The following is a 72,089-nucleotide window of genomic DNA, read 5'->3' as shown; positions in this document are numbered from 1 at the left end:
CGAGTTTTGATGACTCATTACTGAAATCAGCAGCTGACTCTTTGGTGCATTATTGAAAGCACACATTTCAAATTTGTATAGATCCAGAAAATGGTGCGGCTGTTATAGTTTTCTTTTCACAAAAGCTGTCGTCATAGATATGTCTATACTGATACAAATTTGATATGAGCACTCAAAATTTTAAGTTACTGAATTTTAATATCATTGTGTTTGCACAGGTTTACAGTGGGAACTGAATTAGTACAGAGTCCTGAACTGTTGAGTGTTGTTCAGAAATATGGAATCCAAGCAGAATACATCCAGAAATGTAGAGGTTTTCAATCTTGGATTTAGTCTCCCCATTGTGTTTCACACTGATATGCATATTCACAGAACATTTGCATAGTAGTAGGAAAAGTAAGTGAGAAATTTAGATACATATCATAAACAAGACAAAGAGTATGTGGGGGGTGGGGGAACAAGATCATAAGAACGGGATGGAATGGAGAAGTATAATAAAAACAATAATGAGTTGAAGTGTGCCTCTTTTTTATGTCTGCAACATTATTTTCTTAGCTTCAGTAAGAAATTTCTTCAAAAGGAAGATTAAGGGAGTACAGTTAACTAAACCAATATGAATTTAGCTACTTAAAAGCTGTATCAGATCGATTTTAACCTTCTGGTCTGCTTCTGTCCATTCTGGTGATATGTCCACTGAATCAGTATGGTTGGAAAAAATATTTGGCATATTTAAAAATTTAAAAATCTTTTGGCAGATTATGATTATACCCTACATCTGCCTGAGAGATGTGAATAATTTTATTTCTTGGTTTGTTGATCGTAGTTGTTGCTCAATTCAAATGCATCATTGAAAAACATTGATGCATTCTCATACTTTGTTACAAATATTTATTACAGATGCATATCTCCAGATATTGGTGAATATAGCTTGAATAAGTTATAACAGTTCTAGTTGGAACAATGAACATTGTTAAGAGAAAATGTAAGCGAACTAAAATGTAAACGTTTCGGCAGTGTGTGATGCAGGATTGCTCAAGTCTTTTCCATGCCATGAAAAATCTATTTGCACCAACTGATGATGACTTTTAGGTAACTGTCAGAAAGGCATAATTGACGATATTCTAAGGTCTACAAACTTTACTTGAGTCAAAAGTTATAAACTCATACAGCTGTGGCAAAAATGATTGACTAGTACCTTTGCTACTGTGGCCACAGTTGATTATTTGGTTGATTTAGTGTGGCTTGATTTGGGGGTTTTGGTGATTTTTTTAACAATATATTAGTTGGAGGAAGAACCCCGAAAGACCACCAACCAAAATTGGTTGATCTGTGACACAAACTCACTCTGTGAGATGTGCAAGTGATGTAAAAGCAAGCACCTTAGTACACATGGGCACATGGAGCCTCTGTTGATTTGACATTTATCTCCAACAGCTGAAGTCATTTAAACACGAGATCTCGGTGTTTCAGTAGATCATGATGGCCTTTACACCATTTTCAGATGAAGAGAATCTATACATGGCAGCCAGTTTTACTGCTGAAGAAAATCCAAGTCCTTTTGAGACACCAAACACCACTTATGTAGAACCACTGACCTCCACAAGTAACTGACAACATTCTCATTTACACACTGGAGGCAAGTAATCACATGACAAGCATATGGTACCACTGCCATAGAAGCCCCTCAGATCTGTATTATAAGACAAGCATCTTATATCACTCTGCAGTGAAAGCCCCTCAGGCCATAGGTATAAGTCTCATATGAAAGACTAGAAGTTAGAACCTGTGACAACTGGATTGAAAGTACAGAATGTTACTGCTAGGCCATCAGTGATAATGATGCTATTGACAATACAGTTAACTGCAATGACATTGATTTTATGAGTGCTCTGGGAAAAATGATTCCTTGACTTTCATCCACTTTTTAAAATCTAACTTATGATATAAAAATGCTTGACTTGCTATATTTTTTTTAAATAACTTTATATTAGTCTTGCAACAATTCGTAAAAATAAGACATCGGTAAATGAAAAAGATGTTCTTACAAGAAATGGTATAGTGTAAAAGTATGCAGAAAATATGCGACATCACTTCCACAGGCATCGGTGGGTTTTTTCCTGACAAATCATATCAATTTACCAAAACAGTTATTGAAAAAAATAATAACAAGGAATCAAAGAATCTGACCACACATTTGAAGCAATACAAAATTGAACTATTATTCTAATCAAAAGCAGCATGCCTGAGAACAAAGAAAAATAGCAAGACATAGTGATCACTTTAGTAAACAGAGCTTAGTAAGGATACAAATTCATGATTTCTGTATTAAATATCTATTATAAAATCTGTATTCATGGATGTTAAATTAGTAGGTATTAAGGGACTGATCAATGACACTTACAGATAATAAGCTACCATGAAAATTTGTAATTTCACAGTATCAGAGACATACTTGGCTGACAGAAAGACAAACAGAAGTACAAAAGACTGATTATAATGAATGAATACAAATAAAAATATGCAGTAGATTATATGATGTATATGAATTCAGTAGATACCTCCAGCCAGCTGTCATTTAAATCGCTTCTGTCCCCAACCCAATATTAAAATCGCTTCTACCGCCCACTAACCCACAGCCAGAAATTATGTTAAAAAATTATACTTCTATAGGGGGCACTGTTTCTCGACTAAAACACATCTGACGGTGAATCATGATTTTTTTTTTTTAAATTGCTTCTGTTGTGGGTTGGTTGAATTTGAAAGTGCCTTCCCCCCGAGGGGTATATGTTTTACTGGAACAGCCCTTACACACAACCGACTCCCTCTCGTACATCTCCTTGTGATAATCAAACAGATAGTACATTTCTAGTGAAACATATCCACGGTTCTCGTCAAACACATTTATAGTATAACTATTTCTAACTGGATGGATTCACACACACACACACACACACACACGTACAAACACCAACATACCTACATACATAGGTCGTGGGTTCGATCCCCGGCCGAGTCATAGCAAAGACTTACACAAATGATAATAACAGGTGCATCGCTTGGCACTTAGCGTTAAGAGGTTAGTGTTAGGACTCGTCACATCATGATACATGTCTGCGGCAGGATGCCCCAGTGCTAGACATCACTATAAACTGCCACACTGCAGACATCGTAGCGATATGACTGAAAACTTGTTAAAGCTACGTTAAAAACCTAAAGCACACACAGAGCTTATTGTTGACTTCTCATTTGGCTATTAACTTTATTGACCTTGTTTTTAAATACTGGCTCCAGTATGGCTCTCGATCGTTATATTCATTCATGTTCTGTAATACATTCATCAGAATCATTGCTGACATTTTCCACACAATCATAAGATAATGAAGCATGCATTTAAGTAGTGGCATTTGGTGTGAGAGCTCCAAATAACTTCAATAACATCATATCGCCTGGCATATTTGGTAAAATAAATAAACGGATGCACCGAGACTGATAGATAAGTCGTTCTAAACTTATATAGTGTTTGTGTGTTTTAGAATGTTAAAGTCGCTTTAACAATCTTTATACCACGAGATGTATACATTTTTCATTAAAAGGAAACGAGGCTTGTCGAGTTTCCTTTTAATGAAAAGTTTATACAACGAGTGGTATACCATTGATACAGCGTATATACCATATATGTATTTGATTTATATCACATACAAATACACATATTCGCATTTTGAATCGAGTTAGGATATGCTCCTGAAAACTGTGTATTGCCCGAGTCAATGAACTCATCGCATCTAATGCGAGTGTGCCCGCTGCAGAATATAGTTCTACGCGTTTTCTTGTTGTTCACAATAACATATACAAATTGGTAAGTGGATATATTTCTTTTTGAGTTTCTATTTTATTCACATTTATGAAACCAGTATCAAACACGCTCTTAATCTAAACAGGGAATAAGGTTTTTATGAAGAAAGTAATGTACTACAAACACGGTTATCTTCTTGTACAGTGAACCTGAACTGTCGGGCATTCACATACTGGCGTTTGAAAATTAGTGTAGAATATGAACAAAGTGAAAGGAAGAGTCAACAATTAAAATATTTTTGTATATACCGACAGTTCATCTAAGTCATTATGCTGCTTTAATGAACATTTCTAAAGACTGAAATTCTCCCTCTGTTTCTTTGTCTGTCCGTCTGTCTCTCTTTATGTCTTTGTCTCTCTGTGTCTGTCTCTGTCTGTCTCTTTCTCTCTTTCTCTCTCTCTCTCTCTCAGTAGCTTCACTAGGGTTGGTGTCACTCAGTGCGGTAACTCATGCTGTCACCCTGATGGACCTCCTTCTGCACAAAACTTCAAAAGTTGTATCGACAGTCATTTTGGTGTCACCTCCTCTTATGTTGTCACCCGGTATGGTCAGCCTCCCTCCCCATTAACACTACTGCTCTCTCTCTCTCTCTCTCTCTCTCTCCTTTGGACGCATTGACTAAACTTTACCATAATTCATAGATCAAGAGGCATCGTCGTTTGACACAAGTAAAAATATCAAAACGCTCGTATGTTCATGCATTTTCTCCCGTATCTAGCTACAGTATTCCACAAAGAGAGAGAGAGAGAGAGAGAGAGAGAGAGAGAGAGAGAGAGAGATGGGTGGGGAGGGCACGGAGGCTACCATTTAGACATTTTTATATTTGATAATTGATAATCGAGTTTTAGAGCATTATAATAAGTTTAAGAAGCAACAAAAACAAAGCATTAAATACCGTATAGCGTGTATGCTTCGTAAGCTCGTAACCGACAAATTTAAGAATTTAAGATCTAGTGTCGACTGGCGATTGAAACTATGTATCATTGATATTATGAACACTGTATATAGATCCCAAGGAAAGCGTAAACATACCGTTACGATGAACCAGATTAATTATAGGTTACTGCATTTGCATGGGAAAATATGAACGATTTTTTGGATTTAATACTGCACGACCTTGGGAGTGCAGTATATCCTTCCGACAAAACGAGTTCATATTTTTTTCCATACAAATGCAATGACCTTTTTATTATATGCTCATTTTTTTTAATTCTACCTATGGTTTAATTATATAAACAAAATACACTACAAAAAACAACGTAAATGAATGAATGTCGTATTCCAAACTAAATGCACAAGCGCAGATTTGTCATTACATAATGACATCATTATTATTGTGCACATAACTCCGTCCAGATAAATTTGAACTTAGTCACGTGCTTGACGTAACTTTCGAAAGAAAATGGCGTGTCTAGTTAAAATTGAAATTTGCAGTCATACTGTGAATGAATGCGCATTGCAACAACTTTTCCATTTGATCTGGAATGAATATATTTTGGTATTTTGTTTCGATTCGACGAAAGTTTGTGATTTTGGACTGGATTCATCTGTGCAAATTATACATGAAATACATCGGACTGAAGCGGCGCGGGAGAAGCGTGTTTACATCTGCAAATGTGTTTCATTGAATGTTTGAAATCATGTGGGAACAATATGAAGTCTTTCAATTGCAATTAACAAAAAGACGCTATGGAATTTAATGCTTATTTTATTTTGAGTGCAGTAAGGAGGATGCAGTTCCACTTATCATCGAAATTACAGCACAATTTCGAAATGTGTAATCCAGATTGAAAACCTATGTCATGGCTCATGCAATTCGGATTTGCAGAATTAAGAAAATACATTTTGAGGAAATTCAGGATGTAAAACTGTAAGTATATTTTATTTTGCCAATTTTATCTCTTGGGGGTTGGGCACCAGACAGATGCCCCCCCCCCCCATTAAAAAAATATATAAAAGTATTTTAAATTCGTTTTTTCCCTCAGATAAATTGTATGTTCTATTTATAAAGAATTTTGTATCAAAAATTTTTTTTTGAGTTTTTGATGGGGTATTTGTTTTTTCCTAGTGTTATCTAAAGGATTGTTCGTCCGAGCCTGGTTTTATTCACCTTGCTTGAAGTCCCTTCCCTTGTAATTTTTGTGACCTTTGCTAGAGGTCTCCTAAGTCTCAGTGTTTGCTATGTGTATTAGTGCTATATTGTGTGTATGCTATATTTTCTCTTCGAGACAGCAAGTATATATCAATTTTTTTGCCAGGTGTCTTATTTCAAATCTTTGGATTTAAAATCCATTACAATATATTTTTTTCCGTTAATTTATTTTCAATTTAGAATTTTGGCGATTGGAACGGTGTGATATATTAGGTTATGAAAAAAAATATAATATTGTTTTATTCGATTGGTAATATGTGTCACTCCTCTCAATACGTGCTAAAGAAGGAAACAGGTAGGCTGTGCTCGATTCAAGGTCCACACTTCTTTATTCCTTGTATTTCTCCCGAATCGATTTGGGCCTCCTTTGATTATTTAAACTATTTCTTTAGAAAATTCCAAAAAATTGTTTAATCACTACAAGATTGTAGGTTGGTCAACCATACAGTGTTGGAGCTGTATGGTTGGAGAAAGAGAGAAGAGTCAGTGGGGTTGTACTGTTGTATTTGTGTTTGTGCTTGGTCTGTTTATGTTCTATATGGGTGTTTTTCCAAGACTCTTTCATAGGCCTGTCCACTTTGCCCCATAATGTCATCGCCTTGTACTTTCCCCATATAGATTCCCTGTAGATTTCCTGTAGTTTCGTATTACAGGTAATAATATTTTGGAGTTTTCCAATGTGTAGCATCATAGGACTCTTTAGAAAGTTCAAATGGTATTTGAAGGTTACAATAAGTTAGGATTCCTATATAAACCTTGTTATACTTTAGTAATTTTTAAAAAATTTATCTATAAAGGTTTAATTTTGGGAAGAAAAAAAAATAATAAACAAAATTAAAGTTTCTAAAACTTTAAACTCGGTTAAACTTCGTACATAATTTTTGAAATTCTCTCATTTTTCCGGATTATTAAAAATTTTACAAATTAAATTTTATGTAATTTATATTGGCTTGGATTACATTTAGGATTTAAAACCAGTTGAAATTTTAAAATTTCGAATTGGATTCTAAGGTTTGGTGGGACTCATGTCTGGTCGGGGGATGAGTTGGAGGCTCTGGCCTGCGCACTGAGAGTATTACACCCCTAGTGGGTAGCCAGCAGAAGCTCTCCCTCCCATCCCCATCCCCATTTTTGTCATCCTCTCCTCAGGGTTCTAATTTCTTGACAAGTTATTTCATAATTATCTCCCTATCACTATTATTTTCCCACAGGCTCTCATTGTTCCAACAATCTTATCAGTAGCTAAAGAAGAATGTATATGACGTGCCACTTGTTGTTTGTAAGGAAGCAGCAGAGGGGGCGAATCCGACATTTTGTCCAATCGTCATTTGGCTTAATTAATACTTTCTGCAACTCAACGATCTAGTGTCGTCAGCGCCTGGTTAAAAAAGAAAAACGATGTCGTCGTTGGGGGATCGTCCAATCGTCATTTGGTTTAATTAACACCTTCTGCGCGTCGATCCCCAGCGTCGTCAGCGTCCGGTAAGCACATCGACGACCGCGTCGATGTCATCGCCCCCTGTGCTGCTAAGTGGTTATTTACAATGAAAATTATTTACAACTAACCGAATATTTGGTCAAGTCCGATACGCTATCGTGTCCGAGGATCATGTAAATTTATCGTTACAAATCCATGTGGGGTCGACTGAGCATGACTAAAAAAGTTTCGAAAAACATTAAAGTCCATGTCACCGCCGCACCATGTCTGCCAAATATTTCGTAGCGTGTGTGTATCAACGCCGTTGAATGCAGCAAGAATATTACAGTTATCTCTGATTACTTTTGGAATCTGAGTATACCGTTGAGTGACATATATCACGTCAGTGTTTTTATGCCTGCCTCTGGAAAATATCCTAGCTGGGTTTTTTTGATTGTCTAACATAACATCATCGTACACGACTAGATTGTTAACGTCGCCATCAATATCATCGATACCTGGTGCATCATTGATATCTGTAATAAACTCAATAACATTTTTTTTAGCGATCGCTGATGCATTCTCGTTGAAATCTTTCAACACCTCGTAGCATCGTTGATCATCTACGCTAGGAGCAACCAAATACAACTTATCCCACTTCATCCATCTCATTATTAAATTGAGTAACAATTGCGTCTTGCCGGATCCAGATGGTCCGATGATAATCATCCGGATCGAGTTTGGTAACGCTGCAACATGCTTAACTGGTTCTCTTGTTTTAGTCGCCGAAAAATCAATTATATTCATATCTCTATACATAAATTATGGATCTATATTGTGTGAAGTGTAGAGTACGTACTGGCACAAATGATATAACAACCGCTACAACAAGAAATAACAGATCGGCCCTTACTGGTAAGTGTGCACAATGCGGTACAAAGAAATTTAGATTTATTTCTATTAAACCCGGGGATGTTTTAAAAAAAAGCGAGGAGGTGACATCGCAGCCAGGTTATCAAAACTCCCCGGAACCCCGTGGGCAAAGTATCCAGGAGAAAAGCACCTCCCAGGATATAGCTACTGTGGCCCCGGAACACGATTAGATATCAGACTCGATGATCAAAATCAACCCAAACCCGGTGAGTACCCAATAAATGCTATCGATAAGGCGTGTCATGCTCATGATGTTGCTTACAAAAGTAGCGATCTGCAACAGCGTCATATCGCGGACGTAAAATTAATTCACGCGTTAAATGCTATTCCTGATAAATCCGTCAAAGAAAAATTGGCCTCATGGTTGGTAAAATCGGCTATGAAAGGTAAATTAATGGTGGGCGCTGGTAATTAATAACAACATGGAATCCATCTATTATTCTCCGAGAGGATACTGGAAGGGGAAGGCCGCAATTGGTAAGCTTGCAAGCGCTGCAAAGGTAACAAAGGCCACTGCGGCTAATTGGTTATCCAAACAGGCTATATGGCAAATTTATCTACCACCGCCTAAACAAATCAACTTCTCGCGCTTTGATGTCAGCGTACCTAATGAAGTTCATCAGGCTGATATACTATTTTTGCCGCATGACAACGGTTACAAATACGCGCTAACCGTAGTTGATGTTGCGAGTCGATACAAACAAGCGGAGCCGTTAAAAACGAAGTCAGCAACTGAAGTAGCCGCTGCGTTTGAAAGAATTTATCGAAGAGGTCCTCTGCGCTGGCCAAATCTATTACAAGTTGATCCTGGTAGTGAATTTCGCGGCGCTGTTTTATCAACGCTGAAACATCATAGCGTCGCGGTACGACGAGGTCATACTGCGCTACATCGTGATCAGGCAATTGTTGAACGATTCAATCGGACTCTTGCTGAACGGTTATTTGGATATCAATACGCGAAGGAATTCATCCAAGAAAAACGATCTCGTGAATGGGTCAAAAGGTTGCCAGGCGTAATTTCCGCGTTAAATAACGAGATTACCCGAGCAATCAACATGAAGCCCAGCGACGCGATTAAATACGAGTATATACCTGGAAAATCAAAAATAAATAGCGTTTCCAAGCCGATTCTTGGCGATGTCACTGTTAGATATCTATATGAACCAGGAGAGCTTGAAGGCGGTAAAAAAAGAGCTACTGATCCTATTTGGAGTCTTACCACACATAACATATCAACGATAACACGATCAACTGGTAGACCACCGATCTATAGACTGGATTCAACTGCTCCTCAGCGCGGATTTACACGCGAGCAACTACAAGTGATACCTAACGATACTCAATTACCCCCGCGTGGTCTTAACTAGCGCCGTTGCGTCTATTACACTCAAGACAGGTCAACCTCACATTGTTTTTGACATGACCGAGACTGTTATCGATCCTGTCCACGGTAAATTGGCGAGCGTCTTTATCCGAATAACGCCAACTCATTATACAATTACAACTCGCGCAGTGATTATTCTGTTGTTGTCGTAGCGAGATTATTAATTCGGCATCAATATCAAAACGCCGCTGTTTTTTTTTATTCTGTTGGCGGTAACCCGAAAGTTTTCTATCAATGACGCTTGCATCGATGGTGACTTTGTCGCCGGCTTCGTCGGTGGCTTCGTCAACAACAATTCTTCGAAGCTGATTTATCCTTCGTACTCGGGACACTGCAAGATAGACTAGATTCGACCATTCGATGCGATTATCAACCATCCAAACAATTGTGTCCGTGATAGTCAGTCCCTGCGAGGAATGTATTGTTGTTGCGTATCCTAGCGTCCACGGGGATTTATCAGCACGTAGCGCGTCCTCGACGACGCTGATATCAACGAGCACGATATCATTCAGCACGAGAACTTGTTTTTTTGTCCCTGACGCCGTCGGGCTCGGGGTTTCAACTTCAATGTTCTGCCGCCGTGTGTCCGCGGGTCTATAACATAACGGCACTGGACGCGTTGGAAACTTTTCCTTATGCAACGTAAACAACTTCCGCTGAAGTGTGTCTCTGACTATCTTTCTACTCGCTACAATCAAATCGTTTGGTCTCCATGTTTCCCAGAATTCATTTAACGGCGTTTCCGGAATCACCTCGCGGATTATTTCACACTGAATTCTATCCGGCTGTAATCTGATTAATTTTTTAACCTCGCGCAGTTGTTCATCAAGTGCTCGGTAATCAGTATCGGTTTCTTCATAATAGTCCACAAAACCCCTTAACCAATCATGTGGACCCTCGCCGACAAATGGTGGTGGTTGACCATGGTCGCCACACATGATTACCGCTGTATTCGCGAGCAGCAACCAATCAAGAAACATTCGTAAAGTATCTAACGAAACAGTACATATCTCATCCCAGATGATAACCTCAGGAATAAATTTTTCGCCCATTCGATCAGGAGTCCACTCCGCCGCTGTATCGAAAAAAGCTGTGATAAGTAACGGCGTCAACATTTCGTTGTTTTATCTCTCGCGCTAGTCTATGGGTCGGTGTAAGCACGATCATACTTGCCCGCGTTCGAAATAATTCAATTGCCCGAGTCGTCTTTCCTGACCCGCCACAGCCGCTTAAATAAACCGTCTTGTGCCTACAAATTGGATCAGAACACGGTGGTGCATTGGACCATTCTGACAATTTATCACCGCGTAAGTAGTCGTTCTCAACGGTGACATCTGCTGACGGGGAATAATCGCGTCGTATTTCATTTTTAATTCTCCATGTACCCCAACTCTCGTCCGGACTAGTAAACTCGGCTACGTTTTCCTTATACTTTACGCCTATATAAAACGAATCAACGGCTACTCTAACCGCGGTGTCAGGAAATCTATTTATCATCGAGAATAAATTGATAGCGGCATAACCCAGCATAGACGCCCTCAAATGCGGGTATGCTGGGCTGTCTCCATCGCTGTAGGTAACAACTGTACCCAACTTTGTTCCATTGGACAAGAAAGCTGTTTTGCAGTTCACGTATTTATTTTTCGCCACTGCGTCCTTGATTACGAAATCATATTCTGCGTCATCTATAATCAGCCGTGAGCAATATCGTTTGTAGTCGCAGTTTTTTCCACCTTGTGTAAACTTACCGATTATTCTTCTACCGAGATCTTTTGCCTCGCGGTTTCGTTGGTTGAATATCCTCCTGGACCATTCGACGATATATTCCTCGTCGGCATCAATGTTTTTTCTGGACTCGTCAATTATGCTATCTAGACGCTCCGGTTCTGGTAACCAGACTTCAGTCTGCGCCCGGTATGATACAATCGCGTCACTGACAATCAACGAAACCAGTATTTCACAATCAATCATATACCGTAGCAGCGCTATTGGCAGCCACTTCTTTTCAGTCATGTGTCTACCGATCCAAATATAGCAACAGCGATGAAGTCCTGCTGCGAATTCAAATGATACTATGCGAGCGAATCCGGTTAAATCAAAATCAGGCAGTGGTCCATTAATAGCAACACGAGTCATTTCATGTCTGGGGTGTCCAAATCGTTTGAAATACTCAGCGGCGGATCCATACCCGAGAAAACTCGCTGGATAACAGGCAACTATATCAACCGAGATCATAGCGTCGCGGTTGTATTCAGTGTTCCATAATCCACCGTGATAGTATTCCAAACAACTGGATTGTACATCCGGTAGAAATTCCCTGCGCGTTGGTCTCCACGCATTTTTCCTTGCTGCAACATGAGCCGCAACCGATGGAATCGTAAAACAATTTGTTAGCAGTTGTTCATCATGCTCCTCAAATTCTATGGCGGTTTTTTTCATCCTGTAGTGAAATGCTTCAGTGCGATATAATTCACCGTTTGGTCTTACAAACTGATCAAAAGTATCTGCATCGTTTTCAGCGCTGCGAAGTAACCACACTGATACAGGGTCGTTTTTACACAAGTAGGCAATAGCATCAAATAGTTTCCTCTCCGCGAGAAAACCATCCCGGGAGAATTCTTCTCCTAAAAATTCTTCGGGTATATACTTTACTGTTCTATCCCGTGGAAATATTGTGATCGCGGGCGTCCATGCGTGTTCGTTATGATCAATAATTTTGATTGGGGCTCCATTTGATTTATACTTCGATTCGTATAATACTTCACCGGTTATCGTTGTAACGGTTATTGGAAATCTGAGCGACGTTTCCAATCTCGCTATGTCGCTGATGGTTGCTCCTCGCTCTTTTACGGTTAGTTCCCACTGGTTGATTTTGCTACGTCGTAAATCAGTCAATTTGTTTCCTCGACATGCATTTGTAAAATGCTCTATTATTCGTTCTGCTACACAATTTATCCCCGTTGACTGTCTCATTGGTTTCAGTTTTCCGATATCAGGTTTCTTATTTAACGGGTATATTCCATAAACAACTGCTGTTTCAGGATACGCTCGTTCATAGTATGGTTTGTCAATTCCGGTTAACAACCCCGGCTTGGAGTCGCGGCTAACAGTGACTGTTTTCTTGTCGCTGAGAACTGGTTCAAATTTATCACGTATGATCCAATCACCTGATTCCACCCGGACAATAAATTTTACTCTGAAGAAATACTTTTTACCGTCAAGTTGTGATATTATCGTTGCTGCGCGGTTGTCGTTCATGGTAGCATCAACAACGCCATCAATTCGAAATGTTGACCAACTATGAGATGCACCATCACGCTTGAATTCATTGATACAATCGCGTATTTTATTCAACAGGGTTCTATCGTTTATTAATGCTTTTGGTGTGTCCTTGAAGACTCTATCGAGATTGAATTTAATATTTTTCCAGGACTTAATTGCTGCTAATCTCTCAAACTCATCCATATAATTAAAACAAGTATTTAAATAAAAGAATATAGTATAATGAATAAATGCAAATGGTTGATGATTGGGTCGATAACCCCGTGCAATAAATCATGTAGAGGTGAATTCTGCGGGTATCATTTACAAAGCGTTCGTAATGGTTCTCTTGGCCCCCTCCCGTGCTTGGTTTGCCACGTTGGTGTAAGAGGAAAATCGCAGTTGTGTATTAATTGTGGCGGAGAGCGATACAGGGAGTTAAAACGTTATTACGACAAGCGAATTAAAAACGCCGTCATTGACCCCACCGCCGACTTCATCATTAAAACCCCCCAAGACTACGTTGAAAGATTTATAATTAAACCAAATAATAAATTAGACAAGTAGTATTATTATATAAATGGACCAAGAGTTCAGACCTCACCTCGTGCTCGTCAATTACGAGGCATCTCGCGACGGCATTGTTAGAAACCGCAGACTGAAGAAGCCGGTTGGATGGAAAAACAATCACGGGTATTTAATGTTTACTGCTGGAGGGAAAAAATATCTTGTTCACAGGGTGGTATTTGAAGCATTTAACGGATTAATCGAGAATGGGCTTGTGATTGATCATATTAATAATAATAAGACTGATAATTCTCTTATAAACCTGCAAGCCATCTCTCAGAGTGAAAATAATAAAAAAGGCCAAACTGGCAAGTTTTCAAAGCAAGCAAGGGGTGTTAAATCGTTTGATACATCAACGCACGAAGAAAAAATATTTCAGTCGATGAATGAGGCAGGAAAATATTTCGATATTTGTAGAACCTCAGTTCGAGATGTTGCAGAGAATATAACTAAAACAGCGATCTCAAAAAAGACGAGTCACAGAATTCGATTTTCATATATAGATACGAAGTCACCGTGACAAGGCCACCGGCACCCATGGCGCTGACGAAGTCGCCATGACAGTGTGAAACGTTATAATCAATAAATTGTCTGTTCCGGAAGAAAACAAAGTATTCAGTGTTGTTAAACACCTCGGGATTGATACGCGGGGTGTCATTTTTTTTTTATTTAAAAATAAGATGTTTTATAAGAATAATGAATATCGAAGACATCAATAATATATTAGCCGAGATTTCAAAATTAAAAAATCAAGGAATTGAATTATCTGATGGTCTCGACAGCGAAAAAATATTATCCGATTATGAGATTATTAACGAACAATCGAAACGGGGGCGTTTTACCCTGGCCCGCGAGTACTTTTTTATAAAATGATTACAACATACGATTAATGAAAACTTGTACCACAATGACGCAAATGCATTCATTGGACTATTTACTGCCGTTGAAATAATACGAAAAAAACTTGGACGTGTTTATGAACGACGCCGGGAGATTTCTAGTAAGATCAAAAACATTAGAAGGATTATAGACGGAGCCTCCGATGTCACACTCGGCGAGAAATTAGAAATTGCGGAGCAATTGCAATAATGGTAGGCGAATCACTCACTACTCGGCTAGCCAGAGAGCGGCTAGCGGCGCTTAAAAAGTTCATACCGTTACGAGACAGGGTCCGAGAACAACTTCAAACGCGACAACAAATGCAAACTGATTTTGCTGTTGGAAGCGAACAACTCTTTGCCCCGGTAACTAAAGCGACCAAAGATGTTACGGCGGCAACTGTACCCGTCCTCGGTGCGCTTAAAAAGATAGCGGCAGAGACAAAAAGGTCTTTAGAAACACTTCCTGCGAAAATAGCGGCTGCTACAACACGGAGGCCACCACCACTCGCTATAACCGAACCACAAGAACCTTATGTTACAATGGCCGACGAAGAAGAATTAGGTGCTACTGCGAAAGAACCAGAAGAAGAAATACCAGAAGAAGAAGCACCGGAAGAAGAAGCACCGGAAGAAAAAAAGAAAGAGGGGAATATACCCCGTATTGTTCTTAAAAAGTCCGCAATAGATCAAATTAGAGGCTTCAGCAACAGGGAAGAATTAATTAATTTTGTTGTTACAACATCACCTAAGAGCCTTCGAGATGAGTATATCAATGAAGGTTACAAGAAAAAAATAACCTCGACGGAGAACTGGACAAGAATAGTGTATTTAGCAAGTAAACATAAAGATGCATTACCACATCGTGGTGATTCCGATTACGACACATTCCTCGAGAAAGTTAAGAGTAGAACACCAGAAAAAGGAAAAGGATACTCTGTTGGTAAAGAATCCTACGGCGTTACCTGTCCTAATAGTGTTCTCAGTGATATATCACGGCTGGAAGTACTAATCGGAGGAAAACGAGCCGGAAATAACTCTCCGGAAATAATCAATGAGGCCGCTGATATTTGCAAGCGGTTATTTACAGGCGGTATTATGGACATTAATGCATATCGAACGCTCATAGACGAACTCGTCGATGATTAAAAAAATTATAAAATTATAAAATTATAAAATTATAAAATTATCGTTTTTGTTAATTTTTGACCGTTTTTTGCCATTTTTTGACTGTTTTTTGCCATTTTTTGCCATTTTTTGACTGTTTTTTGCCATTTTTTGCCTGTTATTGGCCATTTTTTGAGGGCAAAAACCCAAGGAAATCATTTAGAGAAAATCGATGTTTTACTGAAAAATCGAGAAAAAAACGACTATAGGCAACAAAAAACGACCAAAAATGACTAAAAATCAAGAAAAAACCAGAAAAAAACCGGATTTTTATCGAGGGCAAAAACCCAAGGAAATTTTGATAAAATTTATTCCGGTTTTTGATTCGGTGGGGGGGGGGGGTGATCAATCACTGGTGATCACAATCACTAATTGGAAAACTGGTGTTTTTATAATAAGGATGATCATACACTACAACCACGATAAACCAGTACTCGTCTACGTGGTAAACTCGCGATTGCCCGTTTACCGCGCGTACTATGGAGATGGTCTCGGTAGCACCATTGCGGGGTTATTTACAAGAATGGCTCCAAAAGTAGCGCCGTTAGCCAAACAATTAGGAATGAAGGCTATTGATGTTATTCGTGATAAGGGAATTAGTGCCATTGGAGATGTTGCCGGAAAGGCGCTTTCAGCCGCGCGGGACAAACTAATGTCGTTGGTGAGGAGAAAAAAACAGATGCCATCAACGACGGTGATGCCTGCGAATGTCAGTAAAGTAATAAATAACGCCGTGGAAGAAAAACTAGAGTCGTTGGCGGCGACGACTTCGCCAATGGCGACTTCGCCATCCACCGATGCGTCAACCAACGCGATCATTAACGCGATAGCGGGAAGTGGTCTACGACGAAAACGACGTTGATGGATTTCAATTGAAAACACCGACATGAATAATAATAAAATGTTTGCGCGAACCGCTGATCCCGCGTTTGATATGGACGCCCCAGTGCGCAGGGATGATTCTGTCCGTGATTATCAATTTTATTCTTATTATGCAGCGCAACCTGACCTACGATCGCGAATTGAACTTCAAGTCCAAGATACCAGTAAATACTTTCTGCCGTGTGAAGCGTTTATCGAAATCGAGGGAGAACTCGTGACAAATGCTGCCGATAATGCACCATACGCAGATGACCATCGTGTTCGAGTTGGCTTCGTCAACAACGGTATCATGGCGTTATTTGAGAGCGCCAGATATCTTATTGACGGGCGAGAAATTGAATCAATAGAACGCGAGGTTGATGTTGCAACGACGATAATTGGGTTAGCGAGATATTCGGATGATTATACAAGATCGGCGGGCCCATCTATGATGTTTGCGAAGGACACCACTAATAACGCTGACCATATTCAGTACATCAACGTGCTGGCGGAAAGAGATACCGCAGTTGACACACAGGCTGAAGCAAATAACCCAGACCGCAGAGCAAGACCAGGCGCTAATTTCAATATTATCAAAAGCACCAACAATGATTACAATCTAGGATTCGCAGCACGAGTAGGAATGTTGCAAGGACCACGCCGAAAGTTTTCATGCGCGATTCCACTCCATCACATATTTGGATTCTGCAGAAATGTCAGGAAGGTTATCTATGGGGCTAAGCATACAATCGCGCTGACGCGAAGGGGCGATGATAACAATGCAATATGGCATGCTGCTGGCGTCGCTGCCGGTAAAGTCATTTTAACTAAAATGGCATTGTGGATGCCGGTGCTGACTCCATCAGTTACCACGGAAGCACGATTGTTATCATTTATGGAACAGGGAGGGAAATCGTTGTTGAGTTGGCTAGCGGTAACAACTGATGCTAACGAGGATAACGTCGCCGATACGTTTACATGGCACCTGGCATCAAAACAGGGTGTTTCAGCCCCGCGTCATATTTTTATAGCGCTACAGAATAGGGAACGATTGGGTAATCAAGAACGCAGCCATATGATATTTGATCAATTAGGAGTCAGGGATGTTTCGCTGAGAATAAACGGACAACAGGAACCATCCGAGGATATACAGCTTAATTACGGCGACAACCATATCGCACGTGTGTATCATCGATTGCTGTCATATATGGGTCGTGATCAAAACGTCGACACTGGTTTGCAAATATCGCAACTTGATTTTAAAAACCTGTATCCGATTTATTATTTTTCGTTGGAGCATCTTGATTTAACGAGACAATCCGTCGTTGATATACACTTCCGAGCTCGTATAGCCCCGGGTGGTGCTGATTATAGAGCGGTTGCTGTCATTCTCAGCGATAAATCAATGCTGCTAGAAGGCGTTGGTGGACGAATGAGAATCGTTGATGCGCCAGTGGAAAACATGTAATTGAAAACACAAACGCGTTTACAATAAAATGTCGTATAGTGTTGTCAGTGTAGAGTTGACTGATGGTCAAGTCAAGAAATTACGATCAAAGTCGGCTAAACAATGCGGAACCACAATAACGCTGAAGCCGTCACAGATGGCAGGTGGTAATCATAAGATATCGTTGACGGCGCGTCAAATGAAACATTTCAATGATGCGATGAAAAATAAAAAGGGTGTTCAAATAGATTTCTCAGCCGCAGCGATTAAAAACATGGAAAAGACCGGTGGGATATTTCCGCTGTTAGCTGCGATTCCAGCGTTGATTGCCGCGGCGGCCCCAGCAGTGGCTAAGGCGGCGGCATTGGGGGCCGTTGGTACCGCGGCGGGGATGGCATTGAAGAAGGCAACCGGGAAAGGCTACAAAAAAAAACGACCCGTAGCCGGAAAGGGTCTAAGACTACCGGGGACCCCGTATTCATGGTACTCGGGAAAGGGTCTAAGACTACCGGGAACCGTTTATTGACTCAGGAGTCAATGACTCCCATGTCTAATTTTGATTTAATAGACGCCGCAAACGCGCTAGCGATAAAAAACTTCAGAGGTGTTTTTATGAGGGATCAATTACCGGCGGCACCAAGAAATATTGAAACCGGTATAATTAACCTCGATGGATCCTCCGGAGCGGGAACTCATTGGGTTGCATACGCGATTGATCCGCGTGCGATCGTCTATTTTGATTCATACGGGTTAGCCCCGCCGAACGAGTTCATGCGGTATGTCCGGGCGTGTTCAACCCGGGCGTGTTCAGCCCCGGTTTTTTATTCCACGCTGCCAACACAGCGATTAAGCGACCCACCGATATGTGGCCGTGAGGTACTGAACGTACTTGCGTCGATTTCATCATCGCGAAAACCACCTCATGTGGTTGTAAACGAATACACTAGTGGGGTCGTAGAGGCCCGGCGGGTTAATTAAAAACACCGTTTTTTTTACAATAACGATGATTGATATCTGGGGACGACCGGTTTCGGCGCTGAAAAAGCCCACGGAAACGCCCGCCACCGATGACATAAAAAAACTAATTGAGGATGAAATCGCTGATACGTTGAATCTAACAAGTGTTGACCCGGGCGAAATAGTTGTATTTCAAGACCGCCAGGGTAAATTGAAATCCAGTAATGTGTCGCTGGATGACGTTTTAACACGACAGCGTGATGCCGCCGAGGACCTTATCGCGTTGTATACCAGAGACGGACGACTCAAACCGGGTGAACATATATTGGCGATAACGGATAGGATAACATCAATCCAAAAAAAATTTATAAAGTTTGGTGATTTTATAATCGAACTCAACACGCAGATGAAAAAATCTACCGATAGTTTTTTTGGGATCCCGGCGGTAACCGAACCGAATCTTGCAACAATAAAAAATACTATTTCGGAGTTTACGACGCTGTCGGGCCAATTTACCTCGTTACGAAAAAATGTTAACAGGATCGATGACAACTTTGACAAATTCCTTGGTAAAAAAAATACCAAACCGGATGAAATCACAATAACTATAAATGATATCACTGCGTATAGACAGGAAATAGAAACAATCAAAACTAATGTTGCAACGAACAAAAGGAGTGTAGACGTGCATGAACGGGAAATAGGAATAGTCGGCGCTAATGTTGCAACAATCATAAATAATGTAGACTCGCATGGACGGAAAATAGAAACAATCAAAACTGATGTTACAACGATCATAAATAATATGGACGCGCATACACAGGAAATAGGAACAATCAAAACTGATATTGAAGCGAACAAAAAAAATATAGACGCATATTGGCGGGGAATAGGAATAATCAAAACTGATGTTGCAGCGAACAAAAAAGGCATAGACGTGCATACATATGAAATAGGAACAATCAAACTTGATGTTGCAGCGAACAAAAAAAGTATGACCGAGAATACACGGGAAATAGAAACAATCAAAACTAATGTTGCAGCGAACAAGAATAATATAGACGCGCATTGGCGGGAAGTAGGAATAGTTATAACTGATGTTGAAGCGATTAAAGAAAAACTACCGAGAGTAGCAGAGCAATTCGAAAAAATAAAAATCCCTCATGAGAACATCATCAACACAGTATACACAATTCGGCATGGATCATTCGATTGGACTCCTACACAGAATACAGTAAATATCACCGCAACTGTTAAGGGTATTTATCGATTGACACTGGTTTCAATGATGCAGTTTAATATATTATCGTCGAGTTCATCCGGGTTTAACAATACAATATCAACAATTATAGACAAGGACGCAACTGAACTGTTTACAATTTATGCCGTTGATAGAAATCTAGCCGAGGCAAACATTACATGGTATGTGGAATTTGTAGCGAATCTAAGTAATTAAAAACACTAGCTCTTTTAAAATAAAAATGACCACCAAGGAAATTGAATCAGAGGTATCACCGACGTCACATCAATATCGATTCGATACCGCAAAAGAATTCTCCGCGAATTTGAAAACGCTTTCCGAACAATACCGTGCAAAAATAAAAAAATACCGCCGAAAAATAACCGCCATCGACGCGGTCGTGTACTCGGTGTCGGGTATAGTAGCCGGTACCGGTGTTATTTTATCCACGGTGACCACGATAGCCCCGATCGCTGTTCCAATCGCTATCTCCGCGATGACAACAATTGCTGGAGTCGCCAACGCAATCACTAGGAAGATATCATCGTGTTTTCAGAAAAAACTCAACGAGTATACAGTAAAACATCAAATAGTATCCGACGCGTACTCGAAATTATCCGGGTTGATCTCGTTATCGATTGATAATTTGTTCGTATCCGATGTTGAATTCTCCACGATGGTCCAGTTGTATAGCTCCGCGATGTCAAAAATCGAGGATTTTCAACTGGAAGCCGGAATCACTTTAATGGACTCTGGTTGTCAAAATTAAACACTAAAAACAACGAATAATAATAATGTCGCTGAACCCCGAAGGGTTTCAGTTGCTTCAACGGATCGCGGAGAATACCACTCCGGTACAAACAAATATGATATCGATAACGTCAACAAAACCCGAATTCAGTGTGAACTTCCCATCGCCGGTTCCAGTAAAGGAAATAGCGCTGGCAAAATTGCGAATATATCACAGTTGGCCTAATATCCGAGCGGACGCATTTAACGGACAACAACCTAATAACTCGCTGGTTTTTGCATGGACAAATAAACCCGATGGAACCCCAGACTGGAAGGAGGTTACAATACCAACTGGGTCATACCAAATAGAACAAATCAATGGAGAATTTCAGCGCAGGATAAAATCGATCACAGGAAAAGAATCAAAAATCGCTATTACGGTTCATGAACCGACGTTATCGTCGACGATTGAAATAAGCGCACCGGGGTATATGGTTGATATCTATAACAGTTCAATAAGAACCATACTAGGTTGGCCTAAGAATTCACCTCATGAAATCCCCGCGGACTTGCACACGAATGCGCAATCGTATCATGAGATTAATCCCAATTATCGAATTAATTTGTCTATTATAAAAGGCGCGTTATTACCCAGTAGGTTTATATTTCAAGACAGGAATACCATGCAATGGATATTTCCGTATAAGGAAACTCCTAAATTGTCCGCCGCGGCCACAGTTAGTTTAAGTGATATTAATGAGTATTTTACCGAGATTAATCGTAATTACAAATCACAAATAGAACAGCTACGGGAAACAAAAGAACAAAAACACGTTGAGGTGTTAAATCAACTTATATCAGACATGGAATATATCAATAAATGAATCGTTAAAACAATATCCGATAGCAGCGATGATAATAAACAACGATTCCTAACCGAGTATAATATAGCAGAAGCCGATTTACCCGATTTCAAGTTTCCAGGATACAACGCGCCAGAACTAAGAAAATATCTTAATGAGTTTCTCAGTCCATCAACTCATATCCTCAGACACGATAACGGAGATGATGGTAGGCATATTGCCCCGTACAACGTAAATATCGCATCGGTGATAGCAATTAATCTAGTGTGTGATGTTATCGAAGGGAGTTACCAGGTGGATACCAAGCAATCAAATCAAACTCAACAGGGGTATATCCTTTATTCATTTTCACCAACAGCCCCTCCGGGATTTTTAATCGTTGAGAGTCCGATTAATCCGGTCTATATGCGATGCCATGATCGGTTTTTAACGAGAATTAATTTTAAACTCACCGATCAGTCAAATAACCTAATTGATCTACAAGAGGAGGAGTTAGTGATCACTCTGTTTGTAAGATCATTGTAAATAACTCCTTAGCAGCAGAGGGGGCGATGACATCGACGCGGTCGTCGATGTGCTTACCGGACGCTGACGACGCTGGGGATCGGCGCGCAGAAGGTGTTAATTAAACCAAATGACGATTGGACGATCCCCCAACGACGACGTCGTTTTTTTTTTACCAGGCGCTGACGACACTAGATCGTTGAGTTGCAGAAAGTATTAATTAAGCCAAATGACGATTGGACAAAATGTCGGATTCGCCCCCTCTGCTGCTAAGGACCTTATCTTTCGTCTGTTATATAATGTAGCTAGCCTAAATCCGTAACATTGTATCAACGCGGAACGTGCCAAAACAGCTGGTATGTGGCAGTCCACGAAACATCTGTTTTAGTTCATTCAGAAACAAATTTAAACAACCTCAACGTAAAGAGCCTCTTACGCGAGTGTACATGATCTGTGTACAAATCAAAAGTGCTGGCGTCTGCGTCCATTGCTTGTTTACAATAGAAAGTAGTTCATATATGCACGTGAATCTATATGTGTATTGTCGGGAGTTCAGTATCGGGTAATACTGAATGATTCTGACAATGTAAAGTAAAGGGGGAAAAAATGAGCATATAATAATGTAGGTTACTTGGTACAAGTTCAGTTTTAATGTTTTCGTCCAGCGCCATACCTTTTTGTCTCTCACTCCAGATTTTTTCTTTTGTCTGTCCCTTTCGCACAAGAGGGGAGAGGGGAATGGAGAAAATGATTCAGATGAAATTGTATGCCATTTTCATTTCATTTAGAAAACAGTCAATATTAGTAATTGTTATCGTTATTTTCATATGTCATATATAACTAATGAATGAGTATAAATGTATCATCGATCTATAGGCCTGCAGTTGAAAGAATGTTTATTTATTTTATGCTAAGCAGTGAATGACTTGATTTTCTAATTAAAATAATATTGATAGTTCACTGTAGTGAAAAAAATAACTATTTTGTCACTACAGGAACTACTTTTTGGGGTCAGAACATACTTACCTCCTTTTGATTTTCTGGCAGTGAACTACCTTTTCCTTATGTACATATTTTCTTATTAATAATCCCTGTATGTTATCCTTGAAACTTGTAGTTTGTTATTCTGGAAATATCAGTTAATTTGTATCAATCTGATGTGGAACTGATTTAGTTGCGCAGGTACACATATCACAGCAGAACATGTACGGTAAACAGCTGACATTATCGTAAGAAATCTGCTAATTCACTGTCACAAACTTTAGGTAGCCAACATATGTGAGCATAAAATAAAAAGAATATTTGCTTGAAACGAGTGAATAACTGATACATTTCATCTCGTGGGTGAAAACTCTAGTATTGTCATCCATTCGATGAAATATATCCGTTATTCACTCGTTTCAAGCAAATATCCTCCATATATTCGTATTTTTGCGCCATGGCGGATCAGAATTTGATATACGACTAGAATTGGTATATCACATTACTTTATACCAACACTTTAAATGTCATGTTAACTTTAATGCATGTGATAATTATATATATATATATATATATATATATATATATATATATATATATATATATATATATATATATATGCTAATTTATTTTTTGTTGCTGCACAATTTCATCGAAATCAGTTATAATTTATGCAGCTAAGTGGTCAATACATTACAATATCCAGCTATGTTGGAAATTCAATTGCAAATGTTGAAAATAACAATTAAAAAGCACCTGACTGATAAACATAACGAACTTATTCTTAATTGAACGTTTCATGCCAAATAAGTACATTTCTATAAAAGCTCAATTATAGTAAGATGTTAATAAATATTAGCTATGACCTTTTGAAGAAACAAAATTAAAATATGTGAAAACATTTTCTGGCACACACACACACACACAAAACCCCCACAACTGGCTACTGTTCTTTCCAAGTAAAAGTATGACATACGTTAACTATTTTATATGATCAATATTTAGGTATGGTAGGACTAGGAACATCAGAAATGTACATTTTGAGTTCCTTCTGCTCACTGTTTCATCAAACAGGTCAACTTGCTAATATTTTACAAGGTCAAATGGCACGAAACAGAATGCTATACAGGATCAGGTTGTGCATATTCCTTTCATTTTAATAATTAGAGACAACAAATAACATGCAAAGACGTGTAGGTGTTGGATTGTTTACAGGGAATTTCAACCGTTTTTAAAGAGGGGCCTGGGCTACTTGGAATTGGGAACGTTTGCTTCTTTAAATGTCAATATAGAACGTTTCGAATTTGTTTCTGAACAGTCGATTTAAAAATGTACTAAGATTAAAACTGTACCGTTGTCAATATTAGCCAGGCAAACTGCATCGTATTATTTGTAGGTTATATTTGGAATAGTTTCCACATAAAGTGGAATACATAGACAGCATTTGACATTTGGATGAAGGGTTGATTACTAGCGCGTAAAAACAAGCACTGAACAATCCTTGCTATATTACAGTACAGGAAAAGCAAATCTAGTAATGATTCAAGACACGATGCACACAGAAAATGCTAAGGCAGTAAACTAACTAACGAATTATATATATATATATATATATATATATATATATATATATATATATATATATATATGGGAAGAGCGGAAATAAAAAAATATTGTCACGATGGTGGCCACAATGAGTGTCAGTTTGCATCGTTTCCGTCACGGACTATGCGCCATTAAGAAATCTTCTGATGCAAACCCGATATCTAAATGACTTTTCATTTATGAGGAGTAGAAATAATTTATCAAGATGTCCACCAAAGTGACCATCTTATATGTCAAAGGGTTACCATTTTAATTTTACGACCAGCAAGACTTTATTGGATGTCCTCTGGTGGAAACACTATGTAAATTAGGCATATAATGTTATATCGTAACATACGGAATATAAATTGGCTTGATCACCATGTAATTCCAGCTAAACTTTATAAGAAGCTTTCTAGTGAAAGAGCTTTCTCTATATGAACAGCCGAGACGTATGGTAATAATTTTCAGATGACCATATTGGAAGTGAGATTATCACTTTTTGTAATTTGCGGGAAACTAGGTGGCATCACAAGAACGATTTAAGGAAAACAACCATGCCGATATGACCATTTATTCAGGAGAATAAGTGATAACAAGATTTTGAAGATGGCCACAGAGTTTTGAATACTTGAAGGCAGCTAGGCCCCATTATCATTAAAACTCAAATAGTAATCATACAAGTCACGGTGAAAACAGCTTTTTAATTAGGCATTTCGTTCATAAGGAAGTGCAATAACAACTTTTGACTACGCGGACGGACATGTTATAATTCATATCGAAACCATGTTTATCAAGGACCAAACAAATGTCATTTATCAAGTATTTTATTAAAACACCCACTTAGATACGACATTCTATTCAGCAGAAGAAGCCAAAACGATATATACAAACTGACAACAATAGTGCATGCCCGAGCGGCAGCGATCTCATTATGTACCATCAGCCGACGGTACCATATTTTTATTAGGATGTCGTATCAAAGTCACACTCAAAGTTTAAGTTCATAATGTAGATTCTAAAAGACAAAAAGCAGGCGTAAGTCTTTTGAGTTATATGGTCATCAGAAACACGATGGATTTAGTTTCTGGGTCGTGTATTCTTGATAAGTAGTCTCCTTGTTTATTCCACTGCTAACAATTTCATAAATAAATGATATTTTTTAGGTATGAACATAGTAGAAGTTATAATGTAGCTTTTTATCTTGTTAGTCCAAAGACTATTAATAACTCTGCTATTCATTCATTTGTAAAATTAGCATAATGCAAATTGGTCAGGTGATGCCAGGTATTATTACATAGTTTCGCTTGCATACAATTTGTACTTAGGTTGTAACCGAATCCGCTAAATTATCAATGTTCATCTATATTAGGATCGATGTTCGCAGCAATTAAAAATCGTTCTTTGCATGTAAAGCATAAGCCAATATTAAAATTGATTTTAGGTTTCTGAAGGAGCAGAAATGTAATTTAAAAAAATCCTTTTTTAGCTTACCGTTTAATAATGTCATTTCAGCTTATGGTATTACACTGCATCCGTTGTGCGTCGCCAGTCTGTCACCAATTGCCAGTTACTATATTGTAGTTTGTGTGTCTGATAGGATCTCAATCAAACTTTGAATCTGGGCTTATGTCATCAAACTCTTGGAAAATTAACAACAAGCGAGATGCATGCAAAATAATGAGATAATTTTCCTTCCAACTGGCTAACCGTGCTGCCTATATGTCAAGCACATGGGTATATTTCTTCTACCCAATTCTGTTTTAGACATAGTCAGGAGGGTACTTGTTTCTTCTGACCATAAGGAAAAACAAAGCAAATTCTTCCTCTAAAATTACCCAAAAAAAAAATTTTTGCGTAATTGTTTACTATAACACAACAAATTTAAGTCCTTTGTCACAGTCAAACACTACATGCTATTCTAAACAGTCAGTTAAAACAATAATTTCCGATGACGTACTCATTGATTGGTTATAATGTACTCATAATCCAATACGTACATTATAACCGAACAATATCACCATGCGGACACATGTAATCGACGTATGTGTAACTTGTTTTAATTTATTCAAAATGCGAACGCTGAGGGCGACGTGATGAGTTTAGATATTTAGAGCAAATGTTAAAATATTCAAGTATTGTATCTCAGCCACAAGATTACGTTTACGCTCGTAGGTGGGACATTTTGAGATGTGGAAAGTAGCGGTCCAGAGCAAGCTCCTTTAGACTGAAATTGTACAGTGCATCCTTAATATCCAATAACAAAACTATGCGCTTGCACAGGACTCGGTTCTTCATAATTAACTTTGCTGTCTAGATCTAAGTTAAACTCAATACTATTCAACAAATATAATATTACAAATCAAAGTTTATTCATATTTACACACAATGGAAAATAACATCTATCAAGTGGAATTCGAATAATTAGGTATGCACTAAAAGGAGGTAAAGTTTAACCTGTTTTAATCAGAAACCTTCAGGAAGTAAAACTAATGATAGCTGATAACATGATACTTTTTCCTACGAACATTTTATAGAAACCTGGAGACTGCACTTGTTAATGAGGTACTATATTTTAATTGAAGTTACCTTTAAGAAAGCTTTAATGGTCAAAGATATTCGTTAAACCCTTAGCATGACTCGTGTAGGAACTACACATATCAAGCGCAAGTTCTGCGTGGAGACATATCCTAATACTGCAAGTTCATTATCAATTTCCATTTTGTATTCTTGAGATATAAAATATTTGCTGAATTGTACAAAACTAGCTGGTTTTCGCTTACTTTTGTTTCTTAGCGTAAAACCATAGCGTCGAAACGATACATAGTGGTCTAACTGTAGACAAAATCTTTATGGTACCGCACTTCCTAGCCTGCAACTGTAAATGTGGAATATGAATGTTTTGTTTGATTTTCAGCATAGTTTGATGGTATCCTGTAAAGTGTACATGGGCGTTGAAAGAATCTGCAAGGTCAATGACGGTTTATTATAACCCTTGTTTCTGAATTTTTTTGAAGAATACATTAAACAATCGTATATATATATATATATATATATATATATATATATATATATATATATATATATATATATATATATATAAGAGATCAATCGACCAGGTCTAGTACATATCAGCTATATGGCTTCTTCACGTGCCAGTTAGCACTAATTTGAAGAATTTGTTATTAACATTATTTATTATGTATGATTTTAAATGCTAGCTCAAATATGGACGAACGATTACGAGACCAACGCGGTTTCCCCACGATGAATTAGGGGAGCAATCAATTGAATTATTCTGTAATTGTAACTAAAGCACAATCCAGCCGCCTCTGTCTCTTTCATATTTGTTATTTCGGCTATAAAACAAAGGTCAGTACGTTACTACCATTAATGCCCAGAAAATCTACGTGTCTTCGTATCAAAATGTTATCGATAACTTTACAAGTATATGACTCGGTTAGAGAATAAGCTTGTTTACAGCTGACTTGAGAGTTCTCTTGATGAAACCATTGATTGAAATATAAACTTATACATTCTGATAAATGTCTCGACATATTAATGTAGTTTATTCCGTGAAGGTATCGGGATAGGGGCTATATTACCTACTTCCGTGCATTACTAATTATTACTGATGCTATTAGGAACACTAATGGTCATACGTACGGTAGATAAATGCTATTAACATTTTGAATTATAGAAATCTAAAGCGAGACTTAATAATATAATTTTCTGTACATCAAACTGAAGGTTACCGATAATTGTCACCACGCCAATATAAATGTAGAGAGTGCTATGTGCTTCAGTATAGCCTGGACTGACGTTAAAGGACAGAGGTGAGCTTGAGATTGTTACTCTTCTCTACTTTTAGTTTTTTCATAGAAAGTAAAAAATACTACATAAGTTTGTTTTTCACAATTTATTTAAAGATTTAAGAAATCATTGTTAGGTATTTGTCGATGTGTACATGTTACGTAATAGGTCACATGGTAAATACATTCCGAAGGACGTTACATTAACTTTTCTGAGTAAGTTGGTAACAATTTACACATCGATAAATACCCAGCTATGGTCATTTAATACTTATTATTACATGGTTTCTCTTCTTTCTGTCATAATATCAGCGGTTTTAATGAAGAAAATGGTTTGAATGTAGATAGCTCTTAGTTTTTTTCATTGTCCTGCTCTTTCTATACTAGGCCCATCTTAGCTAGAAAAGAGACATCGATTTTTTTTCTTCTAGTATTTGGGGTAGAGTGTATAAGCGGATTATAGCAGTGATGAAAGGAATATGTTATGGTTGTTGTTCTTTAAGAAAAGACTATTCTTTATTCAACATTACGCTTGCGTCTGGCAAGTGTTTTTTTTCAGCAATCGTGATTCTTGCTTTCTACGCGTTTAAATTTTTCAGAAGCAATTGGTTCGTCCACTTCGAATAAGATCCTTGCGCGTAATATGACACTGAACCCTAATATTTGTTTTAATATAGATTTGCTTACAAAGCCTGATAAAGGCTATCTTTGGCGAAAGGGGTGAATTTTAGAGTCCATGAAGGACTGTGTGATTACATTTTTATAACTTTATATAACAGGGTGGGTGAGTGGTCCCTTGATGTGCGAGCGACTAAAGTAAAAGTCATGCATGCGTCCAGAACCGATTATATCAGTAATGGGTGTTTTTTTCAAAATTAGATCCAGCATACCTTTAAGACGCAATTATTTGCTTTGTTGGGGTCCTTATGCATCCATATTCCTTGTAAGATCTTTATTTATGCGGTTGGAGAAGTATATACGGCAAAACCGATGTTAGAGCGCGTGTGACTACGTACAATCCGAATTGAATGTCGCGCGCTGTAACATTGAAAATTTGATTAAAAAATTTGTATTCCCTTATATTATGGAGATTGGACTCTTTTAATGACTCCGTTTAGTGCTAGGACAATATTGTAAAAGTAACAACGAGCAATGGTTTTTCAGATAAACAAAAATCAGTTAATTTAATATTAAATGCCGAACATTTGAAAATGGAATATCAAAGAGATGTTTTAGGCTGATTGCTTAGTAATAAACAGTTACGAAAGAGTTATCCATTAGTACATTTGATTATAAATACAAAATAAGTCTTATTTTACGTGTCAATAAATGAAAACCAAACGCACTCTAACGTCATTGAATGATCACCGTTTTCATTTGCAGTGCATTAGTGACACCATGATATATATATATAAGCTTTATCCCGCCAAAAATAACTAAAAAAAACAACCACCTTTGATTATGACTATTTTATTTTGCTTTTTAAAGAATTTCAGAAAACGTAACTTTCCATAATTATGACTTAATAGGTGTACCAGTCTTTTTCCTCTTAAAGTGATTACTTAACATTTGTTCAGTTTTAAAGTTTTAGAATACTTGCGCCATTATCTAGCATTCAAAAAAGAGAAGGGGGGGGGGGGTGATACAGAAAATGCAACACAAAAAAGACCCACGCATTTATTGCAAGTTATTTCAAATTCGTAAGTCATGAACATTACTCGTTTTAATATGTGACTTTCTTAGAAGCATTATTTCTTTAAATTTCTCATATTTATTTCCTGAACTGCATTATAAAAATGGTGTGTGATTCCAACAAAGGAAACCACTCCACCTTTTTTATTCAACAATTATTCAATCCAGAGTTTTACTGGGTTTTTGTCTTCTATTTAATGTTTGTACTTGCATACATGCATTTGTGGTAGCTGAGGAGTTTTGGGACAATCGTCTGGTGTTATGGGGATAATATTCACTTGTCTTGGGGGTCTTTAGGCGGTCGTATTGCTGTTATAAGTTTTACATAGACTGATCTGGATACTGGAAAATTAAGGTAGTCTGCAGATTGTAATAGTGTGCTTAAAATACCAAAACCAGTATCATGTGATTAGTTTTATCCTGTCAGATTGCAGAAATCTCTGTCAGTTCATTATTGGAATTATTTAGGTAAACGATTGTACAGTTTTCTCAAGCGGACTTTGAATAATATGTAAAAATGGGATCTCCTTTTGGACAGAACAGTGAGAAATGAGAGATTAAGATGAAGAATTAGAATAAGGCAAGAAACGTAATATATATATATATATATATATATATATATATATATATATATATATATATATATATATATACATACATACATACATACATACATACATACATATATAGTATGTACGCTGTATCAATGATATACCACGAGATGTATACAGTTTTCATTAAAAGGAAACGAGGCTTGCCCTAGTTTCCTTTTAATGAAAAATGTATACAACGAGTGGTATATCATTGATACAGCGTACATACTATACATATATTTTATTTATACCACATCAAAGTTTTCATTTTATATGGGAGATAAAACTGACGGCCACAAACAGCGCACTTTAGGGGACTGAACTCTTCACAACCCCTGACATGTATGTAGGCTCAAAAAAGAAGTTCTGTAGTTATTCATAATTTCCTGTACACTTCATTCATATTAATTTATATATGTTTCGTTTAGCAATATTAATGAAATGAAAACACAAGGCTGATAGTTAACATTCAAAATGTTTTTAATAATGTGCATGCAAACACTGAATTTGCAGCGTTCGTTGTCATGACATTAACAGGGCGGCCATTTGCATCGATAGCAACCGTACGATTCGAGCCAGAAACGTCAAAATAATGAAGGAACAATAGGTAATTAAACAATTTAACCTTAACCACATTTCATTGATATGGTTTATGTCCATATTTCGCTATTTCTACTGACTGTCAGTGTCACTTTCAATAATTCTCCTACGTTTCCGCTGTGTGGGCCCTGTTTGAGAATTCGCCTGTTGAAAGTTGACCCAGTTAGGGATATCGTTCATGTTTTCCGTTAGGTTCATAACAAACATATTTTGTACGGTGATGTTTGATCCGTAGAATGGGTTGCTGATAATCTTATTCTGCTGAATATTACACGTTTGGGAACTTGACATATTGCAGTCTGCAGCTGTGCAGTTGGAAATTTCTTTGTTGTGGGGGTGGGGGTTAACATCATCATTACTTGGGTGGCCGGTGTTGCTCAGGTAATTGGAGTACGTCTGTTGTTGTTGTTCACTAATGTTTGAGTAGCTGTTTATAGACTGCACGTCTTTGTGGCCAGAAATTTGCATGATATCAGTTGGGGGAATGTTTTTGTCTCTTAACTTCTGAATTAAGTACTTGAGGCTACTTGTGTTTGTTAATTTCTTTCTTTCTGTAATATTTGCCTTCTCTTTCATTTTTTTCATGATACATCCAAGTTTGTTAATTCCAATGACTTGTTTCCTAAACCATTTTGGGTTTGTCGCTGAGACTGGCATAGTGTTGGGCGCAATATAGAAAGGATCTTCACGTTCACAAAAGTCTGCTGGTCTTAGCTCAGCATACCGTTTGTAGATAGCAAGTGGATCTCTCTCTTTGTTGCTTTTGTTTTCATACATCTTAGGATTAATATCCCTGATGTCCTTGACATTGTCTCCTGTTCTTGTTTTTGTCTGCCTTTCATTGCGTTCAAGATATGCGAGGCCATTCACATCTTTCTTTAGTGTAACATTCCCCCATTTCAAATTGTAATGTTCAGTCACTCCCCTCAAACCAAAATGTACAGAGTTGTTAAACCACAATGTGTTAACAATGGCTTCAGGTGTTTCCGTCCCCATTAGTTTTTTACTATACAAGGCATTTATTTCTTCATCTGTGATCGGTTGACTCCGATTGGGTTTATTTCCTTTTCCTTTAGATTTTAAATCTTTTTGCTTAGCCCGAAGAGCTTCCCTTGTTAATGCAAAATTTGTGTCTGTTCCTCTCATGATTGTACTTGCATATTTCTTGATTTTAAGGTGGCGATCAATGGAGCTGATGATGCTTCTTAAGCTGTTCGGTTCAAACTCAGATCCATCTTTTCTCCTAACACTGAGCATAAAACAAGCCAGGTGCTGATCCAATTCAGATAGGTTTATCTTGTCTAACTTTCCGAATTCATTTTTTGACTGCAAGAATTCTGTCACTAGCCTTACATCAAAAAGTGTCTTTTTTAAAGTGTTTGCATTCTGCTTACTTTCTATAAACTTTAGTATATCATCAGGCTCATGGTGTACAAATCTGTCTTCCCTAACACAATGATCATTATCATTTACAAATGTCTCAGCCATGTTTCTATCAAATTCTTCAATTAACTCACAGTTTAGTCGATTAAATGTTGCTGCTTGATCTTGCTCCTTATCTGATGTCATTGTTTTCCTTTTTCCACAGAGCTGCAGTGTTTGATTTTTGCCAGAGGGAGAGACTTGAAACAGCAGTGTTGACAGAGATGACAGCAGACGACACAGGGTGGAGCTCAATAGTATTCATTTCCTGAATTGAGTATTGTTGGTTTTTTTGTATAAAAATGTTAGTTTCTATAAAAAATATTTTACAAGAAAATCATTATCTTGTTATTTTTTCCTTTTTAAATGTAATATTATAAGAAATTCATATCCATGTTTAGAGAGTATAATAGCTTTACAAACATCTTCATTATGCGTATTCATACGCCATGGGCAAATCACAATTTAATATACCATTACTATTGGTATATCAAGTTGCTTTATACCAACACTGCAAAGACCATGTTATTTTTAATGGATGTGGTATAAATAAATAAATAAATAAATATATATATATATATATATATATATATATATATATATATATATATATATATATACTTGAATTAAGCCCTATATTTCTTGATATGCATTTCTGAATTAAAGATTAATTTTCAGCAATATTTCATTTTCAAAAAGAACGTTTTTGGGTTGTAGGTATATGATCGATAACACTCCTTATATTCATATACAGTTTGTTTTGGCGATTCGATGTGAACAGGGCACTATAGAAACTATATATTGTAATACATTTTAATTGATAGGAAGAACTATATACAATATTATTATTGCAAGTTAGATGAAATGCACACCAGAATTGTTAGATGATTTTAAAAAGCTTAATTTATAATGGCAGTTGAAGCGATTTCTACATTCGATTACATTCACATATGTCGTCAGATAATAATGTTGGTATGCTAATAAACACGACTTTACCTACACATATGTAACACAATGAAGCATTGAAATTGATAAATTAATGAACTAAACCCTATTTGCTAACCAAATTGACTTTTTCCAACCAAATTGACACTGTCAACATAGGAGTGTATCTATATTTAGACAGATGAATTTTCTGAATGTATTGTAACAGCTCACTGTCTAACTTTGTACAAACAGCACAATAATAGGACTGAAAATTCTTAATCTTTGTCTTCCTATTTGTAGCATTGTTGAAGTTTCACAAAACTGAAGTCAGGAAACAACATAGAACTTAAAGCCTTTCTCATATTACACAACATATCATTGTCACATACCTTCCTGACCTGCGTAATTAAGTTTAGACTAATTTTTTAATAACACAATAATTAGACTTTGCTTTATATGAATTGTGTACTGTGCATGATATATTTGCCCAGTGGCTTATAAAAACTGACAATCTACTAAAGGTACTTCTTAGATTTGTAGCAAGGTCTGCAAATACTTCCCCATGAAAGGTCCACTGTCGGTTTTAATCTGATTTTTTGAAGAAGTTAGTGCACACTCGACAGTTAAACTTATCAGGTCACCGATTCTATTTCTAAAAACATTTTGTTGTTAAAATGCTATTGTTAACCTTTTAAAATACAGGTTTGTATTTCGTTATCATAAATGATAATTTACTGAAATCTGGCAGTGATAGTTGTTAATTTACTTGGGAAAGAGTTTATGGTCAATAAGCATTTAAAGCACATGCTTGTTAATGTGCATGAGTTGTTTGTCATCGCACTTTATATAAACAACAGTTATTTGATGTTTGAAACATGTCTCTATTTCGCGTTGAGCAACAATACAGCAGGAAAACTACTTAGCTAGGAAGAGGGAGCATATCCGAAGTCTTAAATTACAGTCACTTAATATATATCTAAAAATAACTCGGCGGTTTACATTTTTGGGCGACCGCATTGTCACAAGGGTTATGGCTAATTCGACGTACTCAACTGTGAGAGATCAATTATACTCGAACATTCATGATCACTTATTGCTTGACTACAAATCTTTTGGATGCACGTCAAAAAAAAAAAAAGCCAACAACATTTTAGTGGGCATTTTGACACATGATGTGTGTATTTAGCCATTGATCTCGTAATTGCACCAGTCAAGAATTGTATGCTGTATGAAAATGCCAGTAATACTGACAGCCTTTGAAGTCTCGGGCTGACCTATTCACATTTTTATTAAATTGTTTCGTTAACATAATGTCTATATGTTTTTGTTTCGACAGAATATATCGACAGCTGTTTTTCGGCCTCGCATATATTTTATCTGAAAGATCGGAACTAATATTTCAATACAAATCCTTTCTTTACAGGATGCTGCTGAAGTTATTTATCATTTGTGGTTTGTTGGCACAATTGTTAAGCACAGTATGTGCGTGCACATGTTTCTGGGGTGCCTCTGACAAACGCCAATTCTGTGACGCTTCCTTTGGTTAGTATAAGAAGTGTTTTATATTCTTGATTCCATATGTAGACGATTTCGAGGATTCCCTTTATCCATCACTCCATTATGCCTTGTACTTTCGTATTTCCGTGCCCTAGCTGATCTTAGTTGTTTCATTCGGTAAATGAACCTATCGACTCTGCTGCGCCATATCATTACCATATGATAGTATGCAAACGTTAAGGTTTGCTTTCTACAATGGACAGATACATCACATATCACAAATATATTTGGATATATAGTAAAACTTAGTTCCAGTTCTCTGAATAAAATGCATATATATATATATATATATATATATATATATATATATATATATATATATATATATGGCAATGCAGTGCTCCGTTAAAGAACTGATAAACAGACATTGGCATAATGATGCCCATGTGTCTAGTACCATATTAGGTCACGGGTTCACCTGGATTACTTGTTAGGAGTAGTTAAAAAACAGTTGCAGATAGGTAAATTGAGATCTAACAAGTAATGTGGAACCATTGTGAAATATAGGACCCTTTATATATAAATTTCCTTTTCAATAACAGCTATTCGTGCAGTAGTTCAAGAGGAAATCCCACAAATTTCCGAGATTCCAGAATGGGCCAAAGATTACCCAGACTTAAATCCCGAGATGTTTATATATTTCTACCAGTACAAGGTCAAGGTTGAGGAGGTGTTTAAGGTAAATACGGTAGTTTCTTCATGACCCATTTACCATCTCTATTAGCTAATCTATGCAAGACACACTATTGTTAAATGGCTGATATTTTGTATGCTTACCGTAATAGCACAGATTCTTGATATAATTGAATAATAAAAACAAACTACAGTGAGAGGGAAGATTCTCAGAAAAATGAATCAAAGTAAATCATTTTCATAGGACACTCTCTAGATAGTAAACAGCACAACATATATTTTATAGAAACCACCTTCCGTCGACATCCCCAGCACGATAGTTGTTCAAACACCAAGGCAACCTGGAATGTGCATTCTCACTCTGACTGTTGGTAATGAACTCCTTCTAACAGGTATGTATTTTTTTTATGAATCTCGATAAGTCAAATGGCTTGTTTACCCATGCATATTGAGCAGCTACTACAATAAATTGCACCTTGAATGCAAAAATTAGCATTGATTAATGTATACCGCATATTCCAACGTTCTTCATTTGAGAAGTATATTGTGTGGAAGAATGCAAAAGAAATGTCTAGTCCCAACTTATCGCGAATTTTATTGTACTCCTCTCTATTTACGTCCGTCGATGTCATGTGGCCTTGTAGGTTTGATCTGCAACAGAAACCCGTTTTAATAACACTTTTCAACTTGAGCACATGCAAACTCCATTTTATTCCTCTTAACATGTACATAAAGGTGGCTTCAAAATAACCAGGTTTAAAGTTACAAGTTTTTGTCACTTTTTGCCATTTACAAAATAATCAGCACATAAATATATTTGACTGAAAAGACAGAACCTTACATGCGATAGTGAAGTGGAACTCAACACTTTTTAAACATTGCAGTTAAATTAAACTGAGGTGGAAATAAAACAATAATATGCCGAGGAAAATGTATCAACTTCATAATTCAAATTATGTGTCGTAATAAGCATTAACAATCATAAACCGCAATTTGGCTCATCCAATTATCTCACCTTTTATCTTTTTAGCATTATATCGTTGATGAGAATTAAGATCGTGCAAGACTATTGTGATAAAGTACTGACTGAAAGACGAAATATAAGACACAAGTGTACCACATACTTCACCTAATGAATTTTTAGCTTGTTCAAATTCGTATGTTAAAATAAAGTATATTGGTCTCTTAAAGATTTCAAATTAAGGTCTCGTTCCGGAAACAATTTGGTTTCATGCCTGCCATGTTTAAATTAATTTTCTCTCAAGTAAGTACAACATCTAATGTCATGGAAAATGCTGGACAAATACTAATTGTTCTAAAGGACTCAAAAGTATAATTCACATCAAAATATTTCAAGAAAGAAAACGGTTTATGAATATTTGAATATTTGCATCAATCGGACAGGATCCCATTTTGTATTAAGCATATATTGCAGACTATAGTACTACTGTTACCGATATTGGCGTACATAAATAGCAAAGAACTATTTAAATATATTTCAACTTTTTCATTTGCTCTATTTTGTTCAGTAGTATGTTCTTCTTAAACAGATCATATTTTCTCTCAAACGCTAATTCTACCATCATACTCGCCAGTCCATAATTTTATGTTGTGGTCTGTGGTAGGCAAATACGTATTAGATGTCTAGTTCATTTATCGTTGATGGAATCATTTCAAAATAAGTACAGATAATTAACACGTCAAACCCTAATTGGCTCTACTTTAAATGCTAGCTGTTAAAGCCACATTTGGTATTTCTAGGATGTACAACTAAAATAAATAAATATCATGAAATAGAAAACATGCTTGTCAAATTACAAATTAATACCAAGACATTTTCTGTCTTTAACAAAATATATGTACTGACAGTGTGCATGCTCTTTTCATGACTAGAACGAACAAGTATAGTTTATTGTGTTTTCAACTCCCTCCTAAATTCAGTAAACAAATATATGTATACATATCAATTGCAAAGTTAACGTGTGAAACAAAACTATACAATCCAGGGTTTGGAGATGGCAATCCTGCATGGGAAACCAACGCTTGTTCCTGGATCCGGAGTTGGGGAGAAGTGACGGCAGCAAGTAAGGAGATGCTGAGGAAGGGTATTGAGAGTGTTGATTGCACAGTAGTAAAACATACATGGTAAGGTGTCTGACTGAAAATGGAAAGAAGATATATATATATTTGATTTAATCTAGATTTGAATTATTATAATTGTTTATTTCTTAGTTTTACCTTTTGTTGATCTCATTGCATGTTATTGCAATGTAATTTAATTTGCTGAATTTGATATTGTCCATACATTTAATTCAGTAGTAAGCAACTTCAGATGCAGTAAGAGTTGAGGTAACCAAAGTTTTTTAATTTTCTTTTGTTGATTCTTTCTCAGAGTAAGACTCATAAAGTGAAATTGAAGCCATACATGGAATACGTGACATATAACATGTTTCAATCGGATTTTTCCAGAGGATTAACCCACATCCGGACCTCTGTTTTGCGTTGTAGCTAGATTTATTATTGTTGTTGTGAGGAAAAAATAGTCATTAGTTCCTTAACACTTGAGAAGTTAAAGTGTTTTATGTTGTGACCAGCTTTTGGTCTATATATTTTGTTTCTTTAATTTTTTTTTATTCCAGTGTCTTTTTATCCTTGAAATGCTTGTGTAAATTAATTTTTGGACAAAGTTATCGAAATTTACACAAAATTCAAATCGGAATATTATTTTCTGTGTTTCAACAAAGAACAGTTAACACATCAGTACGACGCTGACCACACCATACGTCATGGCCTTCCATTTTGGATTTCCCCGATGTTTGAACTCAGTTTTTTAGGACTTTTTATTACTTGGACTTCTATGTTTTAATTCTTGGATTATTTTTGGATATGATTCTTAAAACTTTAAGTTCCTTTTCTCTTTTTGTCTAGAGAAAAAAAAACTTCTTTGTTAAATTTTACCAAACTTGTTGTCTTCACCCTTTTCTGTTTGAAAGAGCCTAAACACGTAATATATATATATATATATATATATATATATATATATATATATATATATATATATATATATATATGAAGAGAGAGAGAGAGAGTTAGACAGATAGATCTGTAGCGCGTTTATCACAATCAGTACAATAACTTAACCATATCGTTCGGCTGACATTATGTGTTCGTCCTGTATTCTTACATTTTTCATCTTCAAAATTGATGTAAAGATAAATACATCAAATGAAAAGAAATGATATTTCTGTTTTTCATATGGTTGATAGCTGAAGTGTTATTATTGCAACCCACAAACTTAACCATTTCATTTAAAGACATTCAAACATTGCTATAAAGATGGTGACTGCATATAAAAGCTGTCTTGATGGGGTACTTTGTAATCCTTTACTGTAGGCGAGAGCGACATATAACTGACAAAGTAGGTACGGAAACGTTTAAAATTAAAAAACAACGCATGTTTTCAATGCAATAATAGGGGTCCATGACGCATAAAAACGGGGTGACTTCTCTATATCATTTGAAAGAAATCCGACGCTTTGAAAACATGTACTTCTGATGCAAATGTCATTTATCAAACATGTATTTTGTATTACATTATTTCATTAAGATTTTTCTTCTTCGTCTTCTTATGATTTTATGACACTGTTTATTTTTACTGTTATTATTATTATTATTATTATTATTATTATTATTCCAGGTGGAAATGAGGTTCCTGAATTCAAACACTTCTTGCCGGATATTGAAATACCAATCGTTCATAACTAATTTTTAATATAATCATTGAATTACTTTGTATTAAAGAATGTTCATGTAGCACACGTTATTATCTCATATTTGCTCAAAACTACATAATAGATGGATACAACGCTTTACATGCACGTTATCATGATCGTCTGCCTTGCACTACTTGCTTACACCACAATAACATGCAAAAGTACAAGGGACAATGAAGCTTGTATAGGAAAGCAAAGGAACACAATACCGAATTGGAAGGACATCATATCCTAAGACTTTTAAACAAAGGAGCTGTCTCTCAAATTAACATCCAAGCAATGGCATTACAACAATATATATTTAATGCATGCATGTCTTGCGTGTTTTATGAGTTTCACAATTTGCATTACCTCACTAGTTTCATCATCGTAGGGTTCGATAGTCAAGAAACAAAGTCTGCATCACACATCTTATACATAGCTACCTTCAAGAGTAAAGGAAAGTAAAATGATTATGAAATAAATTGGATAAACAAATTATTACGCGTGGTGGGTGAACCAACGAGAATATTTCTACTTGACGGCCTCTCTCTCTCTCTCTCTCTCTCTCTCTCTCTCTATATATATATATATATATATATATATATATATATATTATAAATGCGACGAGTTAATGCTAACACTTAAGGGTGTGTGCGATTTCGCTTTTAGAGAAATTTTTATAAAGATCAGTTGAATCAGTACGATGTCTGCAGTGTGGCAGTTTATATTTATAATAATGTCTAGCACTGGGGCATCATGCCACTTAAATATAGTATGAGGTCCCACCCATTCATATTATCCTGACACCCGACCGACCAACCCTAACACTAACCTCTTAAAGCTGAGCGCCAGTCAATGCAGCTGTTACTGTCATTTATATAAGTCTTTGGTATGACTCGGCCAGATTTCAAACGAGTGACATACCGCATCTATTGAACACAAAATAATGATTAAGAGGGTAGCTGTAATATTTAATATAGTGCAAATGATTGACATACATACTACCACGTTTTATTCGTATTATAATTAGTATTACTGGATTTGTTTAAGAGAACAGGCGGTTTTCATTTATTTATTAAACAGATACCAAAACATAATACATTAATGCCAGAAACTTACATACATACTGCATACAGTTACTGGGGAGCAATTCAGAAAACATCTTTAATGCAAAATTGAAGAATCATTATATTGATATTGTCTGTATTTATGATTAGGATTTTTAACGTAGCTTTAAAAGTTATTCAGTCAAACCGATACGATATCTGAATTGTGGCAGTTTGTAGTGATGCCTAGCAAAGACATGTAGCATGATGTCCCACCAAGTCACATTATTCTGACACAAGGCTGGCTATTCCTGAGACTAAACTCTTAATGCTGAACGCCTAGCGATTTAGCTGTAAGTACCATTTTTGAAAGCATTTGGTATGACTTGGCCGAGGTTCGACATCTGTTCCTCCAAGTTCAATGACGATATTACATTGTCAAGGCTACCAGCGGAGGAACACTCAAATTACGTAATTCCATTCATCATCGATGAGTTTTTATTTTCAGTCATTTAGAATATATTGTCTTGAAACGCTGCGCCCCGAGTTACACCACATTCAGCTTGATCTCTTTGTGTCTGGAACTCTAGTAATTCAACTACAATTATATCCTTAAACTATTTTCACTAATGTATTGTCGGTCATTATAGAGGAGGTCACACTAGTGCAATGTATTTTGATTATTTTAATGAACTTTTTAAAAATAGCCTGGATAATACCAGTACGCTCGGCTTCGTATAGTTGTTAATGTTGCGTAAAATGTCGTATTCACTGCAAATACATAACCCACGCGTTCTCGTCTTGATCTGATGGCTTAAGCTATTGGATTTGTTTTTTTTTAAAAACTTTAAAGGGACGGATCTGTTCTACAGGTGAAATCGTATTAAGGTAGTTTGATGTCTGAAGTGACGTATTGAAAATATCGTTGCAATGTGAAAGACACAAAGATGTGGGCATGGGCTTTTGTTAGTAGGAACTAGGAATCCTTAGTGTATGATGGGGGTTGGGTGGTGATATTAAAAATCTCCAGAATATTGTGTTTTAACTGATCACATTTCATACTTTGACCATGTAACAGTAAAGATAATTAATATAGGAAGAATTCCGGCTGATTAACGCAAAAACGAAATAAACCCAAACCTTCTCAGGACCATCCAGAACTCTAGAAAAGAGACAATTCAAGATGCCAATTTTTGTGAGAGTGGATTAGTGTGACTATAAGCACTAACTCTTCTGATATTTTTGTGTGGGTGTATGTGTGTGTTTGTGTTTGCGTTAGTTCATGAAAGCTTGTTAGTTCGTTTGTGTGTGTGTGTGTGTGTGCGCGTGTGTGTATGCGTCTGATTCGTTTGTGTGGATATTATATTTGGGGCTTGTTTGTGTGCGCGTACGTTTGTGTGTATAGTAGAGTGTTTGTATGCATGCGCGTACCTTTGTGTGGATAGTTTACCTGGGTTTTTTATAGTAAATATTTGGTAATTTCTTATAGTAGATATTATGTTTATTTTCCCCTTTCCATCTGTGTGGATAGTATAATTTGACTTTGTTATTTTCTTTCTCCATGGGTGTGTGTTTGTTTGTGCATGTCTTGGTCTTTGTTTCTCTCTATAAAACTCCCTTTATCCTTATCAAATACATTTCATCAAACTGCCTACCTACAGAAGCGCATATTCAGGTAAGCCACTTGCAACACTGTTGCCATTATTCCCAAAGTGTTCAGTAAAGTGACGTCATTAAAGTTGGGCATTTTAAGACTATAAAAATAGACTTAGAGTTTTCCACAGGTTGTAGCAATAAATATATACTAGAATTTGTAAACTGGAACCTCACATAAGTTGGGGATAGAACAAGATGTTAGGTGTTTCCAAGTGAATTTCCCAGATTTTGTAGCTATAAATAGATAGTGGGATTTCATGTGAATTTCAACACTAATATTACACTACTAAAATATAACCCCAAATTGGTGAGAACATGGTGTGAGATTAGGTTGCACATACAAGAATAAATATTTCACACTAAACAGATGAAAGAAGGTGTGGGACACGTAGCACATATACGAATGAACATATAACACCAAAGGAATTATACAAGAGCTAAACATAAATCGAAATTAAACAGCGAATAATTGATATATATTCAATGTATATGTTATGGTGATTAAAAAGATTGAATTTTGTATGTACATCGATTATAACCAGTTAATGTAATTAGCAATATATGTTAGTTCTCTTTACTTTCAATGATTTGAAAATTATTAATAACAAAGACATTTGATCTTCTGGTAGACAGCATGGGCGCCCTCACATAGTGGCAACGTAGAGGGCACTTGCCCTCCCGATTTTACCTCTAAACATATTTTAGTCTACTTCCATAAAACATTATGGCTGACCACTGCATAATTAGCATCCTACCATTCCGAAAATATTTCTGGTTTGGAGGAATCTCGTCACACTACAAATGATGAAAATCGTTAAGAATCTCAGAACTGTGTAGCTTATTTGACATGGGATGATCAGTATGGGAGATTATGGTACCACAAAATAAAAATATATTCCAGCAGATTAAATATAAACAGATGAAAGACTTCATATAACATCTTTACTTACTCAGAAGGTTATATGTTCAACAATATTATGGATAGCAGTTCAGGGGACATTGATTGAAATATTTTAGTCATAAGTAAAGGGTCTTCAAATAAAATCATGTCTACCCCAAATAAATAATAATGATGGTAAGGTTCTCTCTTAACCAAAGATTGCTATGCAATTACATGATATTTATTGAGAATATATTTTATATATAGTTTCGATAATTAGTATCAGGTACTAAGATACGCTCGTCATAATTAACTCTCTCTCTCTCTCATACTAGAATGAGTGCACATAGGCTTCTATTCCTCATGCGTATATATATCTTATTACAGAAATGGGTGGAGACCAGTGTTTAGATTATAAAGAGTGTGTAATCTGCGCGACAGGGTGATGATAACAGGGCCTACATTTCATTAGTTATAAACGACCAAATTACTTTTGTCAATGGACTGCTAGCAACATCGCGCATGCGCAAGTTCCGGTATTGCTTCACATTGTAAAGAAGTTTCATATAAAAACGAAAGCAACGCATCTAAAGAAATGTGCAAATCGTGTAAGGACGGAAGCACCGTATATAAAGAAATGTGCAAATCATATAAGGACGGAAGCACCGTATATAAAGAAATTTGCACAGCACATACGGACGAAGGCACCGCATAAAAGATGTTAGCACATCATATAAGTACAAAAGCATATCATATAAAGACGATTGTACATCATATAAGTACAAAAGCACATAATATAGAAACGTTTGCACATCATTTAAGTACAAAATCACATCATAATAAGAGCTTTCCACACCGTATAATAAAATTTATCATCTTAAAACAGCTCTGGCGTTCCATAAGATTTTATCTATCAAATTGCTTTATACAACACTTTAAAAGCCAAGTTATTTCCAATGTATGTGATATATATATATATATATATATATATATATATATATATATATATATATATATATATATATATATATAAACAGTTATACAAGGTCTGACATTTTTCGCATTTTGAATGAATTCTTTGAAAGTATTGAAATCTGCTTTACGGTCTTAGTAGAATGCAAAGGTTAATATAGCTATACGTATTGATTATTAAAAGTTTCGACGGATGGAAGAATTGGGAACGATTGAAAAAACACTAGACTGATAATGATTATCTATACGCGACAAACGCGTGGACTCTAACGAACACTGTCAATGTTATACAATACTGAGATGATCCTTGGCGGAAAGAAATGGGTCGGTGTATGGGCATACCAAACAGTCTTGAGGGAGTTGTCTCCCTTGAATGCAAAAACGTAGAGTATTAAACATCACTCAAAGGCAATGATAAGTAACATTAAAACTTTCAGTTCGACATTTACTGATTGGTTAGAGTGTGATGTGTGTGTGTGTGATTGTGATTTTTAACGTATCGTTAACAATTTGTCAGTGATATCGCTACGATGTCTGCAATGTGGCAGTTTATAGTGATGTCTAGCACTGGGGCATCATGCTGCAAACATGTAGCATGATGTCCCTAACAGTCACATTATCCTGACACCGGGCCGACCAGTCCTGACACTAATCTTTTGATGCTTATCGTCTAGCGAGGCAGCTGTTAGTACCATTTTTGTAAGTTTTTGGTATGACTCGCCGGGGTTCGAACACACGATCTCCTTTTTCCGATGCGGACGCTCTAACCACTAGGCCACCGGAGCGGTCCAATTAGTTAGAATGTCACCACATAGCATATTGTTCAAACAGCTAAAACACAGTGATTTTTATTTTCTCGAAAGGACAAAGGTGGGTTTTATTTCTTCGAAACACTGTGCTGTTGTTACCTGTTTTGTGTTCAATCAATGTCTGAAACTCTAATCTGTAAGTAGAACAAAACATGTTTATTTTCTGAAAAACTCTTCAAAATATTACAACATCTATGTAATTATTATTGCTCAATTGTTTCGAAAGGATACTCTACGATGAATTTTTGTAGTTGTGAGTACCGATTGGTAGGCTAAATGGCGGTTTGATTCTGCATGATTGTCAAAAATTCTTTATGTATCAAAAACTAAACTCGTTAAAAGGATTAACAAATTAAAAAAATTTAAAAAGTCAAACCTTTATTTTCAATCAGACACAGCAAGTTCATAATATTCAGCAGGTAATTAATTGGGAAAAAAGTCCCAGATAGTAACACAATGATACATTTTAGTGGGAAATCTACCATGACACGTCCTTCTGGGAACGGGTGATTATTTCCACTTAGTGTTGTTGCATCTATTTTGGCCCATTTAATAATTGGTAGAGATCCTATATAACATCATACACAACTCGTGACATTAGTGGGACATTTACATTAAAACGAAGTTCTGATAAAGGGTGAACATTTCTAAGTAGTGTTGCTGCATTTATTGTGGACCGTTTAATAATTGGTAGAGATCCTATACACCACCATGCACAGCACGTAATTGTAGTGGCACATCGACCATGAAACAAGTTTCTGGGAAAGATCAGTTGAGTTACTTAGCCTATATAAAAGGTTAGAGTGACTGAATACAAAGTTTATTTTCAGCACTGAAACCATTCAACTTATCGTACCCCCGTATTGATTAGAACTTTGCCCCTACCACCATGATATGCACAAGGATTAGCACAAAACAAACACGCCTAGCACAACGTCCACTCTTCCGAAGAATTTGGCTTTCAGGGACAAGAAGTAAAATGTTATCAATCTCATGCAAAAATGTATATGGGAATATCTTGGGCATTATGTATGAATGTCGAAGATATAGTCCTTCAAGGGAGATATACTATTGGCAATACGTGTGAAGTAGAGTGAATTTGAGTATAGAAGGAAGTTCATGCCCGATAACGCACTAGTTGTAATATCACCCTAGTTCATCCAAGCTGCGAATCGTCGATACTAAGCCTACGATGTCCGAATTTAAAAACTGTTATTGATAATTAATAATGAGTCATATAATCATGGGAACACGACAACAATGGACATTTAAAACCAGATCTTTGACACAATTTTCTACTTTTTAGAGGTCATTGTGCAACTACAATTCTAAAAAAGTTCCAAGTCGAATTGTAACACATGTCGCATGTGTACCGACTAGTAGGTTGAGAGTGAAGACAACATTTGACAAATATGTTTTAAATAATCTACATTCACACACACTCACCCAATTGAAAAGTTATGTTCACTCAACCACAACGTTCTCGTTGACCAGCATATTCCTAACGACACGTTAATGAAAGCTGATAAAAGATGTGATTATTCAAATTGGAAAAGAACTATTCTGTAGCTAAGAAAAACTTCCAAATTATTTTGAGTTATCAAGACAGCATGAACATCTAAGACATGTGATAGACGAAGGATCAATAATATTTGATGAGGAAAGAAAGTTTTATATATTGTCATTTACCGAAAACTCAACTGTATTCACCACACCAAGAACTTGAAAATTTAATGCTTGAAAACTCTCTCTCTCTCTCTCTCTCTCTCTCTCAGAAGTTAATCACACTGACTGAGGTGTTGATGGGTAAGTTGTTCTAAACCTATATAGTGCTTGTGCGTATTATAATGTTAAAGTCGCTTTAACAATCTGAGGCATATCTCAACGATATATCCAGTGTGGATGTGTATAGTGATGTCTGACACTGGGGCATCATGCCGCAGACACGACCCATCATATCACACCCAGAAACATTATCCGGACACTAGGTCGGCCAGTCCTAAAACTAATGTCTTAATGCCGAGCGCAAAACCTGGCGGCTGCTAGTCTCATTCTTATAAGTCTTGGGTTCGATCTCCAACAGAGTTATAGCAAAGACTTGCTCAAATCTTACTAACAGGTGCATCGCTTGGCGCTTAGCATTAACAGGTTAGTGTTAGGACTGGTCACATCATCCTACATGTCTGCGGCAGGATGCCATAGTGCTATACATCACTGTAAACTGCCACACTGCAGACATCGTAGCGATATGACTTAAAACTTGTTAAAGCTACGATAAAAATCCTAAGCACACACACAGCTTATTGTGCACTTCTCATTTGGCTATACACTTATTGACCTTGTTTCAAAATACTGGCTCCAGTATGGCTCTCGATCGCTATATTCATTCATGTTCTGTAATACATTCATCTGAATCATTACTGATATTTTCCCCACAATCATAAGATAATGATGCATGTATTTAATTAGTGGCATTTGGTGTGAGAGCTCCAAGTTACTTCAATAACATCATATCGCTTGGCATATTTGGTAAAATAAATAAACGGATGCACCGAGACTGATAGATAAGTCGTTCTAAACCTGTATAGTGTTTGTGTGTTTTAGAATGTTAAAGTCGCTTTAACAATCTTTATACCAAGAGATGTATAAATTTTTCATTAAAAGGACACGAGGCTTGTCGAGTTTTCTTTTAATAAATAATTTATGCAACGAGTGGTATATCATTGATACAGTGTTTATACCATATATGTATTTTATTTATATCACATACAAATAAACATATTTGCACTTTGTATCGAGTTACGATATGCTCCTGGTAAATGTGCATTGCTCGAGTGAATGAACTCCTGACATCCCTGTGAGTGTGCCCGCTATAGAATATATTTCTATGCTTTTCTTGTTGTTCACTATAACATATGCAAATTGGTAAGTGGGTTGTTTTCGTTTTGAACTTTTATTTTATTCACATAAAACACACTCTTAATTTAAACAGAGTATAATATTTTTACGATGAAAGGAATGCACTACAAACACGGTTATCTTCCTCTACAGTAACCTGAACTGTCAGGCATTCACATACTGGCGTATGAAAATTAGCGTAGAATATGAACTAAGCGAAATGAAGAGGCAACAAGAGGTAATTAAAATATTTTTGTATGTATACTGACAGTTCATTTAAATATTTATGCTGCTTTAATGAACTTTTCTAAAGACTGAAATTCTATCTCTGTCTCTGTCTCTCTCTATGTCTGTCTCTCTCTCTCTCTCTCTGTCTCTGTCTCTGAGTGTCTGTCTCTGTCTCTTTGTCTGTCGGTCTCTCTCTCTCTCTGTCTCTGTCTCTCTGTCTCTCTCTTAGTAACGTAACTAGGGTTGGTGTCACCCAGTGCGGTCACTCATGCTGTCACCCCGATGGACCTCCTTCCTCTCTCTCTCTCTCTCTCTCTCTCTCTCCTTGATTAAACTTTACTATCATCCATAGATCAAGAGGCATCGTCGTATGAAACAAGTAAAAATATCAAAACGCTCGAATGTTCAAGAATTTTTGCCCGTATCTAGCTACGATCATCCAGAGAGAGAGAGAGAGAGAGAGAGAGAGAGAGAAAGAGAGAGAGAGAGAGAGATGGCTGAGGATGGGACGGGATGACCATTTAGATATTTTTTATATTTAATAATTAATAATCGAGTTTTAGAACATTATATTAAGTTTAAGAAGCAACAAAAATAAGGCATCAAATACCGTATAGCGTGTATGCTTCGTAAGCTCGTAACCGACAAATTTAAGAATTTAAGATCTAGTGTCGACTGGCGATTGAAACTATGTATCATTGATATTATGAACACTGTATATAGATCCCAAGGAAAGCGTAAACATACCGTTACGATGAACCAGATTAATTATAGGTTACTGCATTTGTATAGGAAAATATGAACGATTTTTTGGGATTTAATACTGCACGACCATGGGAGTGCAGTATATCCTTCCGACAAAACGAATTCATATTTTCACATACAAATGTAGTAACCTTTTAATTACATGCTCAATTTTTAAATTATACCTAAGGTTTCATTATATAAACAAAACACAATACAAGAAACAAAGTAAATGACTGAATGCCGTATTCCAATCTAAATAGTTAAAATTGAAATTTACAGTCATTTTGTGAATGAATGCGCATTGCAACAACCTTTCCATTTCATCTGGAATGAATATATTTTGGTATTTTGTTTTGATCTGATGAAAGTTTTTGATTTTGGACTAGATTCATCTGTGCAAATTATACATGAAATACATCGAAATGGAGCGTCGCGACAGAAGAGTGTTTACATCTGCAAATGTGTTTCTGTTTCTGTCATTGACTTTTTGAAATCATGTGGGAAATAAATGAAGTCTTTCAATTGCAATTATCAAAATGACGCTATGGAATTTAATGTTTTTTTCATTTTGAGTGCAGTAAGGAGGATGCATTTGCACTTTTCATCGAAATTACTTCACAAAATATTTTGAAATGTGTAATCCAGATTGAAAACCTATGACATGGCTCATGTAATTCGGAGTTGCAGAATTAAGAAATTACATTTGGAGTAAATTCAGGATCTAAACCTGTAAGTATATTTTATTTTGCCATTCTTATCACTTTTATTCGGCGGGGGGTTGGGGGTCACCAGATAGATGCCGCCCAATTTTTAAAAAAATATCAAAAGTATTTTAAGTTTGTTTTCCCCTCAGATGTTGTATGTTCTATTTATAAAGAATTTTGTATCAAAAACTGTAATTTGAGTTTCTGATGGGTATTTATTTTTCCCTGGTGCTATCAAAAGGGTTGTTCGTCTGAGCCTGGTTTTATTCACATTGGTCGAAGTCCCTTCCCTTGTAACTGTTGCGACCTTTGGTAAAGGTCTCCTAAGTCTCAGTGTTTGCTACGTGTATTAGTGCTATATTGTGTGTATGCTATATTTTCTGTATGTTTGAGACAGCAAGTATAAATCATTTTGTTTTCCCCAGTGTCTTATTTGAAATCTCTGGATTTAAAATTCATTACAATATATTTTATGTTATTTTCCTTTAATTTCTTTTCCATTTAGAATTTTGGCGATTGGAACGGTGTGATATATTATGAGAAAAATAATATTTTGTTTTATTCGAGTGGTATTATGTGTCGTTCCTCTCAATACATGCTAAAAAGGGAAACAGGTAGGCTATGCTCGATTCAAGGTCCACACTTATTTATTCCTTGTATTTCTCCCGAATCGAGTTACACCTCCTTTGATTATTTAAACTATTTCTTTTGAAAATTCCAAAAATTGGTTAATCACTGCAAGATTGCAGATTGGTCAACCATACAGTGCTGGAGTTGTATGGTTGGAGAAAGAGAGAAGAGTCAGTGGGGTTGTACTGTTGTAATTGTGTTTGTGATTGGTCTGTTTATGTTCTGTATGGGGTGTTTTTCCAAGACTCTTTCGTAGGCCTGTCCACTTCACGTAGCGCCCTGTGACATAGCCTCATGATGTTATCGCCTTGTACTTTCCCCATATGGATTCCCTGTAAATTCAATGTAGTTTCGTATTTCAGGTAATAATATTTTTGAATTTTCCAATGTTTAGCGTCATAGGATTCTTTATAAAGTTCAAATGGTATTTGAAAGTTACAATAAGTTAGGATTCCTATACAAACCTGGCTATAATTCAGTAATTTTTGAAAATTATCTATATAGATTTAATTTTGGGCAGATTTTTTTTCAATAAACAGAATTTAATGTTTCTAAAACTTTAAACTCGGTTAAACTTCATACATAATTTTTGAAATTTTCTATTTTTTCCGGATTATTAAAAATTTTTACAATTTAAATTTTATGCAATTTATATTGGGTTGGTGTTCCTATTTAATCATATTAAATTTAGGATTTAAAACCAGCTGAAATTTTAAAATTAGGATTTGGATCCTAATGTTTTGTGGGACTCATATCTTTTCAGGGGATGCGTTGGAGTATCTGGCCTGCTCACTGACAGTATCACACCCCTAGTGGGTAGCCAGCCGAAGTTCTCCCTCCCATCCCCATCCCCATTTCCCTCCTCCTCATCTCAGGATTCCAATTTTATGACAAGTTATTTAATAATTATCTCCCTATCACTATTATTTTCTCACAGGCCCTCATCGTTCCAACAATCTTATCACCAGCTAAAGAAGAGAGTATATGACTTGTCACTTGTATGTTATTTGTAAGGACCTTATCTTCCGTCTGTTATATACTGTGGCTAGCCTAAATTCGTAACATTGTATCAACGCGTGATGTGCCAAAACAGCTGGCATGTTCCAGACTACGAAACATCTGTTTTAGTTCATCCAGAAACCAGTTTAAACAACCACAACGTAATGTACGCGAGTGCACATGATTTGTGTACAAATCAAAAGTGCTGGCGTGTGCGTCCATTGTTTGTTGACAATAAAATGTAGTTCCTTTATGCTTGTGAATGCTGTATGTGTATTGTCGCGATAGTTCATTATAGGGCAATACTGAACGATTCTGACAATGTAAAGTTAACGGGGAACAAAATGGGCATATGATAATGAAGGTTACTTGGTACAAGTTCAGTTTTAATGTTTTCGTCCAGCGCCATACGTTTTTGTCTCTCACTCCAGATTTTTTCTTTTGTCTGTCCCTTTCGCACATGAGGAGAGATGGGAATGGCGAAAATGATTCAGTTGAAATTGTGTGCCATTTTCATTTCATTTAGAAAACAGGGAATATTAATACTTGTTGTCGTGATTTTCATATGTCATATACAACTAATGAATGAGTAGAAATGAAACATTGATCTACAGGACTATAGTTGAAAGAATGTTTATTATTTTATGCTAAGCAGTGAATTACTTGATTTTCTAATTAAAATAATATTGATAGTTCACTGTTTTGAAAAACAATATGTTTTCACTACAGGAACAACATTTTGGGGTCAGAACATTCTTACCTGCTTTTGATTTTCTGGCAGAGAACTACCGTTTCCTTATGTACATGTTTTCTTATTAATAATCCCTTTATGTTATCCTTGAAACTTGTAGTTTGTTATTCTGGAAATATCAGTTAATTTGTATCGATCTGATGTGCAACTAATTTAGTTGCGCAGGTACACATAGCACAGCAGAACATGTACGGTAAACAGCTGACATTACCGTAAGAAACCTGCTATTTCACTGTCACAAACTTTAGGTAGCCAACATATGTGAGCATACAATAAAAAGAATATTTGCTTGAAACGAGTGAATAACAGATACATTTCATCTCGTGGGTGAAAACTCTAGTACTGTCATCCATTCGATGAAATATATCTGTTATTCACTCGTTTCAAGCAAATATCCTCCATATATTCGTATTTTTGAGCCAAGGCGGATCAGAATTTGATATACGACTAGAATTGGTATATCACATTACTTTATACCAACACTTTAAATGTCATGTTAACTTTAATGCATGTGATAATTATATATATATATATATATATATATATATATATATATATATATATATGCTGATTTATTTGTTGTTGCTGCACAATTTCATCGAAATCAGATATAATTTATGCAACTAAGTGGTCAATGCATTACAATATCCAGCTATGTTGGAAATTAAATTGCAAATGTTGAAAATAGCAATTAAAAAGCACCTGTCTGATAAACATTACGAACTTATTCTTAATTGAACGTCTCATGCCAAATAAGTACATTTTCAATAAAAGCTCAATTATAGTAAGATGTTCATAAATATTAGCAATGACCTTTTGAAGAAACAAATTAAAATATGTGAAAACATTTTCCGGCACACACACACACACAAATAAAACCCACAACTGGCTACTGTTCTTTCCAATTAAATGTATGACATACGTTAACTATTTTATATGATCAATATTTAGGTATACTAGGACTAGGAACACCAGAAATGTACATTCTGAGTTCCTTCTGCTCACTGTTTCATCAAGCAGGTCAACTTGCTAATATTTTACACGGTCAAATAGCACGAAACAGAGTGCTATACAGGATCAGGTTGTGCATATTCCTTTTATTTTAATAATTAGAGACAACAAAGAACATGCAAAGGCGTGTAGGTATTACATTGTTTACGGGGATTTTCAAGCGTTTTTAAAGAGGGGCCTAGGTTACTTAGAATTGGGAACGTTTGCTTCTTTAAATGTCAATATAGAACGTTTCGAATTTGTTTCTGAACAGTCGATGTAAAAATGTACTAAGATTAAAACTGTACCGTTGTCAGTCTTAGCCAGGCAATCTGCATCGTATTATTTTTAGGTCGTATTTGAAATAGTTTCCACTTAAAGTGGAATCTGAAGACAGCATTTGACATTTGGATGAGGGGCTGATCAGTAGCGCGTGAAAACAAGCACTGAACAATTCTTGTTATATTACAGTACAGGAAAAGCAAATCTAGCAAAGATTCCAAACATAATGCACACAGAAAATGCTAAGGCAGTAAACTAACTAACGAATTTTATATATATATATATATATATATATATATATATATATATATATATATATATATATATATATATATATATTATCTGGGAAGAGAGGAAATACAAAAAATATTGCCTCGATGGTGGCCACAATGAGTGTCAGTTTGCATCGTTTTCATCACGGACTATAGGCCAGTAAGAACTCTTTTGATGCAAACCCGATATCTAAATGACTTTTCATTTATGAGGAGTAGAAATAATGTATCAAGATGTCCACCAAAGTGACCATCTTATATGTCAAAGGGTTACCATTTTAATTTTACGACCAGCAAGACTTTATTGGATGTCCTCTGGTGGAAACACTATGTAAATTAGGCATATAATGTTATATCGTAACATACGGAATATAAATTGGCTTGATCACCATGTAATTCCAGCTAAACTTTATAAGAAGCTTTCTAGTGAAAGAGCTTTCTCTATATGAACAGCCGAGACGTATGGTAATAATTTTCAGATGACCATATTGGAAGTGAGATTATCACTTTTTGTAATTTGCGGGAAACTAGGTGGCATCACAAGAACGATTTAAGGAAAACAACCATGCCGATATGACCATTTATTCAGGAGAATAAGTGATAACAAGATTTTGAAGATGGCCACAGAGTTTTGAATACTTGAAGGCAGCTAGGCCCCATTATCATTTAAACTCAATTAGGAATCATACAAGTCACGGTGAAAACAACTTTTTAATTAGGCATTTCGTTCATAAGGAAGTGCAATAACACAACTTGTCACTACGCGGATGGACATATTATAATTCATATCGAAACCATGTTTATCAGGGACCAAATAAATGTGATTTATCAAGTATTTTATGAAAACGCCCACTTAGATAGGACATTCTATTCAGCAGAGGAAGCCAAAACGATATATACAAACTGACAACACTAGTGCATGCCTTAGTTGCACCGATCTCATTATGTACCATCAGCCGACAATACCATAATTTTAATAGGATATCGTATCAAAGTCGACCTCAAAGTTTAAGTTCATAATGTCAACCACATGGGTATATTCCTTCTATCCAATTATGTTTTAGACGTAGTCAGGAAGGTACTTGTTTATTTTGACCATAAGGAAAAACAAAGCAAATTCTTCCTCTAAAATTACAAAACAAATATTATTTGCGTATTTAATTACTATAACACAACAAATTTAAATCCTTTGTCACAGTCAAACACTACTCACTATTCTAAACACAGTCAGTTAAAACAATAATTCCTGATGAGGTGCTCATTATTTAGTTATAATGTACTCATAAACCATTACGTACATTATAACCGAACAATATCACCATGCGGACACATGTAGGCGGCGTTTGTGTAAATTGTATCAATTTATTCAAAATACGTACGTTGAGGGCGATGTGATGAGTTTAGATATTTAGCGCAAATGTCAAAATATTCAAGTATTGTATCTCGCCCACAAGATTACGTTTACGTCCGTAGGTGGGACATTTTGAGACGTGGAAAGTAGAGGTCCAGAGCAAGCTCCTTTAGACTGAAATTGTACAGTGCATCCTTAATATCCAATAACAAAACTATGCGCTTGTACAGGACTCGGTTCTTCATAATTAACTTTGCTGTCTAGATCTAAGTTAAACTCAATACTATTCAACAAATATAATATTACAAATCAAATTTTATTCATATTTACACACAATGGAAAATAACATCTATCGAGTGCGATTATAATAATTATGTATGCACTAAAAGGAGGTAACGTTTAACCTGTGTTAGTCAGAAACCTTCAGGAAGTTAAACTAATGATCTCTGATAACATGATACTTTTTCCTACGATCATTTTATAGAAACCTGGAGAATGCACTTGTTAATGAGGTACTATATTTTAATTGAAGTTACCTTTAAGAAAGCTTTCATGGTCAAAGATGTTCGTTAAACCCTTAGCATGACTGGTGTAGGAACTACACATATCAAGCGTTGAGACATCCTAATACTGCAAGTTCATTCTCAGTTTCCATTTGTTATTCTTGGGATTTAAACAATTTGCTGAAATTTAGAAAACTAGTTTGTTTTTGATTACTTTTGTTTCTTAGCGTAAAACCATAGCGTCGAAACGATACATAGTGGTCTAACTGTAGAAAAAGATTAAAAAAACGTTTATGGTACCCCACATTCTTGCTTTCAGCTGTAAATATGAAATATGAATGTTTTTTTTGGGGGGGGGGGTTTCAGCATAGTTTGATGGCATGAAGCAACTTGTGGATGGGCGTTGAAAGAGTCTGCAAGGTCAATGATGGTTTATGCTAACCCTTGTTTCTGAAGTATTGAAGAATACATTAAATAAGCACACACACACACACACACACACACACACACACACACATATATATATATATATATATATATATATATATATATATATATATATATATATATATATATATATATATATATTGGTCTCGTGCTGCTGCAGAAAAGAATGTAAGCAAACGTTTAATCAACCAGGTCTAGTACATAGCATTTATATTGCTTCTTCATGTGCCAGTTAGCACTAATTTGGAGAATGTGTTATTAACAGTATTTATCATGTATGATTTTAAATGCTAGCTCAAATATGGACAAACCATTCCGAGACCAATGCGGTATTCCCACGATGACTGAGGGGATCAATCAATTGAATTATTATGTTATTGTAACTGAAGCACAATCCAGCTGCATCTGTCTCTTTCATAATTGTTATTTCGGCTATATAACAAAGGTCAGTACATTGCTACCATTAATGCCCAGAAAGTCTTTGTATCAAAATCATCTCGATAACTTTACTGGTATATGACTCGGCTAGAGAATAAGCTTGTTAAGAGCTGACTTGAGAGTTCATTTGATGAAGCGATTGATTGAAATATAAACCTTTACATTCTGATAATTGTCTCGACATACTGATGTAGTTTACTCCGCTAAGGTATCAGGATAGGGGCTATATTTCCTACTTCCGTGCATTACTAATTATTACTGGTGCTATTAGAAACATGGATGGTCATACGTACGGTAGATAAATGCTATTAACATTTTGAATTATTGAAATCTAAAACGAGGTTTAATAATATAATTTTGGTACATCAAACTGAAGGTTACCGATAAATGTCACCACGCCAATATAAATGTAGAGACTGCTATGTGCGTCAGTATAGCCTGGACTGATGTTAAAGGACAGAGGTGAGCATGAGCTTGTTACTCTTCTCTACTTTTAATTTTTCATAGAAAGTATAAAATACTAAATAGGTTTGTTTTACACAATTTATTTAAAGATTTAAGAAGTCATTGTTAGTATTTGTCGATGTGTTCATGTTACGTAATAGGTCACAAGGTAAATACATTCCGAAAGACTTTATGTTAAGGTTTTTGAGTGTTTTTGTAACAATTTACACATCGATAAATACCCAGCTATGATCATTTAATACTTATCATTGCAGGTTTTGTTTTCTTTCTGTCATAATATCAGCGGATTTCATGAACAAAGGGTTCGAACGTAGATAGCTCTTAGTTTGTTTCATTGTCCTCCTCTTTCTATACTAGGCCCACCTTCGCTAGAAAAGAGACATCAATTTTTTCTTCTTCAATCGTGATTCTTGCCTTCTACGCATTTAAATTTCGAATAAGATCCCTCGCGTGTAATATATAATTGAACCCTAATATTTGTTTTAATATATATTTGTAAAAAATATTGACTTGTCTTTTGGTCTTTAAGCGGTCGTATTGTTGTGATTAGGTTTACACAGAATTATCTGGATACTGGAAAATTAAGGTAGTCCGCAGATTTTAATAGTGTGATTAAAATATCCAGACCAGTCGCATGTGATTAGTTTAATCCTTTCAGATTGCGTAAATCTGTCACTTTATAGTAATAGGAATTATTTTAGGTAAACGATTTTATAGTTTTCAATGCGTTTAACTCCCCACATTGTCTCATATACTAGCAGACGGGTCAAGCGAACTTTGAATAGTAGGTAAAACTGGCATCTCCTTTTGGACAGAACAGCAAGAAATGAGAGAAGAATATGAAGAATTAGAATAAGGCAAGAAACGCAATATATATATATATATATATATATATATATATATATATATATATATATATATATATATATGTATGCATGTATGCATGCATGTATGGATATATGTATGTACGTGTGTGTGTATGTGTGAGTATGTTTGTGCTATATTACTTTAATAAAGCGCTCTATGTCTTGATATGCATTTCTGAATTTAAGATTGGTTTTCAGCAATACTTCGTTTTCAAAAAGAACGTTGTATTGGTTGCATGAGTATGATTGATACAACTCATTATATTCATATACAGTGTGCTTTGGCCATTTGACGTTAACAGGGCACTATAAAAACGATATGTTGTAATACATTTTAATTGATAGGATACATTGTTATTATTGCAATTTAGATGAAATGCGTACAAGAACTGTTAGATGCTTTTAAAAGGCTCAGTTTAAAATGGCAGTTGAAGCGACTTCTACATTCGATGAAAATCACATATCTCTTCAGATAATACTGTTGGTATGCTAATAAAAACGACTTGAAGTACACATATGTAACACAATGAAGCATTGAAGTCGATATATTAATGAACTAAACCCTTTTTTCCCAACGAAATTGACTTTGTCCAACCAAATTGACACCATCAACATAGGAGTAAATCTATATTTAGTCAGCTGAATTTTCTGAATGTATTGTAACAACACACTGTCTAACTTTGTCAAAACAGCACAATAATAAGACTGAAAATTCTTAATCTTTGTCAACATACTTGCAGTAATGTTGACGTTTGACAAAACTGAAGTCAGGAAACAACATATAACTTACAGCGCTTCTCAAATTACACAACACATGATTGTCCCATACCTTTCTGACCTAAGTAATTATGTTTAGACTAATTCTTTAATAACACAAGAATTAAACTTTGCTTTATATGAATTGTGTATTGTGCATGATATATTTGCCCAGTGGCTTATACAAACTTAACAATCTACTACAGGTGCTTCGGAGATTTGTAGCAAGGTCTGCCAATACCTCCACATGAAAGGCTCACTGTCGGTTTTAATCTGATTATTGAAGAAGTTAGTGCACACTTGACAGTTAAACTTTTCAGGTCAACGATTCTATTTCTAAAAACATTTTGTTCTTAAAATACTAGTGTTAACCTTTTAAAATACAGATTTATATTTCGTTATCATAAATGATAATTTGCTGAAATATGGCAGTGATAGTTGTTAATTTACTTGGGAAAGAGTTTATGGTCAATAAGCATTTAAAGCACATGCTTGTTAATGTACATGAGTTGTTTGTCATCGCACTTTATATAAACAACAGTTATTTGATGTTTGATACATGTTTCTATTTCGCGTTGAGCAACAATACAGCAGGAAAACTACTTAGCTAGGAAGAGGGAGCATATCCGAAGTCTTAAATTACAGTCACTTAATATATATGTAAAACTAACTCGGTGAAGTCGCTTTCGCTTTCCTAACATAAGAAGGCGATGTTTACATTTCTGGGCGACTGCATCGTCACAAGGGTTATGACTAATTCGACGTACTCAACTGTGAGACATCAATTATACTCGAACATTCATGATCACTTATTGCTTGACTACAGATCTTTTGGATGCACGTAAACAAATAAAACTTTTTTAAAAAACAGAGAATCTTTTAGTGGGCATTTTGACACATAATGTATGTATTTAGTCATTGATCTCGTAACTGCACCAGTCAAGAATTATATCCTGTATGAAAATGCCAGTAATTCTAAGAGCTTTTCAAGTCTCGGCTGACCTTTTTTCACTTTTATTAAATTGTTTCGCTAACATAATGCTCATATGTTTTTCTTTCTACAGAATATATTGACAGCTGTTTATTGGTCTCGTATTTATTTAAACTGAAAGTTTGAAACTATTATTTTATTACAAATCCTTTTTTACAGGATGCTGCTGAAGTTATTTATCATTTGTGGTTTGCTGGCACAATTGTTAAGCACAGTATGTGCGTGCACATGTTTCCAGGGTCAATCTGACGAACGCCGATTCTGTGATGCTTCCTTTGGTTAGTATAAGAAATGTTTTATATTCTTGATTCCAGATGTAGACGATTTATCCATCACTTCATTTGCCCTGTACTTTCGTATTTCTGTGGCCTATGTTTCGTATTTATGTGCCCTATGCTTCATTCCGTAAATGAACCTATCGACTCTGCTTCACAATATCATTGCCATATGATATTATGCAAAGGTTAAGGTTTGCTTTATACAATTGACAGATACGTCACAAATATTTTTGGATATATAGTAAAACTTAGTTCCAGTTCTCTGAATACAATGTATATATATATATATATATATATATATATATATATATATATATATATATATATATATATATATATATATATATGTATGTATGTATGTATGTATATATAGCAATGCAGTGCTCCGTTAAAGAACTGATACACATACATTGGCATAATGATGCCCATGTGTCAAGTACCATATTAGGTCATGGTCTACCTGGAATACTTTTTAGGAGTAGTTAAAAAACAGTTGCAGATATGTAAATTGAGATCTAACACGTAAAGACGAACCATAGTGAAATATATGACTCTTTATATATAAATTTCCTTTTCAATTACAGCTGTTCGTGCAGTAGTTCTAGAGGATATCCCACAAATTCCCGAGATTCCAGAATGGGCCAAAGGTTACCCAGACTTGAATCCCGAGAGGTTTATATATTTCTACCAGTACAAAGTCAAGGTTGAGGAGGTGTTTAAGGTAAATACGGTAGTTTCTTCATGACCCATGTGCCATCAGTCTATTAGCTAAACTATGCTAGACACAATATTGTTAAAGGGGTGATATTTTGTATGATTATTTTCACAGCACAGGTTCTTGATATAATTAAATAATAAAAAGAAACTACCATGACGAGGAGAAATCAAACCTCAGAAATATGAATCAAAGTAAATCATTTTCATATGACACTCTCTAGATAGTAAACAGCACAACATATATTTTATAGAAACCACCTTCCGTCGACATCCCCAGCACGATCGTTGTTCAAACACCAAGGCAACCTGGAATGTGCATTCGCACTCTGACTGTTGGTAATGAACTCCTTCTAACAGGTATGTATATTTTTTATGAATCTCGATAAGTCAAATGGCTTGTTTACCCATGCTTATTGAGCGGATACTACAATATATTTCACCTTGAAAGCAAATATTAGCATTGATTAATATATACATCATATTCCAACCTTCTGCATTTGAGAAGCATAGTATGTGGAAGAATGCAAAAGAATTGTTCAGTCCTAACGTATCGCGAGTTTTATTGTACTCCTCTCTATTTACGTCCGTCGATGTCATGTGGCCCTGTAGGTTTGACCTGCAACAGAAATCCGTTTTAATAATCCTTTTCAACTCGAGTACATGCAAACTCAATTTTATTCCTCTTAACGTGTACATACAGGTGGATTCAAAACAACTAGGTCTAAAGTTATAGGTGTTTGTCACTTTTTGCCATTTACAAAATAATTAGCACATAAATACATGCGATAGTGAAGTGGAACTCAACACAATTTAAACATTGCAGTTAAATTATAATTTTGTGGAAATGATACAATACTGTGCCGAGGAAAGTTTATCAACACCATAATTCAAATTACGAGTCATAACAAGCATTAAAACAATAATAAACCGCATTTTAGCTCATCCACTTATCTCACCTTTTATATTTTTAGCATTATATGGTTGATGGGAATTAAGATCGTGCAAGACTATTGTAATAAAGCTCTGACTGAAAGACGAAATATAAGACACAAGTGTACCACACACTTCACCTAATGAATTTTAAGCTTGTTCAAATTCGTATGTTAAAATAAAGTACATTGGTCTCAAAGATTTCAAATTAAGGTCTCGTTCCGGAAACAATTTGGTTTCATGTCTGCCATGTTTAAACTAATTTTCTCTCAGGGAAGTACAACATTTAATGCCATGCAAAATGCTGGACAAACACTAGTTGTTCCAAGGTACTCAAAGGTACAATTCACATCAAAATATTTCAAGAAAGAGAAAGGTTTATAAGTATTTGAATATTTGCACGAAATGGACAGAAGCCCATCTTTTATTAAGCAAATATTCCAGACTATAGTATTACTCTTACCGCTTTTTGCCTACATAAATAGCAAAGAAGTATTGAAATAGATTTCAACTTCTTTCTCATTAGCTCTCTTTTGTTCAGTAGTATGTTCTTCCCATACAGATCCTATTCTCTCTCAACAGCTAATTCTACCATCATACAAGCCAACCCATAATTTTATGTTATGGTATTTGGTAGGCAAATACTTTTAGATGTCTAGTTCGTTTATCTTTGACGGAATCATTTCAAAATAAATGCTAGATGTTAAAGCCACATTTGGTTTTCTAGAATGTACAACTAACTTAAATGAAGATCGTGCAATAGAGAACATGCTTGGCATATTACAAATTAATGCCAAGACATTTCTGCCTTTAACTAAACATATGTATGACAGTGTGCATGATCTTTTCATGACTAGAACGACAAGTATAGGTATAGTTTATTGGGTTTCCAACTCCCTCCTAAATTCAGTAAACAAATATATGTATACATATCAATTGGGAAGTTAACGTATGAGACAAAACTATACAATCCAGGTTTTGGAGATGGCAATTCTGCATGGGAAACGAACGCTTGTTCCTGGGTCCGGAGTTGGGGAGAAGTGACGGCAGCAAGTAAGGAGATGCTGCGGAAGGGTATTGAGAGTGTTGACTGCACAGCAGTACAACATCCATGGTAAAGTGTCTGGCTGAAAATGGAAAGATACATATATATATATATATATATATATATATATATATATATATATATATATATATATATATATATGATTTAATCTAGATTTGATTTATTATAATTGTTTATGTCTTAGTTTTACCTTTTGTTGATCTCATTACATGTTATTGCAATGTAATTTCATTCGCTGGATTTGATATTGTCCATACATTTAATTCAGTAGTAAGCAACTTCAGATGCAGTAAGAGTTGAGGTAACCAAAGTTTTTTAATTTTCTTTTGTTGATTCTTTCTCAGAGTAAGACTCGTAAAGTGAAATTGAAGCCATACTTGGAATACGTGACATATAACATGTTTCAATCGGATTTTTCCAGAGGATTAACCCACATCCAGGCATCTGTTTTGCGTTGTAGCTAGATTTATTATTGTTATTTTGAGAAAGAATAGTCATTAGTTCCTTAGCACTTGAGAAGTTAAAGTGTTTTATGTTGTGACCAGTTTTTGGTCTATATATTTTGTTTCTTTAAAAAATTTTATTCCAATATCTTTTTATCCTGGAAATACTTGTGCAAATTAATTTTATCTAAATTTATACAAAATTCAAATCGGAATATTATTTTCTGTGTTTCAACAAAGAACAGTTGACACATCAGTACGACGCTGAGCATACCATACGTCATGGCCTTCCATTTTGGATTCCACCGATGTTTGACCTCAATTTTTTTAGGACATTTTATTACTTGGACTTCTATATTTTAATTCTTGGTTTATTTTTGGATATGATTCTTAAAACTGTAAGTTCCTTTTCTCTTTTTGTCTAGGGAAAAAAGCTTCTTTGTTAAATTTTACCAAACTTTTTGTCTTCACCCTTTTCTTGTTACTGTTTGAAAGACCCTAAACACGCAATATATATATATATATATATATATATATATATATATAGAGAGAGAGAGAGAGAGAGAGAGAGAGAGAGAGAGAGAGAGAGAAAGAGATAGGTAGATAAATAGTTAGATAGATAGACAGATACATAGATACATAGACCTGTAGCGCATTTATCACAATCAGTACAATAACTTAACCATATCGTTCGGCTGACATGTGTTAGTCATGTATTCTTACATTTTCCATCTTCAAAATCGATGAAACGATAAATACATCAAATGAAAAAAAAATGATATTTCTGTTTTTAATATGGTTGATAGCTGAAGTGTTATTATTGCAACCCACAGACTTAACCATTTCATTTGAAGAAATTCAAACATTGCTATAAAGATGGTGACTGCATATAAAAGCTGTCTTGATGGGGTAGTTTGTAATCGTTTACTGCAGGCGAGAGCGACATATAACTGACAAAGTAGGTACGGGAACGTTTAAAATTAAAAAACAACGCATGTTTTCAATGCAGTAATAGGGGTCCATGACGCATAAAAACGGAGTGACTTCTCTATATCATTTGAAAGAAATCCGACGCTTTGAAAACATGTACTTCTGATGCAAATGTCATTTATCAAGCATGTATTTTGTATTACATTATTTCATTAAGATTTTTCTTCTTCGTCTTCTTATGATTTTATGACACTGTTTTTTTTTACTGTTATTATTATTATTATTATTATTATTCCAGGTGGAAATGAGGTTCCTGAATTCAAACACTTCTGGCCGGATATTGAAATATCAATCGTTCATAACTAATTTTTTAATATAATCATTGAATTACTTCGTATTAAAGAATTTTCATATAGTACACGTTATTATCTCATTTTTGCTCAAAACTACCTAATAGATGGATACAACACTTTACATACACGTTATCTTGATCGTCTGCCTTGCACTACTTGCGTATACCACAATAACATGCAGAAGTACAAGGGGCAAAGAAGCTTTTATAGGCAAGCAAAGGAACACAATACCGAATTGGAAGGACAACATATCTTAAGACTTTTAAACGAAGGAACTGTCTCTCAAATTAACATCCAAGCAATGGCGTTACAACAATATTTATGTAATGCATGCATGACTTGCGTGTGGTATGAGTTTCACAAAATGCATTACCTCACTAGTTTCATCAACGTATGGTTCGATTGTCAAGAAACCAATTGTGCATCACACATCTTATACAAAGCTCCGTTTAAGAGTTAAGTAAATTAAAATTATTATGAAATAAATCGGATATAAATATTATTACGCGTGGTGGGTGGGCCAGCGGTAATATTTGTACTTGACGGTCTCTCTCTCTCTCTTTCATATATATAAATATATATATATATATATATATATATATATATATATATATATATATATATATATATAATAAATGCAACGAGTTAATGCTGACAATTAAGGGTGTGTGCGATTTGGTTTTTAACGAAATTTTAAGAAAAAATCAGTTGAATCAGTACGACGTCTGCAGTGTGGCAGTTTATATTTATAATAATGTCTAGCATTGGGGCATCATGCCACTTAAACGTAGTATGATGTCCCACCCATTCATATTATCCTGACACCCGACCGACCAACCCTAAGACTAACCTCTTAATGATGAGCGCCAGTCGAGGCAGCTGTTACTGTCATTTTTATAAGTCTTTGTTATGACTCGGCCAGGGTTCGAACCCGTGACATACCGCATCCGAGGCGGATTCTCTAACCAAAAGGCCACTGAAATTGTCCAAAACATTGTCTTTGTTATTCAAAAATAAATTCAAATATAGGGTACGTGAAATCAGCTTAACTTGGACAAAAGAACTGAGGCTTGATAGTTAGAACTCATTGTTCGAATGGGTGTTGATTTCTCTAGGTTAGGTCATAGTTTTATTCAAACGCCTGGCATCGGTAAAAACTCGTAGGTAGCATTTTTGTAAATGTAAATACACAACAACTTTCCATATCTATCTATCTATCTATCTCTCCATATCTATCTATCTATCTATCTATCTATCTATCTATCTATCTATCTATCTATCTATCTGAATGTGAGTGCTAGGTAAGAAATATGCAAGATGTGGCCGAATAAAGTCCAATAGTATTGAACACAATACATTAATTAAGAGTGTAGCTGTAATATTAAATACAGTGCAAATGATTGACATACATGCTACCACGTTTTATTCGTATTATTATCAGTATTATTGGCTTTGTTTAACATAACACGAGGTTTTCATTTATTTATTAAACAGATACCAAAATATAATACATTAATGCCAGAAACCTACATAAATACTGCATACAGTTACTGGGGAGCAATTCAGAAAACATCTATAATGCATAATTGAAGAAACATTATATTGGTATTGTCTGTATGTATGATTAGGATGTTTAACGTAGCTTTAAAAATTATTCAGTCAAACCGCTACGATATCTGCATTGTGGCAGTTTATAATGATGTCTAGCACAGACATGTAGCATGATGTCCCACCAAGTCACATTATTCTGACACAAGGCTGGGCAGTCCTAACAATAAACTCTTAACGCTGAGCGCCTAGCGAGGTAGCTGAGAGTACCATTTATGTAAGTCTTTGGTATGACTTGGCCGGGGTTCGACATCCGTTCTTCCAAGTTCAATGACGATATTACATGTTCAAGGCTACCAGCGGAAGAACATTCAAATTACGTAAATCCATTAAAAACACCTCACTAATCAATCATCATCGATGAGTTTTCACTTTCATTCATTTAGAACATATTGTCTTGAAACGCTGCGCCCCGAGTTACATCACATTCAGCTGGATCTCTATAAATCCTGTTTTGAAAATATTCTTTACGGGTTTCAAAACTGTAACTATACTTTGTGTCTGGAACTCTAGTAATTCAACTTGAATTATATGCTTGATCTATTTTCACTAATGTGTTGTCTGTCGTTAGCAGCAAGGAGGGCAGACAGACCTAGGGGTCCCGACAAGGAATAAACCTTCCAGAGAAAACTCTGTCGTAGAAAGGTGATATTTACCGAATAAAGGCTTCCTGGAGAAGTTTACTCGTTACTGAACCCTGTTCCATCAATAAAAACCTAAGTCTGAAGATTTTAGCTGGAAATAAAAGTATTCTACATGAATTTTAATTTTTTTTTGTTTATTGCCATACGACCGACCATAGGTAGGGCCCTCCCTGCTGCTATTGTCATTTGCACAAAGATTATGCCAATCAGCGTTAAAAGATTTTATCCAAACCTATTCGATATCTTGACCTGGGATCACATAAATTTACTGTCACAAATCCATGAGGTGTAGTTTGAGCTCGTGAGAAGAAATTTTTGAATTGATTTATATCCATGTCGCCACCGCACCAAGTCTGATGAATATTTCTTAGTGTATGAGCATCGACGCCGTTAAAAATAACCAAAATATTACAATTATCTCTGATCACTTTAGGTATCTGAGTATACCTCTGAGTTACATAAATGACATCAGTATTTTTGTGTCGACCACGGGAGAATATTCTAGCAGGATTAGTTTGTTTATCCAGCATCACGTCGTCGTAGACAACTAAATTATTGATCGACGGATCTAGATCATCAACAGAGGGAGCCTCCTCGATGTCGGTGATAAAATCAATTATATTTTCACCGTCATTTAGCAACGCTGCATTTTCATTAAATTCTTTCAATACCTGATAACAACGCTGATCATCCACAGATGGTGCAACCAAATACAATTTATCCCATTTTAGCCATCTCATTATCAGATTCAACAATAATTGTGTTTTTCCACTACCAGATGGACCTATTATTATCATTCTAACTGAATTGGGCAATGCAGCATGATGTTTGACAGGAACGGATTTTTTTTGTAGCTGAAAAATCAATTACATTCATGATATAATAAATATTATGGATCTATATTGTGTCAAATGTAAAACACGCACACCAACGGTAGAGCTAACTACGATTGTTACTCGCAATAACAGATCAGCCGTTACCGGTAAATGTGAAAAATGCGGCACAAAAAAGTTTAGATTTACATCATCAACTAAAAAAAAAATTCCACGGAGGTGACATCACCTCAAAGTTATCATCGTTACCAGGATTCCCCTGGGCTAAATACTCAGGAGAAAAACACCTACCAGGATACAGCTACTGCAGATAAGGTACCAGACTCGATATCAGATTAAATAATCAGGATCAACCAAATTCAGGTGAGGAGCCAATTAATGCGATTGATCGGGCTTGCTTGATTCATGACATAGCATATCGAAATAAAGATATTCAACAACGACATCTTGCTGATATAAATTTAATTCACGCAATAAATTCCATAAAAAATAAATCTATCAAAGAGAGGTTAGATTCGTGGTTAATTAAAAACGCGATGAAGGGTAAATTAATTTTCGGTGCCGGTAATTAATATGGAAGCGATTTATTATTCTCCAACAGGATTTTGGCGGGGTAAAGCAGCTATCAAGAAGCTTGCAAAGGCTGCTCGAGTAAAACCGTCAACGGCTGCTGCTTGGTTATCTAAACAGGCTATATGGCAAATTTATTTACCACCACCAAAACGAATTGAATACGCGCACTTTGATGTTAGCGTACCAAATGAGGTTCATCAGGCTGATATAATGTTTCTGCCACACGACACTGTTGACGGTAAAATCTACAAGTACATCCTAACCGTAGTAGATATTGCTAGCAGATACAAAGAAGCTGAGCCATTAACCAAGAAAACAGCCGCTGAGGTAGCTGATGCATTTGAGCGAATATATCAGCGAGGACCACTAACCTGGCCAATTTTACTTCAGGTTGATCCCGGACGGGAATTTTTTGGTGTGGTGACCTCATTAATGAAACAAAAAAATACAAAAATAAGACGAGGCAAGGTTAATATTCACAATGATCAGGAAATTGTGGAGAGATTCAACAAAACATTAACTGAGCGGTTATTTCGTTATCAGTATGCTATGGAATTTATTCAGGATAAACGATCTAACGACTGGGTTGTTAGGCTACCCAGTATCATTTCTGCGATAAATAACGAAACAACGAGAGCTATATCAATGAAACCAGCAATTGTCATACAGAAAGATTTTATACCGATAAAACGACGTGATTTTTCAGCTCGACCTGTTCTTGGGAGTGTCATAGTCAGATATTTATACAAACCAGGTGAGTCTGAGGGTGGCAGAAAAAGAGCAACAGATTCAATCTGGAGCACGACGACACATAAGATAGTATCAGTGACAAAATCATCAGGTAGACCAGCAATTTACATGCTCAATTCGTTAGCACCTCAGCGAGGTTTTACTCGCGAGCATTTACAAGTAATACCAGCTGATACTCAATTACCGCCTCAGTCACTTAGATAATCAACTCCGTATCGGTTACACTCTAAACACGTCAGCGTAACATTATCGCGATTGTGGCCTAAATCATTATTTATTCTGTCCACGGTAAATTGTCTGGAATCATTTTTTTTGATAACTCCATGTCATTATGCAATTACAACCGGCACAATGATTTTTTTGTTTCTCTTTCAGCGATAAAATAAATTCGACATCTAAATCGAATTCACGATTATTTTTTTATCGGTTTGTTTATAGCTGATCAATTTTTTTTAATCACATACTCGTCAATTTTATCGTTAATAATTATTCTATCTAAAACAATCCGTCCTAGTTGGTTTATTTTTCTGACTCTAGATACACCAGATTAGACCATTATATGTAATCGTCAACAATCCAAACTCGAATATCGGTTATGGTTAATCCCTGTGAAGAATGAATTGTCATGGCATATCCTAACGTCCACTCAACATATCACTAACGAAATCGATATCAACAGTGACAATATCATTCAATACAAGATTCTGCTTTCCTTGTCCTGGTATATCAACGTCAATATTCTGCAATCTGGTATCGGCTGGTCTGTAACACAACGGTACTGGCATCAGCAGAAATTTTTCTTGATGTAATTTAAATAATCTTTGCTGAAGTACGTCACGTATTATTTTTCTGCTAGCCACAATCAAATCATTTGGAGTCCACGTTGATAAGAAATCTTCCATGGATGTTTTTGGAATTATTTCTCGCATCACACTGCATTGAATTTTATTTGGTTGTAATCGAATTAATCTTTTGAATTCGCTCAACCGACCATCAAGAGATCTGTAGTCGGTGTTAACTTCCTCATAATAATCAACAAAATTCTTTAGCCATTCATGAGGTGATTCTCCATCAATAGGATTGGGTTGGCCGTGGTCGCCGCACATAATTACCGCTGTGTTTTTTGTTCGCAACCAATCCAAAAACATTCTTAACGTTTTAGCGAATACAGTACAAATTTCATCCCATATAATTACTCTGTTCACGTATTTTTCTCCCATTCGCGAAGGAGTCAATGTACCACCATTGTATTTGAAAAAAACTGTGGTACGTACATGAGTTGACGCCGCGTTGCCTCATCTCTCGTGCTAATCTGTGTGTTGGCGTCAGTACAATTACGTCAGAATTTTTAAATAATTCTATAATTCTGGTCGTTTTGCCTGATCCATCCGGTCCATTCACGTAGACTGTCTTGTATCTCGATACAGGATCATATACAGATGGTGCTGTCGAACTTTCTGATATACTATCAGAATAATAATTATCCTCACCAGGTACATCGGCGTTTTTACAATACCATAAAATACGTTCGTCTTTTACTCGCCATGTACCCCATGATCCATCACCGGTTAATTTTTCCAACTCTGGTAGAAATTTTTCATTAACATAGAATGAATCAGTAGCTACCCTAACAGCGTCATTAGGGAATTTATTTATCGTCGATAGCAGATTTATACTCGCGTACGCCAGCATTGACGATCTTAAATGAGTATACTGCGGTGACTCTCCCTCGAGATAGCTAACTACAGTACCTAATTTTGTTCCGTTTGATAAATAAGCATTTTCTTGGTCACAAAATATACCTCGCTCAGCGGTATCAGCGATTATAAAATCTAATTCAGCCTCATCCATGATCAATCTGCAATGATGTCGCTGATTATCGCACGAACCACCCTGAGTAAATTTTCCGATTATTTTTCTGCCTAAATCTTTCGCGTCGTCATGTTCAGTTGGTAGCCAAACGTCATTTTGTTTTTTATATGATGCAATAGCCTCGCTGACCGTCAACGATGTCAACATCGCAGAATCTAGCATATATCTCAATAAAACAATTGGAACCCACTTTTGTTCTGAAAAACGCTTACCAAACCAAACGTAATATATCTTATGCAAACCATCATTAAATTTAAACGATACAACACGAGCGAATCCTGTCAGGGGAAAATCTGGCAATGATCCATTAATAGATATTCTGGTCATCTCATCGCGGGGATGGCCAAATTGAGTAAAATATTTACTGCACTCACCCATTCCGAGAAAACTACCAGGATAACATGCTATCATGTCAAATGAAATCATCTTCATAAGATTATACTCAGTATTCCATAATCCACCACGACAGTATTCGATACAGCTCTGCTGAATATCTTTAAGAAACTCACGTCGAGTTGGTTTCCACGAAATTTTTCTCTTTCGCAGAGTATTTTTTTATCATTGCTGTCATTGAGTCATGTAAAGATTCCCTTCGATATAATTCTCCGTTAGGCCGTACGAACTGATCTTATTTATGATCACTGGAAAACAACCAAATAGATACCGGGTCAGATTTACTTATTTTCTGAATAAAATCAAAAATATTTCCGCTGTAAAATTTAACAACTCGCTCTCAAGGAAAAATTGTTACCGCGCTGCTCCATGCATGTGAATTATGATCAATTATTTCTATGGGTTCTCCTCTGGATTTATATGCAGATGAGTATAAAATCTCGCCTGATATCGTTTTTACCGTGATGGGAAATTTTAATTTTGCCGATAACACAGCAACATCGTCAATTGATGCACCATCAGCAACAGATTCTGACCAAGCATTAATCTTTTCTCGCCGCAGATCGGTTAACCCATTCCCGCGATTCGCGTTTGTAAAATGCTCTATTATTCGCTCAGCTACGCAATTTATCTTCGTGGACATCTTCATCTTGGCAAGATTCTCAACGGTGGGTTTATTTAATTTATATACACCATAAACAACCGCTGTGACACGATAAGCTCGCACATAATACGGTTTGTCTATGCCGGTCAATAATCCTGGTTTAGATTTTTTACTCACCGTTACAGATTTTTTCCCGCTAATTACAGGATCGCGCTTGTCTCGAGTAATCCACACGTCATTTTCGTTGTATGCAATGAATTTGATTCTGAGTATGTATTTGTCATCACCGAGTAAATCAATTAATTTTTAGCTCTTGTATCATTCATTGTATTGACTATATCGTTTGTTCTCTATGTGGACCACACATGAGCTGCTCCATCATCGTAGAATTCTTTCTTGGCGAGATCTACCTCAGGAACAACATACTCGATATCATCGAGGTCGAATATTTTCATTATTATATTTTAGACAAATGTTTAATAAATAAAATGAACAATTGCAAATGGTTGATGTTCGGCTTGTTAAATTATTGCAACAGGTGATGTAGAAAAGAATACTGTGGAATACATTTAGCTTATATGAAACGAGGTGGAGTTGGTCCAACCAGATGTATCAGATGTAACGTCGGAATACGAGGGAAAA

The 72,089-nt window shown here is 35.9% G+C and overlaps 2 protein-coding genes across 3 annotated transcripts; both read left to right on the top strand.

The window, feature by feature from the left end:
- Positions 1-28,576: 28,576 nt before the first annotated feature.
- LOC149790515 (uncharacterized) lies at positions 28,577-39,830 on the top strand. Its single transcript, XM_089973233.1, has 7 exons — positions 28,577-28,617; positions 33,067-33,144; positions 35,251-35,369; positions 35,927-36,063; positions 36,304-36,409; positions 38,024-38,162; positions 39,715-39,830. The coding sequence occupies exons 1-7, from the start codon at positions 28,577-28,579 to the stop codon at positions 39,722-39,724; spliced, it is 630 nt and encodes a 209-aa protein (XP_089829359.1). The 3' UTR covers positions 39,725-39,830.
- Positions 39,831-56,697: 16,867 nt separating this feature from the next.
- Positions 56,698-64,233, top strand: LOC149790514 (uncharacterized). 2 transcript variants are annotated; one of them, XM_089972564.1, is made up of 6 exons: positions 56,698-56,837; positions 59,613-59,731; positions 60,316-60,452; positions 60,700-60,805; positions 62,354-62,492; positions 64,116-64,233. In XM_089972564.1, the coding sequence occupies exons 1-6, from the start codon at positions 56,797-56,799 to the stop codon at positions 64,123-64,125; spliced, it is 552 nt and encodes a 183-aa protein (XP_089828690.1). In that variant the 5' UTR covers positions 56,698-56,796; the 3' UTR covers positions 64,126-64,233. The 2 variants fall into 2 exon arrangements, with proteins under 2 accessions (XP_089828690.1, XP_089828691.1); XM_089972565.1 differs by lacking the exon at positions 56,698-56,837 and adding an exon at positions 57,599-57,697.
- Positions 64,234-72,089: the final 7,856 nt, after the last annotated feature.

This window comes from Sinohyriopsis cumingii, chromosome 10, assembly GCF_028554795.1.
Source record: "Sinohyriopsis cumingii isolate HCF-2022 chromosome 10, ASM2855479v2, whole genome shotgun sequence".
Taxonomy (NCBI): Eukaryota; Metazoa; Mollusca; class Bivalvia; order Unionida; family Unionidae; genus Sinohyriopsis; species Sinohyriopsis cumingii.
The sequence above is the reverse complement of the archived record's forward strand: the minus strand, read 5'-3'. Positions and strand labels throughout refer to the sequence as shown.

What these genes read in the sequence shown, in the direction of transcription:
- LOC149790515 (XM_089973233.1), top strand. Translation starts at nt 28,577, where the DNA reads ATGTGCTTCAGTATAGCCTGGACTGACGTTAAAGGACAGAG. An exon ending in ACTGACGTTAAAGGACAGAG is followed by an intron (nt 28,618 to 33,066) that starts GTGAGCTTGAGA and finishes CTTTTTCCACAG; the next exon opens with AGCTGCAGTGTTTGATTTTT. An exon ending in ATGACAGCAGACGACACAGG is followed by an intron (nt 33,145 to 35,250) that starts GTGGAGCTCAAT and finishes CTTTCTTTACAG; the next exon opens with GATGCTGCTGAAGTTATTTA.
- LOC149790514 (XM_089972564.1), top strand. Translation starts at nt 56,797, where the DNA reads ATGTGCGTCAGTATAGCCTGGACTGATGTTAAAGGACAGAG. An exon ending in ATTCTGTGATGCTTCCTTTG is followed by an intron (nt 59,732 to 60,315) that starts GTTAGTATAAGA and finishes TTTCAATTACAG; the next exon opens with CTGTTCGTGCAGTAGTTCTA. An exon ending in TAATGAACTCCTTCTAACAG is followed by an intron (nt 60,806 to 62,353) that starts GTATGTATATTT and finishes TATACAATCCAG; the next exon opens with GTTTTGGAGATGGCAATTCT.